The 60,948-nt window shown below is 41.3% G+C and overlaps 3 protein-coding genes across 3 annotated transcripts; all 3 read left to right on the top strand.

Annotated features, from left to right (window-relative positions):
• Positions 1-10,338: 10,338 nt before the first annotated feature.
• LOC133764340 (olfactory receptor 4B1-like) lies at positions 10,339-11,268 on the top strand. Its single transcript, XM_062198008.1, has one exon. The coding sequence runs from the start codon at positions 10,339-10,341 to the stop codon at positions 11,266-11,268; it is 930 nt and encodes a 309-aa protein (XP_062053992.1).
• A 12,944-nt stretch (positions 11,269-24,212) lies between these two features.
• Positions 24,213-25,142, top strand: LOC133764339 (olfactory receptor 4B1). The gene has a single exon (XM_062198007.1). It carries the CDS (start codon positions 24,213-24,215, stop codon positions 25,140-25,142), a length of 930 nt encoding a protein of 309 aa, XP_062053991.1.
• Positions 25,143-48,648: 23,506 nt separating this feature from the next.
• On the top strand, positions 48,649-49,578 carry LOC133764338 (olfactory receptor 4X2-like). The gene has a single exon (XM_062198006.1). It carries the CDS (start codon positions 48,649-48,651, stop codon positions 49,576-49,578), a length of 930 nt encoding a protein of 309 aa, XP_062053990.1.
• The last annotated feature ends 11,370 nt before the right edge of the window (positions 49,579-60,948 follow it).

The raw sequence follows: 60,948 nt of genomic DNA, 5'->3' as shown, positions 1-60,948 counted from the left end.
AGGTTCTTTATTGAGTGCTCATGGGAAATAGTAGGGGCTGAGCAGGAGACTGAAGCATCTGGTTGTATCTGTGATACAACTAGAACCAAAGCCTTAGGCCTCTGGGGTAGAGGCCTGTTTTCTCCAGGCAACATGTGATGATCCACTAGGCCAAAAGGATAGGCAAAATAAAAGAATGGCCTGGGAGAGAAAAAGGAGAAACTTGAATCCTATACCTATACAATTAAGGTTCTATTGTGCCTTGGGGAGGGATAGTAAAATATGTCACATAAGGTCCACTGAAGAGATAAGTCAGAGTTTGGCTGTCATGACAAATGTGGTAACAGATGGAAGAACATTTAGACTGTGTCTTCAGTAGCCTGGACAAAGAAAGAATGAATGAGCTTACAGTTGGTCAGTATGGTGAAATACAAGCAGAAAAAGAGTAGACACTCTTCTCCCTCACTACAGAGCATCTGCGACCTATGGGACAATGTTAAACCATCTGACATTGGCAAAATGGAACTCAGAGGAGAACAGAGAGGGAATAGAGAAGAAATAATGAAGAGATAATGATTGAGAATTTCTAAAATATAATGAAAGATATCAAGACACAGATCAAAGAATCTATGAGAACTCCCAGCATGAGCAACAACAGTCAAAGAAACAAAACATAAACCTCATGTCAACACATGGTATTCTACTTGCTGGAAATCAAGTTGCAGACAAGTCTTTGGATAGTCTTAGCTAGTCCAACTCTTCCCGTTTTCTTGCTTGTGGTGCTCAAGCAGAACTGTAGAGTGTGTTGGGGATGCAATTTCTAGGTTCTTTTCACATCCCTCCTAGAAAAGGATGTCCTGCAATGCCTGAGCTCAGAAATTCAGGCTTCCCCCGAGTAGAAACTCCGGGGTGGAGTATGATTTTGGGTATTCCCCAGCTGTGGTGCAGAACGTGCACAAATCAAATGCCATCCACCCTAGGCAGATATTCTTAGCTTTGGGTACTCATTCACCACGAATCCTGACATCTGTTGTCCCTTGTCAACTACTTGTGAGTAATAGGTTTGCTTTGTTTAGCTTGCATCAGTGTTGTGTCTCACCAGAACACTTTGATTTCTCTCTGTGTATCTGTTTCAATCAAAATGTCAGATAATTTTGTTAGCTCTGCCTTCAAAATTTTCCCAGAGTCTGACTTCATAAAGTCTTCATTGCTGGCATCCTCACTGGAGTCATGATCATTCTTTGCTGAATTATGGCATTGGTCTCCTAACTGGTGTCCTTGTCTTTCCCATTTTCTTTTGTTTTTCTTTCCTTTTTTTTTAATTTGACAGGTAGAGTCATAGACAGTGAGAGACAGAGAGAAAGGTCTTCCTTCCATTGGTTCACTCCCCAAATGGCTATGGCCGGCACTGCGCCAATCTGAAGCCAGGAGCTAGGTGCTTCCTCTTGGTCTCCCATGTGGGTGCAGGGCCCAAGCACTTGGGCCATCCTCCACTGCCCTCCAGGGCCACAGCAGAGAGCTGGACTGGAAGAGGAGCAACCGGGACTAGAACCCGGCACTCATATGGGATGCCAGTGCCGCAAGGCAGAGGATTAACCAAGTGAGCCATCGTGTCAGCTCCCTCCTTTATTTTTCTAAGAAAGCAGCTTGACATCCTGGCAAGAGCGGTCTTTAATAACCAACTTACATAAAATGATATTCACTGGCAGTTCCTTTTGCCTTTAAACTGTTTTGCTATTTTTCGCCTAAGACTATTACTATCTGACTTGCATATCGTGTTTTATTTGTTTATTGTCCGTCTTTATTTCCTTTATGTCCTGCAAAGGATAACAAGTCTGTAACCTGCATGAAAATAAAGACTTTGTGTTCTCATTGCCAAAATTTTAGTTCCTAGAAAAGTGCTTCATGTATATAATAGGACTCGATACTATTGTTGAATGAATGAATGGGTGAATGAATGAAAGGATGAGTACCATATCTTTTGGAAGAAATTCTCATCCTAATTATGCTTGTGACTACTATCATCATTGATGGGGAAACAGAAACAAAAAACGAAGTGCTTTTATACGTGAATATTGCACATGAATATGTAAATATTAGAGTTAGAAGCTACTGTGAAGATAATCAGTTAGTTGTCATTTTATATAGAAAGTGAGACAGGGAAGACTGGTAAGTGGAGAGGAGAAATGACATCAGATAATTAACTGACCCTGAGTTGGTGCTCAGGTGTCCTGGCTCCCTACCCAGTCCTCTTGTCTTCTCCCTTAACTTAGGCCTTTATTCTCAGTCAAGTCTGGGCAGAAATCTCTCTTAAGGCCTTACCTTCAACTTTCTTCTTTTACACCCTTGTATTGGCTGCAAAAACTTGAAGGAAACCTCACCAAGGAAATTAAAACTTATTTTTAAAGTTTCCTCAAGTCATAATTTATTTGGCAAGGTTTCACTCTAGAGAAAGGAAATTCCATGAGGAAGCTGGTCCCTTGGCAATGTTTGTGGCTTCATTTATTTTAAATAGTTCAGAGATCTCAGCTTTTAATCACAATCTTTGGACTTTGAGTGGTTGATAGATTTTCTACCCTAGAACAGGATCTTACATTCTCTAGGTTTGCTGCTACCTATGACTTTTGTGTATTTCTGAGATATTAGAAATCCAAATATTAGCCTGAAACAAATAATCAACACTTCCTTTTTTTGAATGGTTTATTTTAGACATCATCTGCTTGTACTCTAAATGTTCCCAAGACTGTTGGTGATTTGGTGATAATGATAAGGTATGATCCTTGAAACTCAACAGGAACCACCACCCTGTACCATCAGAAGGCAGCCCAACATTGTCGAAAGAGCACTGGTTTCTGAATTTAGTAATCTGGCAAATAGCTAGAGTATCGCTTGGGGAAGCCAATTAGCCTCTCTCATCTCTCTCTTTTTCTGTAACCTCCTCTATAAGCAGAGGGACTTAGAGTAAAATCTATCTCCTTTTCAGCATCTTTCTCAAAGTGGCTTAGCTGAGTGTGAACTGGACTTGTTCTTTTGGAACCTTCAGTGAGAAATCACCTGGGTGGGTACTATACATCCAGGGACTTTGCTTGTTCAAGGAGCAGGGTTCCCAGAATGGTGACCAGTGCTCCATCTCATCCCAATTTCCCCAAGCCAGACCACCTCCCTGAGTAATGACCTATTCCACCAGATGGCTAACTTCATGCTGAATGGGAGACACTGGAGTGGATCTGACATCCGTCTGGTTCAATTCCTTGTTTCAAGGCAGAAGAAAACCACAGCAGTTTATCTGATCTAAAGGTGGGTGATATGAATAGAAGAAAGGCACAAAGCTTCTAAGCTGTCTCAGGGTGTTGGTAAAGTTAATGCTTCTCTTTGAGCTTCAAGTGCTCATTTGTAAAAAGAGATGGTTGAGTTTGATGATTTTCTTAGAGTAGGAGTGAATTAAATTCATAATTCTGATTGTGATAGATATATCACAGACAATTTGATGATTTTAAAGTCCCTTATGGTTTTGTTATTCTGTGGAGGGTCATTTGGGGGTTAGTAAGTGTGAACACGTGATTGGGATAGAGGTTCCACTTCTCCTCTCTGAGATCAGTGATGCTGGTGCACCAAGCTCTCCCTCAGTTTTCTCTAGCCACTGTCTCTGTTGTGTTGTTAAGGTGTGGCTCAGAGCCCAGCAAGTGACCTGTGGCAGAGTCTACGCGTTCCTTTGCTGAACTAGGTTTTTATATTTTAGTCACATTTTCTTCCCATGCTTGAGTGTGAGCAGTACTGCGAGGAGAGAGGATATTTTCTTGCCAGGCAAGTCTGCAACACAGTGGGAACGTGTGAGTGGGAGTGGCAAAGAGAGGGTTAATACAGAAAAGACAGAGATGAAAGAGGAAGAAAAAGGAGTTTTCAAAGATGAAATTTATCAGGCATTCTTCCTCTTGGGCATAAAGCCTGGAAAAACTGGATCCTATACAATTCTCCTTTTATCTCTGAATGAGATTAAAATTAGGTTGAGTTCAAGCTCAAATAGTGTTCATGTAGGAAGATAATGCACATTTGACTACTAAACAAAGACATTTAATTTTAACTCTGCATTTAATGTTATGTACATACCCCATACACACAGATGGTATGTGGCTGTGGTTAAAGAGCACAGGACCTATGGTTAGGGTGTCTGATTTCAAATCTTGTATCCACAGATGTGCAACCTTAGGCAAGTTAATTCACCTCTCTGTGCTGCTGTTTCCCCATATATTAAAAAGCGGGATAATAATTACACACTACCACAAGTTTGTTGTGAGAGTGGAATGAATTAATGTGTGTGGAGCACTCATAAAGTGTGTGGCCTATATTAAGTACAATGGAAACATTAGCTATTGCTATCAACCAAAAATAAAATTATTAAAAAATATTTAAGAAAAATAGTGAACATAATTTTGAATGCTGGAAGAGTGTATTTCTTTGTGGAGAATATAGTCACAGAAGCTACAATGATAAACTGTTCATTGCTATGAAAAGGTATGGTAAAATATCATGGAACACAGAGGAGAGAGTACATTACTGCTGTGGTAGGGAGGTTCTTCATGCAAATCAGAAGGAAGAACTACCACACAGAAAGGGGAGAGAGAATACTTTAGGTTAGAATGTAGCTGCATAGCATTCACTTAGGGAAGGACAATCAGAGTGCAAAGATAGGCAATGACCAGTTCCAGAAGGGCCTTGAACTCCATGCTGAGGACATTGGAATTCATGTGTGAGCCATGGGGGTGTTGGCAGACTTTGGGTTGGGAAATAGCATGATCAAGTTTGTATTTATGGAAGATGAGTAGAATATTTTTCCAATTTTCAGAGAAGGGAAGACACATTATGAGTTGGAGTAATAAAGACAATGTCCATGAAACAAACAGGAGGGGAATTGGGCTTGGAAGGTGGGCAGGACTGGAAGAGTCTAGGACAGATAATTTCCAGTGAATGAGGGCTCTGCCATGGGAAGAAGAAAGCTGAGCTTCTGGGATGGGGAGAGGACCCCGACTTTAACAGAGATGAGCTGAAATTCTCTGGAGGAGGTGGGTGAAACAGTGTAGAGACGCAGACCATGAATGTCTTTAATATTGAGTTGGAGGAATTTGATGTTGCCTTGGTTATGCCTAAGCAGCAGAGGGATTGGAGGGAAAAAGGGGCTAAGAAGAAATAATCTGTCTAGAGTGTGCGGTATGGATGGGACAGGCACTCTGAGACCAAGAGGCTTTGGTCATTTAGGCATCAGCTGACAGCACATGAGCAGGGGATGGCAGCAAGAATGCAGACGAAAGGAGGAGATGGTTTAAAGGTCAAAGGAATGGGATGTGATGATGGATTGGAGTTGGGAAATCAAAGAGAAACATGAGTCAAATATGACATTGAAAGTCCAAGTATGGGCCAGCGCTGTGGCTCAACAGGCTAATCCTCCGCCTTGCAGTGCCGGCACACCGGGTTCTAGTCCTGGTTGGGGCGCCAGATTCTGTCCCGGTTGCCTCTCTTCCAGTACAGCTCTCTGCTGTGGCCCGGGAGTGCAGTGCAGGATGGCCCAAGTGCTTGGGCCCTGCAACCCATGGGAGACCAGGAGAAGCACCTGGCTCCTGGCTTCAGATCAGTGCGATGCGCCGGCCGCAGCGCACTGGCTGCAGCGGCCATTGGAGGGTGAACCAATGGCAAAAAGGAAGACCTTTCTCTCTGTCTCTGTCTCTCACTGTCCACTCTGCCTGTCAAAAAAAAAAAAAAAAAAAAAAAGAAAGTCCAAGTATGGGCAGTTTGGAGGATGGTGGTGGTGTCATTATAGTATTTTATAGTTCACATTGCCTGCAGGTCTCCTGGGACTTCATCCCTTTGTCCTATCAACTGCAACCCTAACCTTTGTGCAAGTCCCTTTTTTAGGCTCCTGGGTGAGCGGTGGTAAAAGGTGATTCTTGAGAAGTCTCAAGATCTTGTACCACTCAGCCACCTGATTTTCTAAGGTTCTGAGATATTCCTGATGATCCTGGGTGCGTGGTATCCACATTGCTGCCCCTAGTAGAATGGGTATACAATGATGAATTTAGCAACACTACTTATTTTGGCTGTGGATTTTGGTGTCATTTTTCTGCCTCACCTACCTTTTTTGAAACGCTCATATCTTTTTTTTTTTTTTTGGACAGGCAGAGTGGATAGTGAGAGAGAGAGAGACAGAGAGAAAGGTCTTCCTTTTTGCCATTGGTTCACCCTCCAATGGCCACTGTGGCCGGCTCATCGCGCTGATCCGAAGCCAGGACCCAGGTGCTTCTCCTGGTCTCCCATGCGGGTGCAGGGCCCAAGGACTTGGGCCATCCTCCACTGCCTTCCCGGGCCATAGCAGAGAGCTGGCCTGGAAGAGGGGCAACTGGGATAGAATCCGGCGCCCCAACTGGGACTAGAACCTGGTGTGCTGGCGCCGCAAGGTGGAGGATTAGCCTGTTAAGCCATGGCGCCGGCCGAAACCCTCATATCTTGAGTAGGCAGTTTCTAGCTACCTACTCAATGGTTGATCCCTTTTCCTTGTATAAGATGCTTCCTTCTACTTTTTGTCCCATAGTGGATCATCTCCCCAAGAAAGTCAACGGCTGTGACTCCTGTTTGGGTAGGCAAAAGTTTATGATAGCTTTGGTAGACATTCAGCTTGATTTTCCTCTCCTTTGAAAATCCTACTGTGAAGACATCATTTAATGATGAGAGCCCATAATCTTCCCTATATGAATGCTGAACCAATTCAGAAATGTGGTATTGGAGTGGCGGTAAAACATTGTCTTTGTTATCGATAGAGAAGGTGGTTTTGGAAGTGACATTCCCGAAACTGAGCCCCCGAGAGAGGCAAGCTCATGCACTCAGTCATGGCAGCACAGGACCTGCTCCACTGACTGCCCCGGCTCTAACTCTGCAGAGACGGAGGCTGCCCCTGAGGAAGAGCAGAAAGTGTGCTGTGTGGGCGATTCCCTGCAAGAGGAGGAGGAGAGGATGAAGGGCCCACCCGGGCTGCCTGGTTTCTCCTTCCAAGTTCCCTCCTCTCCCCTGTGGCAGGGAGGACTGGAAGTGCTATCTTAGTCTGTGTCTCTGCACATGGCAGGAAACATCAGAAATGGGAGGGGATGCTCACCTCCAAGCTGCCGTCAATGAGTGTGCTGGTCAGTGTTAGATAGTGGCTCTGTGAAAGAAGAACTCTGATTTGTAGTGTTTTCTGGCTTCCCATGTGCAACTACTCCCGCCTTAGCTGATTTCAACCTCCCAGTGTGACATCGCTGAGCATGGAGTTGGTAAAAGATGCATGGGAATCTCACTTGAGTTGTCTCCAGCACTCCACTGCCTCCTACACTTGTAGATTTAACCAGCATGTCCATGGGGTATTTTAGTGGAGGTAGAAGTGTAGACATTGGATATATGGTATCCGTTTGCTCCTCAGAATGTACTGATTCTCACTTCTACAACAGGGCGTGGTGCTAGCTCTAACCTTAAGTCTCATCCTTGCCATCTCACTCTCACTAACTCATCTAGTATCACTTAGATACTTTTAGTTAAAAGTAGTGTATATTTACTAACAGAGCACCTAAAAGGAAAGCTGTAGAAGTGAAATTGACACTTTGAGAAGCGATGACTTGAACAGCCCTTGTCTTGACTGTTGAGGAACAGTTTTTTTTTTCCTTAATGAAGAATAGGACTGGGAAGGGAGAGGGAGGAGGAGGTGGGGTGGGAGTGTGGGTATCGTGGGAAGCATCACTCTATTCCTAAAGTTGCACTTATGAAATTTGTACTCATTAAATAAACTTTTTTTGGGAAATATGTAGTATCTTTTATGGGCATTGCTTTGTCTGTTAAAGAGGCTTAATACTTGGGTATTGATCAATACTTGGGTATTGATCTTTTTTACTTATATTTTCATGAATGACCTATTTTTATGCTTTATACATTTTCTACTGAAATGCATGTATACATCTTACGGATTTAGATTTATAAAATATTGCAGTTATTAAGCATTTGTATATGTGTTTTAGTGTTTTTCCCATGTGTCACTTTGGTAATGCCTTTTTTATGCTTTTTTGGTTCTTGTTCAGAAGTTTGTTCTTTGTGTGGTCAAATTTGAACGTTGATGCCAGGTTTTTCTACCTCCCAAAGATAATAATATTAACTGTTTATAGTTCTTTAACGATTTACATTTTACTTCTAAGTCTACAGTTTAGAATTTATTTATTTTTTAAAGGTAATCTATGGGAGTGAAATTGACATTTTGAGATTTGATGATTTTTTTAAAAAAGATTAATTATTTATTTGATAGGCAGAATTACAGACAGAGAGAAGGAGAGACACAGAGAGAGGTTTTCCATCTGCTGGTTCACTCCCCAAATGGCCAATATGGTTGGAGCTGGGCTGATCCAAAGCCAAGAGCCAGGAGCTTCATCCAGGTCTCCTAAGGGGGGTACAGGGGCCCAAGCATTTGGGCCATCTTCAGCTGCTTTCTCAGGTCATTAGCAGGAGCTAGATTGGAAGTGGAGAAGCTGGGACTTGAGCTGGTGTCCATATGGGATGCTGGCACCACAGGCAGAGGCTTAACCTACTGTACCACAGTGTTAACCCCTAGAATTTATTTTGTTAGAAGCAAAATGTTAAATTTTGAGTGGCAGTTTTTTCCCAAATGGTGAACCAACTTTCCTGACATCATCTTTTGAATATTCTTCCTTATTTCAATTTTTATGTGATAAATTCCTGTATATAATTATCTAAACATTGAAGATGTATATAATTATATGTTTCTGAGTCAGAGTCACATTGTATGTAGGGCATACATTAAAATACATTGCATGTGGGACAGATACTGTTAAATAACAATTTAAAAACTGATTATCTGAAGGAGAAACCCACAATCTGTTGAGGATTGAAACCATTGAGGAAAGAAAGTAGAACAGATGACCTGCTGGAAAGGAAGAGATCTCAGTGAGAGGATAATTTCTTGCTATGGCTTGGATGTGGCCCCAGAATTTATGTGTGGGGAATTGAACCCCAAAGTCATTTACATTTGGTGGTGGAACCTGGGAGGTGATTGGGCCATGAAAGTTCTGTCCTCATGAATGGGTTAGCCCATTGGTGGGCTAATGGGTTATTCAGAAAGCAGCTTTGTTGTAGGAGGGAGCTCTCTCTGGCATGCTTGCTCTGAGTCGACCTCTGATGCCCTCCTTATGCCATGGCCAGGCAGGAGGGCCCTCACCGGATGCCGAGCAGATGCTGATGGGTGCTCTTGGATTCCCCAGCCTTAAAACAGTGAGGTAACTAAATCTCCTTTCTTTATAAATTACCTCGTCTGTGGCCTTTAGTTAGCAGCAATAGTAGCCAGATCAAGGCATTCCCTTAGGCACAGGTGGAGGAAATATAAAAACTGACAGAATTGTGTCGGGGGATTCCCAGGGGGAGTATGCTATGAAAATGCAATGGAGATAATACACATAGGCTAGTCACTTGAACGGCTCCCAGAGTTAAGAAGCTTTTTAATTTTTTAATTTAAGGTAAACAGATATCCTGTAATTCATATATACAGACTTAGGAACATAGTGATATCTCTCATCCTACCTTCCCTCCCGCTCATGCTCCTACCCTTCCTCCTCCTTCCTCTCTTATCCCCACTCTTTAATTAAGAATCTTGTGTGGTGGCCGGCGCCGCGGCTCACTAGGCTAATCCTCCGCCTTGCGGCGCCGGCACACCGGGTTCTAGTCCCGGTGGGGGCACCGGATTCTGTTCCGGTTGCCCCTCTTCCAGGCCAGCCCTCTGCTGTGGCCAGGGAGTGCAGTGGAGGGTGTCCCAAGTGCTTGGGTCCTGCACCCCATGGGAGACCAGGAGAAGCACCTGGCTCCTGCCATCGGATCAGCGCGGTGCGCCGGCCGCAGCGCGCCAACTGCGGCGGCCATTGGAGGGTGAACCAACAGCAAAAGGAAGACCTTTCTCTCTGTCTCTCTCTCTCACTGTCCACTCTGCCTGTCAAAAAAAAAAAAAAAAAAAAAAAAAGAATCTTGTGTGGTGAATTAGAAAGAGCCCTGAACTGAAAGAAAGACTGATCTGAATCACAGGATTCAGCATTTCTGTGTGATCTTCTGCAAATAACCAATTCTCCAAAGCGTAATATTCTAATAATAAAATTAATAAAAATATAATAATATAAAGTGTTAGATTGCTAATATTTAGTGCTGAATGAGTACCTACTGGCCAAATGAGTGATTATTACATGGTTTACACTCTCTAAAGAGCTATACAGGAGGTGAATCGGTGTTAGAAGCATTGTTTGTTTTATTGCAGGCTTACCACTACCCAGCACAGAGCACGCCTGAACTAAACCCATGGCCAGTACAAGTAATGTGACTGAATTTATTTTCAATGGCCTTTTCCAGGATCCTGAGGTACAGAGAGCATGCTTCGTGGTGTTTCTTCCTGTGTACCTGGCCACGGTGGTGGGCAATGGCCTCATCGTCCTGACAGTTAGTGTCAGTAAGAACCTTCGTTCTCCCATGTACTTCTTCCTTGGCTACCTGTCCTTGGTGGAGATCAGCTACTCCTCTATTATCGTCCCGAAATTCCTCACTGATTTACTCACCAAGATCAAAACCATCTCCCTGCAGGGCTGTCTAGCCCAAATATTCTTCTTCCATTTCTTTGGGGTCACCGAGATCCTCTTGCTCACAGTGATGGCCTATGACCGCTATGTGGCCATCTGCAGACCCCTGTACTATACAGTCATTATGAGCCGGCCTGTGTGTCACCTTCTGGTGTCTGGTTCCTGGCTGGGGGGCATCATTCACTCTATGGTTCAGATCCTTGTTGCTGTCCAGTTGCCCTTCTGTGGTCCCAATGTGATTGACCACTACTTCTGTGACCTCCATCCCTTATTCAAGATCGCCTGCACTGACACCTTTGTAGAAGGAGCGATTATATTGGTCAATAGTGGGTTATTCTCTGTCTTCTCCTTCCTCTTCTTGTTGTCTTCCTATGTTGTCATCCTGTTCAACTTGAGGAAGCATTCCGCAGAGGGCAGGCGCAAAGCCCTCTCCACCTGTGCCTCTCACATCACCGTGGTCGTCCTGTTCTTTGGACCTGCCATCTTCCTCTACATGCGGCCCTCCTCCTCCTTCACTGAGGACAAACTGGTGGCTGTGTTCTACACGGTCATCACCCCCATGCTGAACCCCATCATCTACACACTCAGAAATGCAGAGGTCAAAACTGCTGTGAGGAGGTTGTGTGGCAAAACGGAGCATGCAGGGGTGGAGTGAAAGGAGAGCTCAGTGATACAAAGTGATAAGTGATAAAGTGTTTTCTGTTCTTGAAATGGACTTTGACTTCAGTGGGAAATTCAAGAGCAAATATAAGGATTTAATGTTATTGCTCTTGTGATCAGTAGCTAAGGTGTCCTCGTATATTGTATGAAGAGCTGAAGTAGGGTAAAATTGTTAAATCTTATGGAACTTGACTATCTACATGCTATCCAACAATGTCATGAATTTGGGTAACCTGAAGCCTGAAACCTAGGGGCAAGTGCAAGAGAGAACATTTTGACAAATGTTCTGTAGACTGAACGCCTCCCTCTTTCCCTCCCTCCCTAATAGCTCCCTCATCCCCTCTTTCTCCCTTCCTTCTTTCTTTCATATTTTCCCACCTTCTCTCATGATAACAACCTGTATTTCATTGAAAAGGATCTTATCTGGAAATGTGTCTGAAAAATTACAGACTCAGGTTTTTTCTTCTCATCAGTCTTGGCATTGTCTACCATAGATCATCTCCATGAGCACTAGCAAAGCCCCCAGAGCAAATTCGGTTCTTGTGACATATTGATGCAAGAGATGGTCCATAAGTCTTTTTGGGCTCTCACAGAATGCCCAAGACCCACAAAAAATAATATCAAAGTAATGTTGGTTCTATCTCTTGGGTGAAAGATGAAGTCAAATATTTTCACAAAAAGGGAAGCATTATGTGTCTTTTATGATGTTGGAATATACATATTGGCCAAAGTGAAAGTACAAAGGGGAGGCTAAGCATATTTCTACTCTGGACCCCTGCAGCTTACTCGATGTGTTCATGCCAAATCCTTACCTTCTCATTCTTCTTAGTGCTTCTTAGTGAGGAGGAATGAGACAGTCTGAGTGTATGTTGGTTCACCTCTCAGAGTCTCCACGTCACCCCACTGTCCCACATGTTCACGAACTATATGGTAAATATTTGAAAAATGTCTGTTGTTAGATCTGGAGGTATACACGTTGGCATTGGATTTACACTGCACCATTCCCCTCTTCTTGAGGATTATGTAGAAGAATGCCTGCAGCTTCCCTGGCAGATGGATGAAACATCACAGGGAAGCTATAAGCTTTAAGGCCTTTCCCCTTTCTCCTGTAGATACCAGCTGAACATTTAGGTGAATAGTGGTTTTAAAGGTATTGCTAAGGTTTGGATATAATTTGAATGTCTCCTTTGGGCCCATTATGATTTGAGGCTTGGATTCCAGGGTGGTGGTATTGGGAAGCAGGGCCTAACCGGAGGTGCTTGGGTCACTGGGGGTGTTCTCTGGTGAGGATTGCTATGATAGAACAAATCTGGTGCCTCCCATATTTATCTGCTTCCTGGTTTGTGTGTGGTCTCCCCCCTCCCCAAGCCCCCGTGTGTGCTCCATCAGCTGCCATTCACCACAAGGTCCTCACCAGGACTGAATCAATGCAGTACCATGACCCTAACCCTCCAAGTCTGTGAGCTAAATAAACCTCCTCTTCTCAAGAAAGTGGTCTGGTGTGTCTGGTGTTTTGTTGTTGTAATGCAAAGCTGATTAACACAGGCATCAGGAAAACTTCCTCACCTGCCCTGCTGTTCCCTATAACGGCTGTCACTGACCAACACTAATCCTTGAGAAAATGCTGCTTTTGGGCTTGGCGTGACTTATTCTCTTTTTTCTATGGCAAAATTCTATACATCTATTAAGACTTCAGTTACCAGATCTTCGGTATCTCCCTTCGCTGTGGCTTGACCTGTGATGCTTTTCCAAAGCCATTTCACTTTTCCACTACATCATGGCCCTGCCACTTTGAGTGTAATTATTTTGCATGTGTTTCTCTCTTGTTAGCCTGTTAGCTCTCTATGGCAGCACTCTCTGCTGCTGCTGCTTCTTTGAAGCTCTACATATCATGCACATAGTAGATGCTTCACGAATACTTGTTGACTAAACAACCCTTAGGCCTTGTGCAGTCCTTGGTATACTCACACTTATAGATTCTTCTTTAGTACTTTCATGGTGGGGAGCACATTTCTTCCTGTTACAATTTTAAGAGTTCAAACTCCGAAATGCATTAGTTTTTTCCAGTTGTCAGCCACTACCCAATATCAAAAGCCATTCAATTTTTCTGGACAATTATTTTTTGCAGAAATTTATTGAGGCTGTTGAAATTATAAGCTCATAATATTTTGTGTTTTAATTAGATCATATACATTTAAGTGTTTTAGAAAAGAACATGGTAGGGCCAGCGCTGTGGCATAGAGGGTAAAGCTGCCACCTATAGTGCCGGCATCCCATATGGGCACCGGTTCTATCCCAGCAGCTCCACTTCCAATCCAGCTCTCTGCTATGGCCTGGGTAAGCAGTAGAAGATGGCCCAAATCCTTGGGCCCCTGCACCCACATGGGAGACCTGGAGGAAGCTCCTGGCTCCTGGCTTTGGATCAGTACAGCTCCAGCTGTTGCAGCCATCTGGGGAGTGAACCAATTGGATGGAAGACCTCTCTCTCTCTCTGTAACTCTGACTTTCAAATAAAATATAAAATAAATAAATATTAAGAAAAAGAACATGGTGCAAATAGCATGACGCTCAGTACATATCACCATCACCATCATCATCACCATCATTATCCGTTTTGCTCAGTAATGTTCTTATGTGTGACATTTGCATCCCTGACCACATCAGCTTTCTTTCTGTCCTGTTAGAGCTGCTCACAAATAAGCCTGGATTATACCTCAAAAGATTTCAAGCATCTGAAGTCAGTTCCACCTTTTGTTTTGAGATTTCTTTGGGCTAAGCAATCTCTATTGCTTAATTGCTTTTGAGTGCCTAGCACACTACCTGGCACATCTTAGGTATTCAATTAATATTTGTAAAATAAATGTCGACTGTAACAAAGCCTTCTCATCATCTTTTATATTGAATGTTTTTATATTTTGTTAATGTTCATTTGAAAGAATCTGGTATAGGATTTTAAACAGAGTGGAAGTGCCCTCCCTTTCTCTCAGCACTTTGCTTGTACTAGATTTGGTTAGGACCTCAAGGTGCAGGCTCTGATAGGAAGGAGTCTCTTACTGATGTGCATGTCTGGTTTCCTACCTGAGAGCTTTGGATCATCACCAATGATGAGTTCATCATTGATGAATTCGCAGCAGATGGATACTGCCCAGGCGGGTGACAGCTACTCTAATGGAAATGTCAAAATTCTCAAGGGTTAGTTCACCTACTGATTGTGGAGTCTTGGTGGGTCTATTGAGAGCTAATTACTCACTTTGTTCTGGTCTCACTGGTAAAAGCACAGAAAAATGAAAGGAAAGAGTTTTCCCCCTTGTTTTAGAGACAGAGAATGTTGTGAAAATGCAAAGATGTCTTCTCAATCCTCAGAAGTTGTAACAGCACTTAACATGGGAAAGCACGTACTGTTTGGTCACATTGAAAAATTCCTTTTTAGATAATATGTATGATGTAATCTTTCGAATTGAAAATTTATAGGGGAAGCAAATACTCTACATAAATAATTTTGTGTCCTTTTCCATCAATTATTTGTATCCTTTTTAGATATGTGTACTGGACTGCAAACAGTGGGACTTCAAAGATTGACTTAATGAGTTGGAACTACAGCATGCAGAGGTAGAATGTCCATACTGATGGAGATACTTACATCTGTTCAGTACAATATGGTGGTGCCTCCTGAGCACTTGAAATGTGGCTCATGAGACCTAGGAACTGAATTTTATTTTATTTTTAAACAACTGACCATTTTAGTTACATATATTTGTGGGAAACAGTATGATCATTTGATATGTATTCAATGTATGTTCAAATCAGGGAAATTATTATTTCTATCTCCTTAAACATTTAAAACTTTTTGGTTAACACTTAATAAATGTACACATTTACAGGGTAGAGTGTGATATTTCAATAAATATATACAATGCATACTGTGTTTTTAATCATATTGAATTTTAACATTTACATTTAAAGAGTGGATGCAATATTGTACAACACAGCTCTAGAATTTTGTTTGTATTTCAGGAGGTAGGGAGAGAGAAAGGAAGAGCATCAACAAGTATGTTTCCTCTGTAGGAGATTTTCCAACAGTGCCACATGGGATATCACATTCATCTTCTTTGATAAAAATTAGTCACATGGCCGTTCTTAACTGCAAGGGAAGCTGGAAAGTGTACTTTGATTGGGGGTGGCAGTGTGTGGAGCTAAAACTCAGGTTTCTGTTCTGTCCCTGAAGAGTGAGGGAGAGTAGGTGCAAGGATTGCATTAGAGACTCACACATTTTCCACAATTTCCCATGGAACAAAAAATATTTAATAGATGTATTTGTAAAGACATGGCAATACCACAGTTTCTAATTGTAGTATAATTAACTTTACTTGCCACTTTCTTGGCTTTTAGGTGCATTTAATAATTTATTCAACAAAACTTCTTTTTTTTTTTTAAAGAGTTACTTATTTATTTGAAAGGGCAGAGTTACAGAGAAGCAGAGGCAGAGAGAGAGAGAGGTCGGTCTTCCATCTGCTGATTCACTCCCCAGATGGCTGCAACGGACAGAGCTGCACGGATCCGAAGTCAGGAGCCAAGAGCTTCCTCTGGGTCTCCCATGCAGGTGCAGGAGCCCAAGTACTTGGGCCATCTTCCACTGCTTTCCCGGGCTACAGCAGAGAGCTGGATCAGAAGTGAAGAAGCTGGGACTTGAACTGGTGCCCATATGGGATGCTGGTACTGCAGGTGGCAGCTTTACCCACTAAGCCACAATGCCAGCCCCTCAAGAAAACTTTTGAGCATGTACTGTGTGATAAACATTCCAAGTGTTAGGGACACAATGGTATAGGAGACTCAGAAGCCCCCTAGCTTCATTGGGTTCACATTCCAGGTAAACACTCTGTTGCCTGAAGCTCCCGTGTTCTAGATCAGTGGTGCCAATAGCACTTTCTGTTATGATGAAATTATTTAACTTTGCTAATGCGTGATAAAGACACTTGGTAGCCTTAGCCACATGGTGACTGAGCAGGTGAAAAACTGTCGCAAGACAGCATGCAGACATCTGCCAAGTGGTAGTCTTTACTTATCAACTTATGTAAAATAATGTCCATCAGAATTCACTGAGGTTCTTATTGTGTGTTTGAACATTACTGTTTTGAGAGGCAAACACACATACACACGAGGGAGGGAGAGAGAGAGAGAGAGAGAGAGAGAGAGATCTATGCACAATATCCACAAATGTCTAGAATGTCCATTCAGGGCTCACATGTGGAGGGCAGGAGCCCAACTACTTGAACCATCACCACTCCCTCCATGGTTCTACTTTGCAGGAAGTTGGAGTCAGGAGCCAAAGCCAGGTCTGGAACTCAGGTACTCAGACATGGCATGTGGGTAGCTTAACCAGGGTCATAATCTCTAGGCTAAACTCCCACCCCTCTTAATCTGTTTAATTTTCTTCACAGGACTTATTGCCCTACGATTCTTATATTGTTTATTTATTTGTTGTCTTGCTTGATCTGCATTGTGTCTTGGAGAGATAGGAAGGCCAGAACCTGCATAAATCTACAGACTTTGTTTTTTCATTGCCAAATCTCCAGCACCTAGAAGAGCGCATGGCATGGAACAGGACTCAAGGCTGATGAATGAGTAGATGAGAGAAAGGATGAATGGCAGCTCTTTTAGAGAAAATTCTCACCAGAATGCATGATTATGGTTTCTGTCATCATTGATGGAGAGACAGGAAGAATATGTGATTTTATTTTTGAATATCATACATGAATACATGAATATAAGAGTTGGTAGGTGCAATGAAGATAATGTAGACTATCATTTTGTACAAAGGTGGAGATAGGGAAGAGTGCGAAGTGGTGAGGTGACATGGAGTGGCTGTAATTAGTTAATCCACACTGAACTGAAACTGGTGCTCTGGTGTCCTGGCTCCCTACCCATTCCTGTTTTTCTCCTCTCTTCACTCATATACTTATTCTCAGTAGTCAAATCCAGGAAGAACTTTCTTAACATCTTCCTTTAGATATTTTCCTTTTACGTCCTTACTGTCAAGTACAACTTTAAGGAAATCTCATTAACATGATTGAAACAGATTTTTTTTTTTTTTTTAACCCGGAGTGGCGGCCGGCGGCAAACGCTCCCAGGGAGAGGGAAGTGCGCTCTCAAAAGGGTCGGACTAGGGGCGGGACCGGCCCGTTCTGCATCTTCCCGTCTCAAACCCCTCACGCCTGGCGTGGACGCCGAATGCCTCACCGATTGAAACAGATTTTGAAAATTTCCTCAGGTCATAGTTTATTTGGAAAAGTTTCACTCTAGGGAAAAGAAATTCCATGGCGAAGCTGGTCCCTTGATTATAGTGTGTGGCTTAATTATTTTAAATAGTTCAGGGACCTCAGCATTTAATCACAACTCTTTGAGTGGTTGGCAGATTTTCTACATCAGAATAGGATCTTAAATTCTCTAGGTTTGCTGCTACCTATGATTTTTGTGTATTTCTGTGCTATGAGGCACTCAAATATTAGTCCTGATATGGATCTCCTGTATTTTCCCTGTTTGGTGCTTTATTTTAGACATCATCTACTTTGTCTTCTGAAAGCTCCCAGAATCATTGGTGATTTGTTTTTGGGGACAAGGTGCAATCAATAGGATCCACCATCTAGTACCGTCAGAAGGAACCCCAATGTTGAAAGAGCACAGATTTCTGAGTTAGTTACCTAGCAAATAGCTAGAGTATTGCCTCGGGAAATCAATTAACTTCTGTCATTTTCTGTCACATCATCCGTAAGTGGAGGTAAAATCTTTCCACCTTTTTTCAACACTTCTCCCAGAATGGCTTAGGACTTTGTTCATTGGGGATATTCAGTGAGAAATCAGCTGAGCAGGTACTATTAGCCCAGGGACCTTGCTTGTTCAAGGAGCTGGGTTCCCAGAGAGGAATCCAGTGCTCCATCATATCCCAGTTTTCCCAAGCCAGAGAACCTGTTCTATCAGATGGCTAACTTCACGCTGAATGGGAGACACCGGGTGTATTTGACATCCATGTGGTTCAGTTTTTGTTCCAAGGTAGAGGAAAACCACACCAGCTCTTTTGATCTAAAGGTGGGTAATATGATAGAAATAAGGCGCAAAGTTTCTAAGCAGTCACAAGATGGGGGGGAAGCTGGTATTTATCTTTGAACCTCATGTATGCATTTGTAAAATGAGATGGCTGGGTCTGGTAAATTTATTGTGTTGAAGTAATAGTTTTTTTTTATTGTGTTATGATATCCATAGCACAAAATTTGGTGATTTTAAAGTCCTTTACACGTTTTGGAATTCTGTGTAGTACCACTTGGGAATTACCAGATAGGAGTGTTTGATTGGGTCAGAGGTTCCATTACTTCTCTCTGAGATTAGTCATTTAGGCATGAGAAGGCTGCCTTAGAGTTGTCTCTCTAATCCTTTCCTGTAGTCTATCACTGTGCCCTGGTCCAGAGTCTAGAAGCTTAGCTGATGCAAAAGCTACATCCTCATAGGCTGATTCAGGTTTTCATAAACTGGCTACTGCACCTTCCTATGTGCTGGATGCGGCAGAGAGGGGCATATATTACCAGGTAAATACGAGAGACAGTGAGAATGTGTGAGCAGGTGTGGCAAGGAGGGGAATGAACCCAGAAAAGAAAGAGATGAAAGAAAAGAAAAATAGGGCATTTTCTGAAGGCAAGATATTCCTCTCCTTGGGGATGGAGCCTGGAAGAACTGGACCCTACATATTTTTCCTCTTATCTGTGAGTGAGTGTCCAATTGGTCCTAGCATGTTTTACTTAATTTATGTAATGGATCAAAAATTAGATTGAACTTAAACTCAGATAAGAGGCATGTGTTTGGGCAAATACACTCACAATCAACTTCTAAACAAAGGGGTTATTTAACTTTAACTCTTCACCTATGTGTTGTGTTATGCACCTACATATGATATAGGGTAGTGGTTCCAGAACACAGAATTGTGGGTAGGCTGCCTGGTTTCAGATCATGGCTTCATTGCTGTGTAGTCATAGGCAGATTTATTTACTTATCTGCATTTCTCTTTTCTCACATGGAATAAAGAGGAGATAATAATTACACTCACATCACAGGTTTGTTCTAAGAAATGAATTAATTAATTTATATATAAAACACTTATAATAAAGTATGTAGCTTATAGTAGGTAGTATTGAAATGCAGCTATTCCTATAAACCAAATTTGCAATTAATAATTAAGACTTAAGGAAAACATTAGACATAATTTTGAAAACTGGAACTGTATATTAGTGAGTAGAATATATAGACACAGTGGCTGTAATTATAAAACAATGCATTAATTGCTATAAAAGTATGATAAACTCATAAATACAAGAGAGAGTACATTATTTTTGTAGTAGTGCAATCTAGAAAGAAGGGATAGTAAGCCAAAAAGGGAAAGAGTACCTTCATTCAGGAAATAGCTACCTAGTGTTCATTTAGGGATGGACAAGAGAAGTGCAATAACCAGTTTCAGGAGGGCCTGAACTCCATGCTAAGAATATTAGAATTCATGCTGTGAGCAAAGAGGAGGTGTCGGCAGACTTTACGTAGAGAAATAACACTGCCAGATTTGTGTTTATGGAAGATGAAGATATTATTTTTCCAATTTTCAGAGAACAAAGGTACATAGGGGTCGGGGTAATAAAAGCAATGTTAATGGAACAAACAGGGGAGGAAATGGGCTTGGAAGGTGGGCAGGCTTGGAAGTGTCCAGGACAGATCACTTCAGGTGAATGAGGGCTCTGCAGTGGGAACGAGCAGACTGGGCTTATGAGGTGGGGACAGAACCCTGACTGTAGAAAAGATGAGCTGGAAGCTGTTGGGGGAAGTGTGTGGGACGCTTTAGAGATGCAGACCATGCACATCTTTAAAAATGAGCCGGAGGAATTCAGTGTTGCCCTGGTGATTCCTAGCAGCAGAGAGATCTGAGGATACGTGGGTGTAGGAAGCAGTTATCTCACTGCAGTGTGCAGGGTGGATGGGGTGGACAGTCTGAGACCAGGAGGTTTCAGTCACGTAGGCATCAGCTGACAGCATGTGAGCAGGGCATGGCAGCAAGCATGGATATGAAAGGGCACAGAGAAGAGATGGCTTGCTGGCCAAATGAATGGGATGTGGGAATGGACTACAGTTAGGAGACGAAAGAGAAACTTGGAGCCAATCAAAGCCCAAGCTGCACAGCTGGGAAGGCCATGGTCTCATCGCAGTATTTTCCACATCATATTGACCTGTGGGTCTCCTGGGGCATCATAGCCTTGTCCCCTGAACTGCACCCATAACTTTTGTGCAAATCCTTGTTTCCTGGCTCCCGAGTGTGGATGTGGTCAAACGTGATTCATGAGGAGCCTCATAATCTTCATCTTCTGAGGTATTCCTGATGACTCCAGGTGCCTGGTACCCACACTTCTGCCCCCAGCGGAAAGGGCATCCAATGAATAGTTTAGCCACGCTGCTTGTTCTGTGAGTTTTAGCATAATTTTTCTGCTACACCTGCTGTCTTTTAAAACCTTGGTATCTCAGGTAAGCGGCTTCTGCACTCAGGAATGGCTGAGCCCTTCACTTGTATATCCCCCTCTTCTTGTCCCATAGTAGATCTTCTCCCCAAGAAATGAAATGGCTGTGGCTCTGAGTAGGTAGAAAGTCTTATTTCTGCTTTGATGGATGTTTAGGTTGTTTACAATCTTTTTTCCCTTTTACAAACCTACTGAGGGAGACATCTTTTGTGGGTTTATGAAAGCTTAATATATCCCTTTCCTATACAAATGCTGAATTAATTTAGAAATAAGGCATTGGAGTGGGGGTAGGACATTGTCTTTGTTCTTGATAAAAATGGTGGTGGATAAGGTGGCTTTAGAAATGGCCTTCCCCAGACTGAGCCCTTGAACAAGGCAAACACACACATGCAGTCATGATGGCATCAGCTCTGCCCCACGTCCTGCCCCGTCTCTAAGGCTGCAGAGACAGAGGCTGCCCCTGTGATGGAGCAGAAATTGTGCTGTGAGACGGGGAGGAGAGGGCAGTGCCCACCTGTGTCTGCCTGATTTCTCCTTCCAGGTCCCCCCCGCCTTCCCCGTGGCAGGGAGGGCTGGAAGTGCCGTGTTAGTCTGTGTCTCTGCACACGGCAGGAAACATCAGCAACGGGGAGGAGATACTCACCCCCTCACCCCCAAGCCTTTATCTTTTTTTTTTTTAAAAGATTTATTTATTTATTTGAAAGGCAAAGCTAGAGAGAGAGAAACAGAGAGAAAGAGAGATATCTTCCTTAAGTTGTTTCACTCCCCAAATGTCTGCAACAGCCAGCAACAGCCAGGGCTGGGCAGGCTGAAGCCAGGAGCCAGGAGCTGCTTCTGGGTCTCCCACATGGGTGCAGGGGCCCAAAGACTTAGGCCATCTTCTGCTGCTTTCCCAGGTGCCTTAGCGGGGAGCTGGATTGGAAGTGGAGCAGCTGGTATCACACTGAAGTCCATATGAGATGCTGGTGTTGCAGGTGTAAGTTGAACCAGCCTCTACAGTGCCAGCCCCAGATGTCTGAGTTCATTGTTGGTTCTATCCTAGGTGTCCAGGGTGTATATGGAAATCGTTAAAAGTATATTTCTTGCAATTTCAGTATTTAATCAAAGATAAGGGGGAAAACAATGGAAATAAATTTTATAGCAGAGAACGAAAGTGTTCATATCTTTTCTTCCTTATTTTTCATGGATCAAATGTAGTAGAAAAATTCCCAGTGGGGCACTCTAATCTGAGAGTATTGTTCTGAATCACAGGATATTGTTAGCTTGTGGGTTGTGTTGTGATACATATTTCTTCTGTGTGATCTGCTGGGTCTTTAGATATGTATATGGTTCTAGGTAAGTATTTGTTGCAGGGAAGTAATTTAGAGAAAGTTCATCATTCTTGTCATCATGTCCTTTGCTAGTGATTGTATCCTTTGCTAGTGTCCTGTTGCTAGTGATTGTGCTACCCTGGTGGCACAATCTCACTGGCAACAACAATACTGCCCTCAGGGACGAGTCAAGTTCAGGATCTGTCAGTAGTTTGAGTAATGGAAAGTGGGAAAGGAATAGTGGAATGATGAAAACTCATAAGGTGAATTCTCCCCAGAGTGTTTGAACGTTTGTCATATAAACATGCTTACTGAAGCTGCAAGACTGGTGAAGGAATTCAACTTAAGTCTGTTGAAGACTTGCAAAAACTTAGTAGTTTTAAAACATTTTAATCTATTTCCTTTATTTGAGAGAGAGCAAGCAAACACTATCTCTTCCATTTGCTGGCTCACTCCCCAAATTCCTGACCCAGCTAGGCTGGAGCCAGAACTCAATCCATGTCTTGCACATGAATGGTAGGGATCCAACTACTTGGGCCAGGTCCTGCTGCTTTATTGGGAAGGTGGAGTAGAGAGAAGAACCAGGAGGGCGACCCAGGCATTCCAGGATGGCATGCAGGTATTCCAAGTGGTGGTTTAACTCTTGAGAGAAACAACTGCCCCCAGGACTGATAATTCAATACAGGAAAGAAAATAGTACAGGGGACCTTTTGGGAAGGAAGAATTATCAGTGAGGAGATAGATAATCCCTTGAAATGGCTTGGGTTTTTTTTTTTTTCTTGAATTCATGGGGGGGCAATTGAATCCCCAAATCTTGATGTTCATTTGGGTCATAAGAGCTCTGTTCTCATGAATGGATTAATCCACTGGCGGAATAACGGGTTATTCAGAACGTGGCTTTGTTGTAAAAGCAGGCTCTCTCTGGCATGCTTGCTCTGTGTGCACGTCTGATGCCTTCGCCATGCCGTGGCCTGGCAGGAGGGCCCTCATCAGATGCTGAGCAGAGGCCAGAGCAATGCTCTTGGATGGCCCAGCTTCCACAACGGTGAGGTAAATAAAAAGTCTTTTTTTATAAATTGCCCAGACTGTGGCATTTAGGGACAGCAACAGAAGATGGACCAAGGCGTCCCCTGAGGCACAGATGAGGTTAACAAGGAATACAGGGGCAGAATTGTCAGAGGATTCTCGAAAGGGCAGCACTATGAAAAACTTGTGATTATAAAGAAAACTGAGAACACGTCATTGTAAAAATTAAAAGAAAAATAAGAAAAGAAGGAGGAAGGAGGGTGGGATTAAGGGAGGGTGGGTTGGGTGAGAAGTATCATCACACTCTTAAAACTGTATATATGTTAGATATGTGAAATTTGTTCCCTTTATATAAATAAAAAATGTAAAAAGCAGAAAAAAAAGAAAATGCAATGAAGATAATACACAAATGGCTATTCACTTAAATGGCTCCACTAATTAAGCATATTTCCTGGTAATTATATTCCTCAATTGAAAGACAGACTGGTTCTGCAAAATAATTGTTGCCCAAGCCTTATTTTTATAATACTTAAATTAATTACAATAACATTAAGTGTTAGATTGCTAATTTTTTTTTTTGACAGGCAGAGTTAGACAGTGAGAGAGAGAGAGAGACAGAGAGAAAGGTCTTCCTTCCGTTGGTTCACCCCCCAAATGGCCGCTACGGCTGGTGCTGCGCCGATCCGAAGCCAGGAGCCAGGTGCTTCCTCCTGGTCTCCCATGGGGTGCAGGGCCCAAGCACTTGGGCCATCTTCCACTGCCTTCCAGGGCCACAGCAGAGAGCTGGCCTGGAAGAGGAGCAACTGGGACAGAATCCGATGCCCTGACCGGGACTAGAACCCGGGGTGCTGGCACTGCAGGCGGAGGATTAGCCAAGTGAGCTGCAGTGCCGGCCGAGATTGCTAATTTTTAATGCTGCATGAGTACATATTGGTGAAATGAATGATGAGTGCTTGTGGCTTCCTCCGTAAACAGCTACACAGGAGATGAATTGGTGTTACAAGCATTGTTTGTTTTATTGCAGGCCTACACCACCCAGCATAGAGCACACTTCAGCTGAATCCATGGCCAGGACAAATAATGTGACTGAATTGATTCTCACTGGCCTTTTCCAGGACCCAGATGTGCAGAGAGTATGTTTTCTGTTGTTTCTTCCTGTGTACCTGGCCACGGTAGTGGGCAATGGCCTCATTGTTGTATTGGTCAGCATCAGTAAGAGTCTGCGTTCCCCCATGTACTTCTTTCTCGGCTTCCTGTCCTTGGTGGAGATCAGCTACTCGTCAACGACTGTCCCTAAATTCCTCATTGACTTACTCGCCAAGATCAAAACCGTCTCCCTGCAGGGCTGTCTGGCCCAGATATTCTTCTTCCACTTCTTCGGAGTTGCTGAGATCCTTCTGCTTGTGGTGATGGCCTATGACCGCTACGTGGCCATCTGCAAGCCTCTTCGTTACATAAACATCATGAGCCGCCAACTGTGTCATATTCTGGTAGCTGGTTCCTGGCTGGGGGGCTTCATTCACTCCATAATTCAGATTCTTATTACCATTCAGTTGCCCTTCTGTGGTCCCAATGTGATTGACCACTACTTCTGTGACCTCCAGCCACTATTCAAACTTGCCTGTGCCGACACCTTTGTGGAAGGGGTTATTGTATTGGCCAACAGTGGGTTAATTGCTCTGTGCTCCTTCCTCATCTTGGTGTCTTCCTATGTTGTCATCCTGTTCAACTTGAGGAAGCATTCTGCAGAGGGCAGGCGCAAAGCCCTCTCCACCTGTGCCTCTCACATCACCGTGGTCGTCCTGTTCTTTGGACCTGCCATCTTCCTCTACATGCGGCCCTCCTCCTCCTTCACTGAGGACAAACTGGTGGCTGTGTTCTACACGGTCATCACCCCCATGCTGAACCCCATCATCTACACACTCAGAAATGCAGAGGTCAAAACTGCTGTGAGGAGGTTGTGTGGCAAAACGGAGCATGCAGGGGTGGAGTGAAAGGAGAGCTCAGCATGTGGGACATGATTTTTTTTTTAAAAATATTTATTTATTTATTTGGTAGGCAGAGTTACAGAGGCAGAGGCAGAGAGAAAGGTGGAGGTGGGGGTGTCTTCCATCTGCTGGTTCACCTCAAATGGCCCCAAACAGCTGGAGCTGGGCTGATCCAAACCCAGGAGCCAGAAGTTTCTTCTGGGTCTCCCACTCAGGTGCAGGGCCAACTTCTTTTGCTTTCTCAGGGCATAGCAGAGAGCTGGATTGGAAGAGGAGCAGCTAAGACTTGAACCAGTGTCCATGTGGGATGCCGGCACTGCAGGTGGCAGCATTACTTATTATGCCACAGCACTGGCCCCTGGAACATGATTTTAAAAAACTGTTTTGTTGTTCTCTGTTTTTTTTTTTTTTTTGACAGGCAGAGTTAGACAGTGTGAGAGAGAGAGAGACAGAGAGAAAGGTCTTCCTTTTTCACCCCTCAAGTGGATGCTACAGCCGGCACATTGCACCGATCCGATGGCAGGAGCCAGGTGCTTCTCCTGGTCTCCCATGCAGGTGCAGGGCCCAAGGACCTGGGCCATCCTCCACTGCCCTCCCGGGCCACAGCAGAGAGCTGGACTGGAAGAGGAGCAACCGGGACAGAATCCGGCGCCCCAACCGGCACTAGAACTCAGGGTGCCGGCGCCACAGGCGGAGGATTAGCCTAGTGAGCCGCGGCTCTGGCCCTGTTTTTTTTTTTTTTTTTTTTTAAGATTTATTTACTTATTTATTTGAAAGTCAGAATTTCACAGAGAGGCAGAGACAGAGAGAGAGGTCTTCTTTCTGCTGGTTCACTCTCCAGTTGGCTTCAATGGATGGAGCTGCGCCGATCTGAAACCAGGAGCCAGGAGCTTCCTCCAGGTCTTCCCACATGGGTGCAGGGGCCCAAGGACTTGGGCCATCCTCCACTGCCTTCCAAGGCCATAGCAGAGAGCTGGATCAGAAGTGGATCAGCCAGGACTCGAACCGGTGCCCATATGGGATGCTGGCACTGCAGGTGGTGGCTTTATCCACTACACCGCAGAGCTGGCCCCTGTTCTCTGTTCTTCAAGTGGGTTTTTGTTTTGGTGGGAAATTCCAGATTGGTAGAAACAAATACTTAATGCTGCTGCTATTGTGATTCTTCTTAGCAACCAAAGACTTCCCAATGTGCTGGTATAATGTTCTAGGACAGAGGTTGGATGTTCTTGCTGAATCTTATGGAAATTGATTGGCTCTATGAGTCGACAATATCATGGGTTTGGGTAACTTGAAGCCTGAAATTAAGAGCAACTGCCATGTGTTGTAGGTTAAAGTTGATCCTCCCCCCGGCCCCCTTCCTTCCTTTTTTCCTTCCTTCTTTCCTTTCTTCCTTCTTTTTTCAACTTTCCTCATGATAACAGCCCATATTTGATTAAAAAAGGAACCAACCAGAGGAACTATCAGAGATTAAGGATATCAACCTGTTTGTCTCTTGCAATGTGGACCAATGTGACTTTTAAAATTGTAGCCAGGAATTCTATTCTTCTGATTGGTCTTGGTATCTTGTGCCATAGACCATCTAATAATAACTACCTGAACTTTCCCTGGAGCAATATTGCTTCTTGTGATACGTTGGCATAAAAGAGAGTCTTATCTGCTTGGGCTATCCCATAATGCACATTATCAATAAACAAATTTTTTTTTTATCAAAGTGGCATTGATTCTGTCTATAAAGAGTGAAAATCAAATCAAACATTTTCACAAAAAAAAAAAAAAAGGTCATTGTTAGCCTTATCCAGTTGTGAAAAATAGACTGTTAGAAAATACTGATTAGGTCTAAGTTAAAGAATGAAGGGAAGAGTTAGTTTCTACTTTGGTTTCCCAAATCTTATTATAATTGACCATGCTGTGTTCATATATTTAATGCCTATTAGCGTTGCTTGGTGAAGGGAGATGAGATGGTCTGTGTTGTTGGTTTCAACTCTCAGAATCTCTACCTCACCCCCTGCCCAACATGTTCATGAACTGTTTGGTAAATATCTGGATCTGCAGTTACACACGCTGGCGTTGAGTTTACACTCCACTGCACCTTCCTCCTTTTCTTGAGGATTGGGTGGAATAATGCTGACAGCTTCCCTAGCAGATGGATAAAACATCACAGGGAAGCTATAGCCTGTAGGGCTGTAGGGCTTCTTTCTTTTGTAACTTCACCTGGTTGGACATGACCAGCGTTTTTCAAAGGTACTATTAGGGTTTGGGTATAGTTTGAGTATCTCCTATGGGTTCATTATGAGTTGAGGCATGGATTCCAGGGTGGTGGTATTGAGAAGTATGGCCTAGCAGGAGGTCCTTATGTCACAGTTGGGGGTGGGGTTTCTCTTGGGAAGCCATTCTTATGAGACCCCTTGAGCTCTCTGGAGAGGATTGTTATTGTTATACAATGAGCAAGCCTGGCTCCTCCCATCTTCATCACGTGCTTCCTGGTTTGCTGTGTGATCCTCCTTCCCTGTGTGCTCCACCAGCTGCCATTCACGATGGGATCTTAATCAGGACTGAACCAATGAAGGTATCATGGCCCTAACCTCCAAGTCTGTGAACTAAATAAACTTCTTCTTCCTAAGAAAGTGGTGTGTGTCTGGTATTTTGTTGCTGCAATGCAAAGCTGACTACCACAGGAACCAAGAACTGTCCTCACCTCCCCTTTTTGTCCCCGTTCATCATGGCTATATCTGGACATATTACAGCCATTTTTGACCGTCATTAATCCATGATAAAATACTACTTTCTCTGACATATTTCACTTTCATACGGCAAAATTCTAAACATTTTTACTCCGTTATGAGGCCTTCTCTGATCTTTCACCTTCTTGGCTTGAGCTGTGACTCCTTTCCAGGGTCATTTCACATTTACATTATTTCATCATCCCACCAGCTTGACTGTAATTGTTTTGTATGTATTTCCCTATCATTCGACTATTATTATATCTCTAAGGCAGCACTCTTTGCTATCTCTTCTTTGTGGCTCTAACTAGGCACACCACCCTTCAGGTCAGTGTGCAGTGTTTGGTAAATCCACACTTATAGAGTCTTTCTGAACACCATCTTGGTGGAGAGCACATTTCACCCTGTTAAAACTTTAAGTGTGCATGCTTTGAAATTCATTAATCCTTCTCATTTACCTGTCATTCACAACCTACTATCCATGTTATTAAACTTCTGAGAACAACTATCTTTCCATAAATTTAATAAGGTCAATGTAAATATGGACTTCATAATGTTATTTTAAAAATTAAATCAGATCATATACATGTAAGGCTTTTGAATAAACAATGGTGCAAACATGGCATTCAATATTACCCGAGGCCAGCATATGGTACAGCAACTACCAGCTGTGACTCTGTCATCCTCTACGGGAGTCCAGGCTGCTCTGCTTCTGATCCTTCTCCCTGCGACCCTGCAAAACAGCAGAAGATGACCCAAGTGCTTGGTCTCTGCCACTCATGTGGGAGGCCTGGATGGAGTTCTGGGCTCTTGGCTTCAGCCTGGTCCTGCCCTGGCTGTTGTGGCCATTTAGGGGAGTGAACAGCAGATGGGAGATCTCTCTCTCTTTCTGTATCTCCTTCTCTGTCACTCTACTTTTCAAACAAATAAAATAAATCTTAAAAAAATTTAGCACTAGAACCACCATCATCTTTACCACTAGAACCACTGTCATCAATATTACTCATTAATTTTTCTAGTGTGTCATCTGCATCCCTGACCATACTGGCCTTTTTTCTTTCTTTTTTTCAAAGATTTATTTTTATTTATTTGAAAGATAGAGTTATAGAGAGAGGTAGAGACAGAGAAAGAGGTCTTCCGTCTGCTGGTTTATTCCCTAGGTGGCTGCAACAGCCGGAGCTTCGCTGATCCCAAGGCAGGAGCCAGGACTTCTTCCAGGTCTCCCACGTGAGTGCACGGACCCAAGGACTTGGGCCATCTTCCACTGCTTTTCCAGGCCACAGCAGAGAGCTGGATCGGAAGAAGAGCAGTGGGACTAGAACTGGCGCCCATATGGGATGCCGGCACTTCAGACCAGGGCTTTAACCTGCTGCATCACAGTACCGGCCCCAACTGGCCTTCTTTCTATTCTGTTGGAATTACCCAAGAATAAGGCTTACACCTCAAAAGATTTCAAGTATTTTGTTTCAAGGTTTCTTTTGGCCTAAACATTCTCTGTTGCTTAATTGCTTTTGGGTACCTAACACAATAACTGGCACATTATAGGTACTCAATATTTGTAAAACGCATGTTGGCTGTAACACAGCCTCCCCATCCTCTTTATATTTTGTCACTGTGTAAAGAGTTTGGTTCAGAACTAAACACAGGTGCTCTCCCTTCTGTCAAAATCCTGCTTGTACCTAATCAGGCTACGGCTTCAGGGTGTGGCTCTGATAGGAAGGAGTCCTTTACTGAGGTGTAGCTTTGGTTCCCTCCCTGAGGGCTTTAGACAGAACATCATAAACATATTCTGAATGGATGGCCTAGGCACATGATGTCTACTTGAACAGAATTAACTCATCTACTTATGGTGGAGTCTCGGTGGGTCTATTGAGAACTAATTACTCATTTTATTCTGGTCTCACTAAAAAATGCACAGAAATGAAGGAAAACCATATTTTCATCATTTTAAGGGACAGAAAATGTTGTGAAAACTTAAAAATATCTCCTCAATTCACAGAGGTTGTAGCAATCTAATTATCCCACTTAGCACTGGAAACCATGTAGCTACCTCCCAGCTGTTTTTGTTATGTTAAAAACTTATTTTTCAGATGGTAAGATCTTTTTAAAGTAAAAATTTGTAGGTGAGGCAATTCATTCAGTGTGCCCAGTTTTGGAGTTTTTCTCCATTAATTATTTTGAACTTTTTGGATTCATGTTTGACAGAAAATAATGAGGATACAAAGCACAACTTAATGAGATGGAATTAAACAGCACAGAAGTAAAACATGCAGCATTAATGGAGATGTTTGTATCTGTTTGGTCCAGTATGGTAGTGGTGACTGAGCACTTGAAACATGGCATGTGAGACCAAAGAACTGAATTTTATTTTATTTTTTATTTTCAAAAAATTATTTTAGGCATGAGTATTTAGCCTAGGGATTGAGACACCAGTCAAGATGACTGCATCCCAAGCCTGGCTGGCTGAATTTGGTACCAGATTCTGGCTCGTACGTAACACTAACTTCCTGCTAATGCAGACCCTGGGAGGCAGCAGGTGTTGGCTTCAGTAACTGTGTCTTGGTCACCCATATGGGAGATCTGGGTTGAGTTCCTGGTTCCCAGCATTGGCCTAGTTCAGCCCTGGTTGTTGCAGGTGTTTGGGGAGTGAACCAGTGTGTGGGAAATCTCTTGTTCTGTTTTTCTATTTCTCTGCATATCAAATAAATAAATAAATAAAGAAACAGTATTTAAATTATACATATTTATATACATATTTATAGGGTATAGAGTGATAGTTTGATACATATACTTAATGTATGATGATCATCAAATCTGTAGTTAGAAATCATTTCTCCTAAAACATTTTAAAGTACTTAATAATTATACATATTAAGAAGTACAGTATGGTATTTCAATAAATGCATATAACATTTAATGAATTTAAAATTTTACTTAATTTTAATGTTTAAATTTCAATGGCAGCATGCATATGGTAGATCCTGTATTGGACAGCACAGCTCTAGAGTTTCATTTATATTACCAGAGTCAGGAAAAGAGAAAGGAGAAGGATGAGCTGATTGCTTTCCCTTTTAAGGAGATTTTCCAAAAGTGCTACACAGCACTTTCACTTTTACCTCATTTGATAGAAATTAGTCACATGGCCACTCCTGACTGCAGAAGAAACTGAAAGCTCTAATCTTTGATTCTTTGTGTAATTGTGTTTAGCTGGAAGTCAGGTTTCTGTCTTGTTCCCAAAAGGGAAGGGAAAATGGATGAGGGGATTGCCATATGGAACTACAGAGTTTCTTGTGTTAAAGTAATTTTTTTCATAAACATTATATGTACTGGTTTGTTAATACTAGGATCTAATTGGAGTATAATTCAAATTATTCACCATTTTCTGGGCTTTGAGTTTCAATTAGCAATTTATTCAAGAAGACTTTGAGCATGTACTATGTGCTGGACAATTTTTTTTTTAAGATTTATTTATTTATTTGAAAGGCAGAGTTAGAGAGAGAGAGAGAGAGATATTGATTGATTGATTTTCCATCTGCTGGTTCACTTCCCAAATGGCTGCAGTGGCCAGAGCTGAGCTGATCTGAAGCCCAGAGCCAGGAGCTTCTTCTGGGTCTTCCCATGCAGGTGCGGGGCTTTTGCTGTGGATTTGCTCCGAGAGGAGAAGTGCGGTGGGGGCAAGAGGCATGGAGTCATGATACAGACATCGGGAGTCTGGTGAAAGCAGGCTAGAGGCGAGTAGCTCACAGACTCGTTTATTTCAGTTGGTGCAGCAGCTTATAAAGCCGAGGCAGCCAATCTGGTTAAGGGGTGGTTTATGCCATAACCAATCACTGCCTGTTGCTAGGCAGGATCCTTTGCTAGGTGGGTTCCACTGCCATTTCCTGAGTAACTGAACGCTTGCCAGTGTCATCTTGGCATGGCCTTCTCTTTCCACCACACAGGGGCCCAAGGACTTGGGTCATCTTCTACTGCTTTCTCAGGCCATGACAATGAGATGGCTCAGAAGTGGAGCAGCCGGGACTCAAACTGGTACCCATATGGGATGCTGGCACTGCAGGCAGTGGTTTTACCCCCTATGCCACAGTGCTGGGCCCATGGACAGTCTTCTAAGTGATATGCACACATGGTACATGAGACCCAGGGGATCCCTAGCTTCATGGAGCTCACATTCCAGGTAAACACTCTGTTTTCTGAAGCTGCTGTGGTCTGGACCAATGTTGCCAATAGCACTTGCTGTGATGATGAGAACTTCTTTATCTTTGCTAATGCGTGGTAAAGACACATGGGAGCCCAGCCATGTGGCTACTGAGCACTTGAAATTGGTCTAGTGTAACTGAAAAACTGGACTTTGAGTTTCATGTAATTTTAATTAGCTACTGACATTTAAATTACATGGATAGTATTAAATACATGAGTAGTATTTGCCTGAGTAAATATCATAAATCTGGAGGATTTCAGTGTTGACTTCTGCTTTAAACTTGTCGTGATCACTCAGGGCACATGGGCCAGTACCCTGATGGCTCTAGGGCTGCAGCCTTTAATCTCTGGCTGTCTCAAGCCAGGTTCTTACTCCCCTTCATGTGGTTATCTGTTCTCCTCTTTAACCTCTCACAGAGGTGCCATGGTGGCTAGAGAGCAGGGGCACTGGCACCAGCCATGTCCATGCCCAGTCAGTTCCCTACCCCTACTTGATCTCTCCACCCATGCTTTAGGAATGAACCAAAGGCTTGAGTGATTTCCTGCCTCTGGATTGGCCACTCCCTGGACTGACTGCACTGGACAGCCACCATTTCTTCCTGGAAACAATAACCCCATTTCCTCCCACCTGGTCCCTTTCCTACGACATTGGCTGCTCTTTTCAGTTCCCTTTGCTGTTTCTTCTGATTCCTCCCATTTTGAAGCATCCGCAAGCTCACGTCTCAATCCACTGCTCTACCTACCAGTGTCTGAGACGATCCCATCATGTGTCCTGGCCTTAAAGAACAGTCACATGTTTATGACTCTCAGATTTATAGCTGCAGCCTGGGCCTTTTCTCTAAACTCAACCTAAAGTTGGTGTCTCCACTGGGAAGTTTGCAAGGTAAACTCCATGAATGTATCTTCAGCTGCCCTCCTGATGGTCCCTGCTCCCTTTGTTTCCCACAGTCATTACCATCCCGGGGCACGGCAATTCTGGTCTGAACGCTCAAGTCTGTAGCTGTGGAGATATCCTCAGTGATTTCATACATGAATATTACACATGAATACATGAGTATTGGAATTCGTACAATGAAGAGAATATATGTTGTCCTCTTACGGAGACAGGGAAGAGTGAGAAGTGAGAGGTAAAATGGGATGGCTGTAGTCAGACAGTTCATCAAACTTGAACTAGAGCTACTTGCCAGGTGTCTACCCTCTCTGACCCATTTTTCTGCTTTCTACTTATGGTTTTATTTACTCTCAGTAGTCAAATCTGGGTGCATAACTTCCTCTATGTGTTACTGCCAACTTTCTTTGTTTACTCCATTATTATTGAGTGGAAAAAAAACTTTATGGAATCTCACTAAACTTATGGTAGTATTCCACAGTGTATATAATACCACATTTTCTTTATCCAGTCATCAGTTGATGGATGTCTGGGTTGATTTCATGTCATAGCTGTTGTGAATTGAACTGCAAAAAACCTGGGGGTACAAATAATTCTTTTTTTTGGGAAATGGAAAGAAAAAGTTTATTTTTGTGAAAGAAAAATTTTAATTATTAATTTATAAACTTTAATTTAATAATTATAAATTTTGAAAGTATTACTTTTGGATTATAGTGGTTTTCCCCCTATAACCACCTTCCCACCTGAAAACCATTCCATCTCCTACTCCCTCTCCTATCCCATTCTTCATAAGATTTGTTTTTAATTATCTTTATACACAGAAGATTAACTTAGTATATACTAAGTAAAGATTTCAACAGATTGCACCCACACAGACACACAAAGAATAAAGTACTGTTTGAATACTAGTTTTACTGTTAATTCACATAGTACAACACATTAAGGACAGAGATCCTACATGGGGAGTAAGTGCACAGTGACTCCGTTGTTGATTTAACAATTGATGCTCTTATTTATGATGTCAGTAAACACCTGAGACTCTCATCATGAGCTACCAAGGCTATGGAAGCCTCTTGAGTTCACAAACTCTGACCTTATTTAGACAAGGCCATATTCAAAGTAGAAGTTCTTTCCTCCCTTCAGAGAAAGGTACTGCCTTCTTTGGTGGCCCGTTCTTTCTGCTGGGATCTCTCACAGAGATCTTTCATTTAGGTCATTTTTTTTTTTTTGCCACAGTATCTTGGCTTCCCATGCCTGGGCTTTTTAGCCAGATCCGAATGCCTTAAGGGCTGATTCTGAGGCCAGAGTGCTGTTTAGGGCATCTGCCACTCTATGAGTCTGCTGTGTATCCCAGTTCCCATGTTGGGTCATTTTCTCCTTTTTGATCCTATCAGTTATTATTAACAGACACAAGTCTTGTTTATGTGATTCCTTTGACACTTAATCCTATAATTATGATCAGTTATGAACTTAAGCTGATCACTTTGGTAAGATGGCATTGGTACATGCCACCTTAATGGGATTGAATTGGAACCCCTGTAACATTTCTAGTTCTACCATTAGGGGTAAGTCCGAGTTGGCATGTGCCGAACTGTATGTCTCCTCCCTCTCTTATTCTGACTCTTATTTTTAACAGGGGTCAGTTAAATTTAAACACCTAAGAATAATTGTGTGTTAATTAAATAGTTCAACCAATGGTATTAAGTAGAAAATAATACTAAAGAGAATAAAATAGTAAGCTGTTCCTCGACAGTCAGGACAAGGGTTGATCAAGTCATTGTTTCTCATAGTGTCAGTTTCACTTCTACAGGTTTCCTTTTAGGTACTCAGTTAGTTGTCACAGATCAGGGAGAACATATCATATCTGTCCCTTTGGGACTGGCTTATTTCACTCAGCATGGTGTTTTCCAGATTCCTCCATTTTGCTACAAATGACTGGATTTCTTTTTTTTTTAACCACTGTGTATTATTCTATATAGTACATATCCCATAATTTCTGTATCCAGTCTTCTGTTGATGAACATTTAGGTTGATTCCATTTCTTAGCTATTGTGAATTGGGCTGCAATAAACATTGAGGTGCACATAGCACTTTTATTTGCCAATTTAATTTCCTTTGGGTAAATTCCAAGGAATTGGATGGCTGGGTCATGTGGTAGGGCTATATTCAGCTTTCTGAGCAATCTCCAAACTGTCTTCCATAGTGGCTTTACCAGTTTGCATTCCCACCAACAGTGAATTAGTGTGCCCTTTTCCCCACATTTTTGCCAGCATCTGTTGTTAGTTGATTTCTGTATGTAAGCCATTCTAACCGGGGTGAGGTAAAACCTCATTGTGGTTTTGATTTGCATTTCTCTGATTGCTAATGATCCTGAACATTTTTTCATGTGTCTGTTGGCTGTTTGGATTTCCACTTTTGAAAAATCTGTTAAGGTCTTTAGCCCATCTCTTAAGTGGGTTGTTTGTTTTGCTCTTGTGGAGTTTCTCGATCTCCTTGTAGATTCTGGTTCTTAATCCTTTATCAGTTGCATAATATGCAAATATTTTTTCCTATTCTGTTGGTTGCCTCTTCACTTTCCTGACTGTTTCTTTTGCAGTACAGAAACTTCTCAATTTGATGTAATCCCAATTGTTAATTTTGGCTTCAACTGCCTGTGCCTCTGGGTTTCTTCCAAGAAGTCTTTGCCTGTGTCTATATCATGTAGGGTTTCTCCGATGTTCTCTAATAATTTGATGGTGTTGGGTCATAGATTTAGATATTTAATTTATGCTGAATGGATTTTGTATAAGTTTTAAGGTAGGGGTCTTGCTTCATACTTCTGCATATGGAAATCCAGTTTCCCAGCACCATTTGTTGAAGAGACTGTCCTGGCTCCAGGAATTGGTTTTAGATCCTTGATCAATATAAGTTGGCTGTAGATGTTTGGATTGATTTCTGGTGTTTCTATTCTGTTCATTTGGCCTATCCATCTGTTTCTTTACCAATACCATGCTGTTTTGATTATAACTGCTCTGTAGTATGTCCTGAAATCTGGAATTGTGATGCCTCTGTCTTTATTTTTTTGTTCAAGATTGCTTTAGCTATCTGAGGTCTCCTGTGCCTCCATATGAATTTCATCATCATTTTTTTTCCAGATCTGAGAAGAATGTCTTTGGTATTTTGATTGGTATCGCATTGAATCTATACATTGCTTTTGGGAGAAGCGACATTTTGATGATGTTGATTCTTCCAATCCATGAGCATGGAAGATTTTTCCATTTTTTTGGTATCCTCTTCTATTTCTTTCTTTAATATTTTGTAATTCTTATCGTAGAAATCTTTGACATCCTTGGTTAAGTTTATTCCAAGATATTTGATTGTTTTTGTGGCTATTGTGAATGGGATTGATCTTAGAAGCTTTTTCTCAGCCATGGCATTGTCTCTATTTACAAAGGCTGTTGATTTTTACACACTGATTTTATATCCTGCTACTTTGCCAATCTCTTCTGGGAGTTCCAATAGTCTCTTAGTGGAATTCTTTGGATCCCCTAAATAAAGAATCATGTCATCTGCAAAGAGAGATAGTTTGACTTTTTCCTTCCTAATTTGTATTCCTTTAATTTCTTTTTCTTACCTAATGGCTCTGGCTAATACCTCCAGTACCATATTGAAGAGCAATGGTGAGAGTGGGCATCCCTTTCTGATACCAGATCTCAGTGGAAATGCTTCCAGCTTTCCCCAATTCAATATGACGCTGGCCATGTGTTTTTCATAAATCGTCTTGATTGTGTTGAGGAATGTTCCTTCTATACCCAATTTGCTTAGTTTTCATCATGAAAGGGTGTTGTATTTGTCAAATGCTTTCTCTGTATCTGTTGAGTTAAGCATATGGTTTTTCTTCTGCAGTCCTTAATGTGGTGTATCACATTGATTTGTGAACATTGAATCATCCCTGCATACCAGGGATAAATCCCACTTGGACTGTGTGGATGATCTTTCTGATGTGTTGTTGGATTCTATTGGCCAGAATTTTATTGAGGATTTTTGCATCTATGTTCATCAGGGATATTGGTCTGTAATTCTCTTTCAATGCTGCATCTTTTTCAGTTTTAGGAATTAAGGTGATACTAATTTTATAGAAAGAATTTGGGAGGATTCCCTCTCTTTTACTTGTTTTGAAAAGTTTGTGAAGAATTGTAGTTAGTTCTTCTTTAAATGTCCGGTGGAATTCAGCTGTGAATCCATCCGGTCCTGGGCTTTTCTTTGTTGGGAGGGCCTTCATTGCTGATTCAATTTCTGACTTGGTTATGGGTCTGTTTAGGTTTTCTATGTCTTCATAGTTAATTTAGGTAGGTTGTATGTGTCCAGGTATCTATCCATTTCTGATAGACTTCCCAGTTTGTTGGTATACAACTCTTTTAGTTATTTCTGATGACTTTTTAAAAATTTCTGTGGTGTCTATTGTTACATTACCTGTTTTCATCTCTAATTTTATTGATTTGGGTCTTCTCTTTCCTTTTGTTGGCTAGTTGGGCCAATAGTGTGTCAATTTTGTTTATTTTTTAAAAAAACCAGCTCTTCATTTTGCTGATCTTTTCTAATGCGTTTTTTAGATTCAATTTTGTTGATTTATTCTCTAATTTTTTTCTTTTTTTTTCTTTTTGACAGGCAGAGTGGATAGTGAGAGAGAGAGAGACAGAAAGAAAGGTCTTCCTTTTTGCCGTTGGTTCACCCTCCAATGGCCGCTGCGGCCAGCACATCATGCTAATCCGAAGCCAGAATCCAGGTGCTTCTACTGGTCTCCCATGCGGGTGCAGGGTCCAAGGACTTGGGCCATCCTCCACTGCCTTCCCGGGCCATAGCAGAGAGCTGGCCTGGAAGGGGGCAACCGGGACAGAATCTGTTGCCCTAACCGGGACTAGAACCCAGTGTGCCGGCGCCGCAAGGTGGAGGATTAGCCTGTTAAGCCACGTGCTGGCTTGATTTCTTCTCTAATTTTAATTATTTCTCTTCTTCTACTAGTTTTGGGTTTGGTTTGCTGTACTTTTTCTAGGTCCTTGAGATGCATTGATAGCTCATTTGTTTGGCGCCTTTCCAATTTCTTGATCTAGTCACCTATTGCTATAAACTTTCCTCTTAACACTGCTTTTGGTGTATCCCATAAGTTTTGATATGTTGTATTGTTATCTTCATTTGCTTCCATAAAGTTTTTGATTTCTCTTTTGATTTCTTCTATGACCCACGGTTCATTCAGGAGCATGTTATGTATTCTCCATGTGTTTTCATATGTTCTAGGGATTCCTCAGTTGCAAATTTCCAGCTTCATTCTGTTGTGGTTTGAGAAGATGCATGGTATGATTTCAATTCTTTTGAATTTGCTGAGACTTGCTTTATGGCCTAGTATGTGGTCAATCCTAGAGAAAGTTCCATGCACTGCTGAGAAGAATGTTTATTCTTCAAGTGTAGGATGAAAAGTTCTGTAGATATTTGTTAGATCCATTTAGACTATAGTGTTGATTAAATTTGCTGTTTCCTTGTTGATTTTCTGTTTGGTTGATCTGTCCATTGCTGAAAGTGGAGTACTGAAGTCCCCCAATACTATTGTATTGGAGCCTAAGTCTCCCTTTAAGTTCCTTAACGTATCTTTTATGTGAACTGGTGCCCTGTAATTAGGCGCATATACGTTTATAATAGTTACATCTTCCTGTTGAATTGATCCCTTAATCATTATATAGTGCTCCTCTTTGTCCCTTTTAACAGTTTTTGTGTTAAAGTCTATTTTGTCTGAAATTAAGATGGCTATGCCAGCTCTTTTTTGGTTTCTGTTGACATGGAATATCTTTTTCCTACCTTTCAGTCTGCATGCCCCTTTTTGGAAAGATGTGTTTCTTATAAGTAGCAAATAGATGGGTTTTGTTTTTTAATCCATTCAGCTAGTCTGTGTCTTGTAATTGGAGAGTGGAGGCCATTTACATTCAATGTGACTATTGATAAGTAGTGACTTTGCCCTCCCATTTTCCTATTATATTTCTAATATATAGTTTGAATTTCCTGTGATCTTTTACTGAGAGATTTTCTTCTTTTACCTTCTTTCATATTGATGACTATGTTTTTGTATTTCTGTGTGTAACCCATCTTTAAGCAACTTTTCCAGTGCTGGATGAGTGGCGACAAATTCTTTCAATTTCTGTTTGCTATGAAAGGTCTTCATTTCACCTTCATTCACAAATGTGAACTTTGTAGGATATAATATTCTGGGCTGGCAGTTATTTTCTCTTAGTACTTGGGCAATATCTCGCCATTCCCTCCTAGCCTGTAGGGTTTCTGATGAGAAGTCTGCTGTGTGTCTAATTGGAGATCCTCTGAGAGTAATCTGGCGTTTCTCTCTTGTGAATTTTAGAATCTTTTCTTTATGTTTCACTGTGGAGAGTTTGATTACAATGTGTCATGGCGAGCATCTTTTCTGGCTATGTCTTTTGGGGGTTCTGTGTGCTTCTTATACTTGGATGTTTCGTTCTTCCTTCAAACCTGGGAAGTTTTCTGCTAGTATCTCACTAAAAATGCCTTCTAATCCTTTCTCTCTCTCCATGAAAATCTAGGAAATCCTAGAACCCGAATGTTTTTTTTTTTTTTACTTTTATTTAGTAAATATACATTTCCAAAGTACAGCTTATGGATTACAATGGCTTCCCCCCCCATAACTTCCCTTCCACTCACATCCCTCCCATCTCCTGCTCCCTCTCCCATTCTATTCACATCGAGATTCATTTTAAATTATCTTCATATATAGAAGATCGATTTAGTATATATTAAGTAAAGATTTCATCAGTTTGCAGCCACACAGAACATAAAGTATAAAATACTGTTTGAGTACTAGTTATAGCATTACTTCACATTGGACAACACATTACAGACAGAGATCCTACATGAGGAGTAAGTACACAGTGACTCCTGTTGTTGACTTAACAATTTGACACTCTTGTTTATGGCGTCAGAAATCTCCCTAGGCTCTTGTCATGAGTTGCCAAGGCTATGGAAGCCTTTTGAGTTTGCTGACTTCGATCTTGTTTAGACAAGGTCATAGTCAAAGTGGAAGTTCTCTCCTCCCTTCAGAGAAAAGTACCTCCTTCTTTGATGGCCCATTATTTCCACTGGGATCTCACTCATGGAGAACTTTCATTTAGGTCCTCTTTTTTTTTTTTCCAGAGTGTCTTGGCTTTCCATGCCTGAAATACTCTCATGGGCTCTTGAGCCAGATCCGAATGCCTTAAGGGCTGATTCTGAGGCCAGAGTGCTGTTTAGGACATTTGCCATTCTATGAGTTTGCTGTGTATCCCGCTTCCCATGTTGGATCGTTCTCTCCCTTTTTTATTCTATTAGTTAATATTTTCAGATACTAGTCTTGTTTGTGTGATCTCTTTGACTCTTAGATCTATCAGTGTGATCAATTGTGAACTGAAATTGATCACTTGGACTAGTGAGATGGCATTGGTACATACCACCTTGATGGGATTCTATTGGGATCCCCTGGCACATTTCTAACTCCACCATTTGGGGCAAGTCAGCTTGAGCAAATCCCAAATTGTACATCTCCTCCCTCTCTTATTCCCACTCTTATATTTAACAGGGATCACTTTTCAGTTACATTTAAACACCTAAGAATAACTGTGTGTTAATTACAGAGTTCAACCAATAGTATTAAGTAGAACAAAAAAATACTAAAATGGATAAAGTATTACATTGTACAATAACAGTCAGGACAAGAGCTGATCAAGTCACTGTTTCTCATAGTGTCCATTTCACTTCAACTGGTTTCCTTTTTTTGTGCTTGGTTAGTTATCTCCGATCAGGGAGAACATATGATATTTTTCCCTTTGGGACTGGCTTAATTCACTCAGCATGATGTTTTCCAGATTCCTCCATTTTGTTGCAAATGACTGGATTTCATGTGTTGTAGTGAGGATCTCTTTTGGTCATGTTTACTAGGGCTTCTATGAGCTTCCTGTACTAGGATGTCTCTACCCTTCTCCAGACCTGGGAAGTTCTCTGCTAGTATCTCACTAAAAAGGCCTTCTAATCCTTTCTCTCTCTCCATGCCTTCAGGAACCCTAGAACCCAATGTTGGGTTTTTTAATAGTATCCTGTAGATTCCCAACAATATTTTTTAGATTTCTAATTTCCTCTTCTTTTCTTTGGTTTGACTGTATACTTTCCTGTGCTCTGTCTTCTAAGTCTGATATTCTCTCTTCTGCTTCACTGACCCTGTTTTTAAGGCTCTCTAATGTGTTTGTCATTTGATCTATTGAGTTCTTCATTTCATTTTGATTTCTCTTCACTATCACACTTTCCTGTTCTACTATTTTCTGCATTTTATTTTGATTCCTCCTTAAGATTTCATTTTCACGAGAGAGATTTTCTATCCTGTCCAGTAAGGATTTCTGTAGCTCAAGCATTTGTTTTTGAAAACTTCCAAATGTTCTTATAATAAATTTTTTGAAATCCGTATCTTGCATTTCTTCCATCTCATCATCTTCATAATCTTAGCTTGTGGTGTCTTGTTCATTTCGGGGCGTCATAATGTCTTCCTTGTTCTTGTTTCCTCGGTTTCTCTGTTGCTTGGCATTGTGGAGATATTCTTTGGATTCTTCTTCCCTCACTGTGGTTGTTTTTTTTTCTTGTTATACTATGAGTGTATTAAGTGGACTGTCTGCTTTTGATGGAGCCTTAGAGGCTTGAGATGGTTGTGGCCATAGAGCTCTGGTTCCTCAGGGTTAAGGGTGCGCCAAAGGTGACACTCCCAGGCTAGGCATGGTAAACCTCTCTTTCTTTTATTCAGAAGTGAAGTAATTCCGCACAGCTGAGAAGAGTTGAAGCTAGTCAGCTTCTGATCTCTGGCTCCTGTGGGTATAACATTCGTCTGCTCTTTCCCAAGGACCACACAGGGAATCTGTGCTGCCCTCAGTTTGGGCTCAAATTCTCCTGTAGTCTCCCACTGGGTTGCCAAGGTTACCAAATTGTAGTGTCTCTGGAGAGTACTCATTTGAACTCCGGGAGTTCTCTCACCCACCGTCTCTTTTTTCACCATCTCAGTTCATTAGCCCCATTCATACACTAGGTCCTAATCTCCTTTTATTCCCCGCCCCCAAAGTCAGGTTTTTCTGCTTGGCTGAGGGCGGGTGTAGCCCTGAGGTCGCACTGCATTTATGTATGTCCAAAATGGCACTTGCTCTTTGTCTTGCCTGCCTTTGAGAGGTGAGCGGAGAGAAAAAAACTCGTGTCCATATCGGTCACTTTTTTTTCCCCTCTCTCTTCTAGTTATCCTTGTGAACTTTTCCCCACGGGGTTTCAAGCCTCGTTCCCTCTAGTCTCCTCTTTCCGCTTGCCCACCGGTGTCTCGGGCTATTGAGGTTCGGCTCACCTCGTGTTCCAGCACTGGTGTGTTGATTCTGCCACTGGTGTCCCGAACCGTGGGTTCCCATGCTCTCCACGCAGGTCCACTTTGAATCACTAGTTCCGGAAGAGTTTCCTCTGCTGTTTCTTCCCCAACTCTTCCTTGAGCCTGCAGTATCTCCACTTTTATTAAATTGTCTCTTCCCGGACTATCAGTGTGCTCCCTTCCTATTCTGCTATCTTGCTGCTATTCTCCGAATGTTGGGTTTTTAATAGTATCCTGTAGATTCCCAACAATATTTTTTAGATTTCTAATTTCCTCTTCTTTTCTTTGGTTTGACTGTATACTTTTCTGTGCTCTGTCTTCTTCTTCTTCTTTTTTTTGACAGGCAGAGTTAGTGAGAGAGAGAGAGACAGAGAGAAAGGTCTTCCTTCCGTTAGTTCACCCCCCAAATGGCTGCTACGACTGGCGCACTGCACTGATCTGAAGCCAGGAGCCAGGTTTTTCCTCCTGGTCTCCCATGGGGTGCAGGGCCCAAGTACTTGGGCCATCCTCCTTTGCACTCCCGGGCCACAGCAGAGAGCTGGACTGGAAAAGGAGCAACCTGGACAGAATCTTGTGCCCTAACCAGGACTAGAACCCGGGGTACTGGCACCGCAGGTGGAGGATTAGCCTAGTAAGCCACGGCACTGGCCATGTGCTCTGTCTTCTAAGTCTGATATTTTCTCTTCTGCCTCACTGATTATGATTTTAAGGCTCTCAACTGCGTTTTTTATTTGTTCTATTGAATTCTTCATTTCATTTTGATTTCTCTTCAATATCTCAATTTCATTTATCTTCATTTCATTTCAATTCCTCCTGAAGATTTCATTTTCAGGTAGAGTTAGAAACATACCAGGGGATTCCAATTCAATCCCATAAAGTTTGCATGTACCAATGCCATCTCACTAGTCCAAGTGATCAATTTCAGTTCACAACTGATCACACTGATAGATCTAAGAGTCAAAGGGATCACACAAACAAGACTAGTGTCTGAAAATATTAACCGATAGAACAAAAAAAAGGGAGAGAATGATCCAACATGGGAAACGGGATACACAGCAAACTCATAGAATGGCAAATGTCCTAAACAGCACTCTGGCCTCAGAATCAGCCCTTAAGGCATTCGGATCTGGCTCAAGAGCCCATGAGAGTATTTCAGGCATGGAAAGCCAAAACACTCTGTCAAAAAAAAAATGACCTAAATGAAAGATCTCTGTGAGTGAGATCCCAGTGGAAAGAACATGTCATCAAAGAAGGAGGTACTTTTCTCTGAAGGGAGGAGAGAACTTCCACTTTGACTATGACCTTGTCTAAATATGATAAGAGTCAGTGAACTCAAAAGGTTTCCATAGCTTTGGCAACTCATGACAGTGCCTAGGGTGATTACTGATGTCATAAACAAGAGTGTCAAATTGTTAAGTCAACAACAGGAGTCACTGTGTACTTCTCATGTAGGATCTCTGTCTGTAATGTGTTGTCCAATGTGAAGTAATGCTATAACTAGTACTCAAACAGTATTTTATACTTTATGTTCTGTGTGGCTGCAAACTGATGAAATCTTTACTTAATATATACTAAATCGATCTTCTGTATATAAAGATAATTGTGTCTTCTTTCTCTCTGTCTCTGTCTCTCTCTTTTCTTCTTCTCCTCCTCCTCCTCCTCCTCCTCCTCCTCCTCCTCCTCCTCCTCCTCCTCCTCCTCCTCCTCCTCCTCCTCCTTCTTCTTCTTCTTCTTCTTCTTCTCTCTATCAGAAGGGAAGTAATTCCACCATAAAGCAGTTTTGGGTCAATTTCTTCTTCTAATTGTGTCTGGATTATTTATTTCACTCATCATGATGTCCTCTTGTTGCATCCAGTTTGAGGCAAAAGGTAGAATTTCATTCGTTTTTATAGCTAATATTCCATCATGTGTTTGTGTTTATATACATCATATTTTTCTTACCTATTCATCTGATGATAGACACCTTGGTTGATTCCATATTTTGGCCACTGTGAACAGTGCTGCTGCCAGCATGGTTGTGCAGGTATTCCTTGATACCATATGTTTATTTCTTATGGGTGTGTACCCAGTGGTTAAATTTCTGGATCATATGGCAAGTCTATTTCTAATTTTAAAAGAAATATCCAGGGGCCGGCACTGTGACGTAGCAGGTAAAGTCGCCACCTGCATTGCCTGCATCCCTTATGGGCACTGGTTCTAGTTTCGGCTGCTCCACTTCCAATCCAGCTCTCTGCTATGGCCTGGGAAATCAGTAGAAGATGGCCCAAGTCCTTGGGTCCCTGCTCCCGCGTGGGAGACCTGGAGGAAGCTCCTAGCTCCTGGCTTTGGACTGGCGCAGCTCCGGCCATTGTGGCCAACTGGGGAGTGAACCAGCAGACGGAGAACCTCTCCTTCTCTTTGCCTCTCCTTCTCTCTCTGTGTAGCTCTGACTTTCACATAAATAAATAAATCTTAAAAAAGAGAAATATCCATGTTGTGCTCCACTGTAGCTAATGTACATTCCCACCAACAGGGTAGAATAGTTCTCTCTCCATATCATTGTCAGCATTTGTTATATTCTCTCTTTTAGATAATAGCCATCTTGACAGGGAGTGAAGCGATATCTCATTTGGGTTTGATATGCAGTTCTCTGATGGCTAGTGGTATTGAGCATTATTATACTTGTTGTATTTCTTATTTTGAGAACTGTCTATTGAGCTCCTTTACCCATTTGCTAGTTGGATATTTTTTGTTGTTGAGTTTTTTGAGTGACTGATATTTCTGAGTATTAATCCCTTGTTAGATATGTAGCTTGCAAATATTTCTCCCCATTATGTTGGGTGTTTCCACTTCAGTGATCGATTTCTTTGCTATGTTGCTATGCAGAAACTTGAGTTTGATACAATCCCATTTGTCCAGTGTTACTTTTGTTGCTGATGCTTTGTGTGTTTTATCCAAGAAATCATCACCTACATCACCATCTTCAAATGTTTTCCCTAAATTTTCTTCCAGGAACTTCATAGTCTCAGGTCTTAAATTTAGTCTTTGAGCCATCTTGAGTTGATTTTTGTAAATGGTGATAGGTAGGGTTCTATTTTCATGCTTCTACATATAAATATCTAGTTTTGCCAGCATAATTTTCAAAATACATAACTGCTATTAAAATTGCTTTTTTTAAACACAAAAATTAACACATGCTCAGATGAATCAAAGAAACCAACTAATGGATTTCTGCATACTCAATGCCTAGTTTCAGTGATCATTAATCCAGAGCAAATATTGCCTCATCTGTACTAGGATATCTTATCAGTGGTAATTAACACCGGGTTACTAAGTTGATCTTCAGTATATGAAGGTAATTGAAAATGAAATTCGATAAAGGGCGGGATGGGAGAGGGAGAGGGGAGGGCCAAGGGAGGGAGGGAGGTTGGGGGGGAAGCCACAACAATACAAAAGTTGCAGTTTGTAAATTCACATTTATGAAATAAAAAATAAAAAAGAAAAAGAAAAAAAAAACACCGGGTTACAAAATTCTTTGCTGTGTTGGATTGTCTGTGTATTGTAGGACATTTCATACTATCCCTATGGAACAATGGGAAATGTTTTCACACGCTGCAAAATATCCTGCTGGGGGCAATGTTGCCTTTGGTTGAAAACCTCATCCACACCAGGGGCAAGTCCTGTTTCAGTTTTCTGACCCTTGTGACCCCTTTTCCTAGGGAACCACCTTTTTGAATGGTGTCACTTAAAACTACCTGATTAAGTGCAGGATAAGCAGAAGCTGTATCTCATTGATCTCTGAACCTCCCCATGCAAAATTAAGTGCTCTGTGAATGTTGGGTAAATGTATTCACATTTCCTATTATTTCTGAAGTTGTTTCCTACAAGAAGTTTGAGTTGTTTCTTACAAAGAGTTTGAGGTTCTGCTTCCCATGAGGTATTTTCCCTGATTAGGAAGAGGGAAGGTCTCTGGGGACCAGTGTTCTCCCATCTGATCATGTCTTCTCCCCTGGTGTCTCTTAAACAGGTGAACTTAAGACTTAGCTGCCAGGGTTCACAGAGTGAACTCAGCAGGCAAGTTGATTTTGCTTTGATTTGAATCAGGTGAAATTAAGATCCCAGTGGTCATCAGCATTCCCAAGCTGAGCTCGCTGGGGGAGCAGATCTTCCATCCTGACGCTCCAGTGAAAGAGAGGAGTTCTTGGCCTCAACGCTTCTTAATTGGCAAATTGGAAAACAGCCCAAGAGCTGTTCTCAGGATTGCTTGAGTCTCTGTGATCAGAACAAAAAAAGCTCGCTGGGGGTAAAAACAGCACAGCCATGGAAGCACTGGGGTGAGTTTAGAGGCCTTGGACATCTTCTGCATGTGATGTTTGATTTCACTTTGAAAGCAAAGGGAATGGTGTAAAGTAGCTCTTGGCATTTTACAAAGTGCTCCTACATTGGTCTGATCTTTGAGACAAATGCTGTGGTGGGTGCTGGCATTAAGGGATAGAGAATGCATGGGCTCAGTCTCCGGGGCCCTTTGGTCTTTCATTATTTAATGGAAACCTAGAATGCATCAAATGTTGTACTAGGAAGGCTAGAGACGATACACAGCCACTGTTTATTCATTTTATTGACATTCCCTGAAAGTGATTTCATGGCAGGCACTTCGAGAAGCACTGGGCCTACAGTGGTGAACAAGTTGTGATATCCACCTCAGGGAGTTCACGCTTCAGTGAGGCAGATGGCCATGTGAAATGATTATAATTCTATGTAGTTGGTACTGTGATTCCATGATTGGGGAGATGGATTTTTTTTTTTTATCTTTGAGAGAAATCCTAGGCAATGCTTAACACTTGGATTTACCCTGGGATTGGGCTGGGAGTGGGATTATGACATTGATGTGTTTGACCTTGAGTCTTTGAGAAGTTAAGCAACTTTCTAAATTTCACATAAATACTACCTGAAAAAAAAATCTAAATGGAAACCCAGGAGTCCAGACAGCTGACAAGGCTTTGTTTTGTGGATGATTTCTTCTTAAAATCCTCCAGCTGATGTGAGAGTTTAGGACTGCTCTCTGCTCTCCGTTTCAGTAATCTCAAGTTCTGTCAATGTTCTCCCTAGGTTCATGGTGGAGCCAGACTGAGCCTGTCCCATTCTCCGGAGGAAGGAAGCTCTGTGGTATGACTGGAAGTCATCTGGCTTGGTCTCAGGTGTTCTGGAGTCTCACTGTATGAACGGTGTGTTTATACAGACAACCTAAGCCACATTGATCAAGCCTAGCAGCGACTGGAACAGTTTTCACATCAGCCAGTCTTGCTGATGGCCTGCGTTGATGAAAGGCTTGACTGTGGAGAAAAATGCGTAAGAGCAGGAGTGGGTATGGTGGAGGTACTAGAGCTCTGTTGTCACTGAAGAATATGATTGGAGGAAGTCAAGTTACCAGTAAAGAGAATTGCACATTGGTTGAGCTGGACCTTTGGAAAGGGACAATGTTACCAAATGAGCAAGTGTGGAAGGAGAGAATTAGGGGAAGAAGCAGAACTAAGAGCAGATACTGAGTACACGGGGCAGGGGGAGCACCAGGGACATCTCTTCTGACGACTCTGAAGGGGATGTGGAGAGGTTGGGGACACTGCTCTGTAAAACAAGGGTAGAAAAGAAGCAAGGAGAAATGCAAAGAAAGCTTCAGGTAAAAGATAAAGACTTTCAAAGGCAATTGGAGTCATGCACTTTTTTTTAGTTTTTAGTTTAATGAATGCATTTTATCATAGATACAACTTCAGGAATATAGTGGTTATTTTCCCCATACCCTCTTCCCCCAGCTCTCATCCCAGCTCCCTCTCCCTCTCCCTCTCCTCCTCTCCCTACCCTTTCCCTTCCCCTCTCCCTCTCCCTCTCCCATCTGTCATGGAGACCGTTAACACTATTCTATCCCACATCACCTAATGACAGGATGTATTAACTTCCTAAAGTCCAACCTCTTCAGAGAGATTTTACTTTGTAGTTAATGAATATACTTGATGACTATTCGTTGTCTGCAGGTTAGACCCCTAGGCCATGATAGTATTTTATAAAGTGATTCTATTCTTTACCTACAGCTTCATTTTTGTATTCTCCTCTTTATCCCAGCCTTATGTGCAGCATAAATACTTACTTTCTACCTTCTAGCAATGCTCTTCCTTCTGCACATAACTAAATCCTCTCTGAGTTTCCATATCTGGCAAATAATCTTCTAAGATATGTAATTAGTCACTTAGCAAACAATCTTGTTTTATATAATTTCAGATCACGTCAGCTAAACTGTTGACTCTTGGTGGCAACCTCATGGCTAGTGCAGACAATGTGACTGAATTCATCTTTCTGGGACTTTCTTCTAATCCAAAGGTGCAGAGAGTTTGCTTTGTGATATTTCTGCTCTTGTACACAGCAATTGTGCTGGGGAACTTCCTCATTGTGCTCACGGTCACGACCAGCAGAAGTCTTGGCTCCCCCATGTACTTCTTCCTCAGCTATCTGTCCTTCGTGGAGATCTGTTACTCCTCTACTACGGCCCCCAAACTCATCTCAGATCTACTGGCTGAAAGGAAAACCATACCTCCATGGGGCTGCATGACACAGCTTTTCTTCATCCACTTCTTTGGTGGCACCGAGATTTTTCTGCTCACTGTGATGGCCTATGACCGCTATGTGGCCATCTGTAAGCCCCTCAACTACACCATGATCATGAACCGCCAGGTATGTGCTGTCCTTGTAGGAATAGCGTGGGTGGGAGGCTTTGTGCATTCCTTTGCCCAGATCCTTCTCATCTTCCACTTGCCCTTCTGTGGCCCCAATGTGATTGACCACTATTTCTGTGACCTGCTTCCTTTGCTCCAACTTGTATGTTCAGACACCTTCCTCATTGGTCTGTTGATTGTTGTCAATGGTGGGACCCTGTCTGTCACCAGCTTTGTTGTCCTTGTGGCGTCCTATGTGGTCATCCTGCTCCATCTGAGGTCCCGAAGTTCCGAGGGGCGGCGCAAAGCGCTCTCCACCTGTGCGTCCCACATCACTGTGGTTGTCTTGTTCTTTGGGCCCTGCATCTTCATCTACCTGAGGCCTTCTACCACTCTGCCTGTGGACAAGATGGTAGCTGTGTTCTACACTGTGATAACTCCACTCCTCAACCCCATCATCTACTCCCTCAGAAATGCTGAAGTGAAGAAGGCAATGAAGAAGCTATGGAAGAGGACAGTGAGACTAGATGAGAAGTAGACACTGTCTCTATTGATCCTTGAGTCTGTAGTGATGCTGATTCCAAACTGAATGTGTTGAGTGGAATGGAGCAATGTTCCTAAGAGTTGTTAGTTCTAGAGTTATTCTAACTGGTGTCCATCTTTTAAACCTTCATGTAAAAATTTACTTTTATAGATATGCTATGCAATTTTTGATTGTGCATAATTAAAATTTAAATTTAACAGAGATTTTAATAGATGTATAGAAATTACATATTTGTAGGCTACTCTTTGATGTTTTGATTCGTGCCTACATTGTGTAATGTCCAATCAGAGTAAAGACAAATGAACTTTAAGCATTTCTTTAAGGTGAAAACCTCCAGAATCCTATCTTACAGTTTATTTTTAATAGAGAACCATGCAGTACTCTAATATCTTCTATAGATACCCCACTGAACGATACAATCCTAGAACTTCTCTCCTACCATCTAGTTATAACTTAACTCAGGAGTCAACCTTTTCCTGCCCTTCCTCCTCAGCCCCTGATAGCCACTCTTTTTTTTTAAAGATTTATTTTATTTATTTGAAGGATGAAGTTACAGAGAGAAGTTGAGCAAGAGAGAGAGAGAGAGAGAGAGAGAGAGAGAGAGAGAGAGAGAGGTCTCCCATCCTCTGGTTCACTCCCCAACAGCCAGAGCTGAGCTGATCCAAAGTCAGGAGCCAGGAGCTTCTTCTAGGTCTTCCATATGGGTTCAGGGGCCTAAGGACTTGGGCCATCTTCTATTGCTTTCCCAGGCCATAGCAGAGAGCTGGATCGGAAATGGAGAAGCTAGAAATCGAACTGGCACCCAGATGGGATGCTGGCACTGCAGGCTGTGGATTTAACCCTCTGCACTACAGTGCTGACCCCTCTGGTAGCCACCCTTATACTATTAACTTGTATGAAATCATCATTTTTTTATATTTCACATATGAGTGATATCATGTGTTACTTGTATTATATAGTTAGCTTATCTGACTTAACATAATGACCTCTAGTTCCATCCTTGTATTTGCAGATGACAATATTTCACTCTATTTTGTTGTTGAGTAGTATTTCAAGAAAGTGTGTGTTCCACATTGTCTTCATCCACTCATAAGGGAATGGAAATACTCAAGTTGTTTCCATTTCTTGGCTATTGTGAATAGTGCTTCAAGAAACGTGGGCGTGCAGATGTCTCTTAAACACCTGATTACATTATTCGTGGATATAAACCCAGTAGTGGCCTTGCTGGATCATATTCCAGCTCTATTTTATTTTTTTGAGGAAGCTTCATCCTCTTTTTCACAATGGTTAATGAATTTGTATCCATATCGACAGAGTGCAAAGGTTTCCTTTTTTCCACATGCTCTCCATCATACTCTCTTGTTATTGTCTCTCTATTTAATATTAGCCAATCTAACTGGCTTAGAAATTATTCTCTGAAGTATCTATAAATAAAGGGGCATCATGTTGACAGCTTTTAAATATCTCAGAAAAATTATTTTTATTGTCTAGACTTAAGTGGTAAAACATGCTGTTTGATATACATATACAAAATTAAGTGATTAGTATAGTCAAGAAAATTAATGTACCCATCACCTTCCACAGTGAGCATTTTCTGAGACAAATGTCTAAAATCTATTCAGTTACTAAATTTTCTGTATACAGTATACTGGAATCTCATGCTGTATATTAGATTTCTAGACTTTTTCCTACATAACTACAAATCTGTATCCTTTGACCCACTTCTTTGCATTTCCGTTGTATGGAAATACTTACTTATGGGGATACTGACTTATCTATTTATTGAGAGAATGAGTGAATGATAAAGAAAATGTGTTGAAGTTCTACAATTTGAGGAATTTGGATCAAGAGAAACAGGAATTCTTTGTACTATTATTGCAACTTTTGTGTAAATCAGTTTATTTTCCAATAAAAAGTTAAAAATTGTTTTTCTTATTTGGTTGACATCTTGCTTAACTTTTATTCTTTGGTTTCTGTGGATAAATCTTTTTTATTTAATTGACTTTGGGTCTTATTCAGAATTTTAAGTGTTAAAAGCTTTACATTTCTGTATATCAAAATATATCAATAGATTTTTCTTTTTCTGTTTTATTGCATTTTTTTTGGAATTTAGGTTATCCTACACCATTAATACGAGGGATGTTCAAAAAACTCATCGAATATGTGTTTTGAAAACACTGTGCATGGATCAAAAAATGTTTTTGTATAAAACCAATCAACTTTTAACTCCATTTCCATGAACTTTTTGAAGTTATTTCATGAGTTTATAAGGTATTTAAATGGATCTGAAGCTTGCTTTGTTATCAGTGCGTCTTGGGAACTTTTCTATACTTGTACATGAAAACTTCATTTTTTTCTTAAAGTTTTGTAGTACTCATTAAAGGAAGATAGTTTGCCATCATTTATATCTCTAGTACTCAACTAATTGATTTTTGGTTTGTTTTCAAATCATATTGCAGTGAAAGCCTTTAGTTAAAAATATGCAACTAATCTGTATGATCTATTATCAGAAATGAAACTGCTGCATCAAAATATCTGTTTTTTTATTTTCTGAAAATTTATTATCACAAAAAATAGCAAACAATCATAATCAGAACATGTGAATAGCTGATTTTCTCAATGTCCAGAAACACATCTATTTTAAAGTCACTGACCGCTTAGTCTTTTTTTTTTAAACTTTTATTTAGTAAATATAAATTTACAAAGTACAGTTTATGGATTACAATGGCTTCCCCCACCATAACTTCCCTCCCACTCGCACCCCTCCCATCTCCCACTCCCTCTCCCATTCTATTCACATCAAGATTCATTTTAAATTATCTTCATATACAGAAGATCGATTTAGTATATATAAAGCAAAGATTTTATCACTTTGCGCCCACACAGAAACAGAGTGTAAAATACTGTTTCAGTACTAGTTATAGCATTACTTCACATTGGACAACACATTAAGGACAGATCCCACATGAGGAGTAAGTACACAGTGACTCCTGTTGTTGACTTAACAATTTGACACTCTTGTTTATGGTGTCAGTAATCTCCCTAGGCTCTAGTCATGAGTTGCCAAGGCTATGGAAGCCTTTTGAGTTCACCCACTTCGATCTTATTCAGACAGGGTCATAGTCAAAGTGGAAGTTCTCTCCTCCCTTCAGAGAAAGGTACCTCCTTCTTTGATGGCCCCGTTCTTCCGCTGGGATCTCACTCACAGAGATCTTTCATTTTGGTCGTCTTCTTCTTCTTTTTTTTTTTTTTTTGCCAGAGTATCTTGGCTTTCCATGCCAAATACTCTCATGGGCTCTTGAACCAGATCCAAATGCCTTAAGGGCTGATTCTGAGGCCAGAGTGCTGTTTAGGGCATCTGACATTCTATATGTCTGCTGTCTATCCCGCTTCCCATGTTGGATCGTTTTCTCCCTTTTTTATTCTATTAGTATTAGCAGACACTAGTCTTGTTTTTGTGATCCCTTTGACTCTTAGACCTATCAGAGCCATCAATTGTGAACTGAAATTAATCACTTGGTCTAGTGAGATGGCATTGGTACATGCCACCTTGATGGGATTGTATTGGAATCCCCTGGCACATTTCTAACTCCACCATTTGGGGCAAGTCTGATTGAGCATGTTCCAAATTGTGCATCTCCTCCCTCTCTTATTCCCACTCTTATATTTAACAGGGATCACATTTCAGTTAAAATTTAAACACCTAAGAGTAATTGTGTGTTAATTACAGAGTTCAACCAATAGTACTAGAACAAAAAAAGTACTAAAAGGGATAAAGTATTAAATTGTACATCAACAATCAGGACAAGGGCTGATCAAGTCACTGTTTCTCATAGTGTCCATTTCACTTCAACAGGTTTCCCCTTTGGTGCTCAGTTAGTTGTCGCCGATCAGGGAGAACACATGATAGAGCTGGCGCTGTGGCTTTGTAGGCTAAGCTTCTGCCTGCAGTGCAGCCATCCCATAAGGGCATCAGTTCATGTCCCGGCTGCTTCTAATATCTGTGTTTCAAAGCTAGAGGTTTCTTTTATTTGATTTTTATTAATAAAAGGTGAAGAGATTTAATGTATTTCATAGACAGAATTCAGAGAAGATAACCATACTTCTCTTTTTCCAACTCTTCCTCCCTCAATCAGCCTCCCTCCCTCCCTCCTTTCCTCCCTCTTTCCTTCTTTCCTACCTTCCTTCCTTCCTTCCTTCCTCCCTCCCTCCCTCCCTTTCTTTTTTCTTATAATTTGCAATAACATACCTTCAATTAACTTTATAATCACAGACTTAATGCACCACTAACAATAACATTCAACAAGTTAAAAGTAGAAAGAACACTGTTCCATAGGAATATTGACAAGGGTTATAAACAATAATCAAATTATAAGATGTAAGTTTTGGGGCCAGGGCTGTGGTGCACTTGGCTAATCCTCTGCCTGCACCACTGACATCCCATTTGAGTGCCAGTTTCTAGTCCTGGTTGCTCCTCTCCCAGTCCAGCTCTCTGCTGTGGCCTGGGAAAGCGGTGGAGGATAGCCCAAGTGCTTGGGCCCCTGCACCCACATGGGAGACAGGGAGAAGGCACCTGGCTCCTAGCTTTGGATTGGCACAGCTCTGGCCATTGCAGCTATTTGGGGAGTGAGCCAATCTAAGGAAGACCTTTCTCTCTGTCTCTCTCTCTCTCACTGTCTGTGACTCTACCTGTCAAATAAATATAAAAAAATTAAAAAAATGTAAGTTTCATCCTTTAATTTTTTTTGTATTCTCTATTAGCTACTATACACCAGAGTAAACATATTCTATTTGTCTGTTTGAGACTGACTTTTTTCACTAAGCATAATGGCCTCCAGTTGCAACCATTTTTTTTGGAAAATACAGGATTTAATTTAAAAAAAGATTTATTTATTTATTTGAGACATAGAGTTATAGAGAGATGGATAGACAGAGAAAAAGGTCTTCTGTCTGCTGGTTCATTATCCAAATGGCCACAATGGCTGGAGCTGGGCTGATCTGAAGCCAGGAGCCATGAGCTTTTCTGGGTCTTCCACACAGGTGCAAAGGTCCAAGAACTTGGGCCATCTTCTGCTGCTTTTCCAGGCCATAGCAGCAGGGATCTGGATCAGAAGAGGAGCATCTGGGATATAAACTGGCATCCTTGTAGGATGCTGGTGCTGAAGGTGGAGGCTTTGCTCTCTATGCCACAGTGCCAGCCACAGGATTTCATTAATTATATAAAGTCACATTTTCTTTCTCTAGGCATCAGTTGATGGACATTTGGATTGATTCCATACCCTAGCTATTGTGAAATCAGGTGCTATTAAACATAATATAAAAATAACATTTTCATATACTGGTTTCATTTCATATGGATAAACTTCTAGGAGTGGGATGGCAGGGTTATATGGTACATCTATTTGCATATTTCTGGGGGACTCTCCATACTGTCTTCCCTAATGATTGTACTAGTTTACATTCCTACCAACAATGTATTAGGGGACATTTTTCTCCACATCCTCACCAACATTTGTTATATATTTATTTTTGAATGGTAACCTTTTTTTCCTCTTTTTAAAAAGAGGTATTTATTTAGTTACAATGAGAAAGAAAGAGTTAGAGATGTCTTCCATTTGCTAGTTCTCTCTCAGATGGCCACACTGTACAGGGTAGGGCTAGGCTGAAGCTAGGAGCCAGGAGCTCCTTCCAGGCCTCTCATGTAGATATCAAGGCCCCAGGCACTTAGGCCAGAATTATAGCCTTTCTATTGGGAGTGAGTTGAAGCCTCAATTTTTTAAAATTTGCATTTCCTTGATGGTTAGTTATTTTGAGCATTTTCTCATGTGTCTGTTAAAAATTCCTGCTCATTATCTTTGCCCACTTCTTAACTGGATTTTTTAATTGTTGTTGAGTTCTTGAGGTCCTTATATATCCTAGATATTAATCATTTATCTATTCATATTTTGCAAATATTCTCTCATTATGTCAATTGCCTCTTAACTTTATTGAGTGTTTCTTTTGCTGTGCAGAAGATTCTTGGCTTGATGGAATCCTATTTCTCTATTTCGAATGTTATTATTTTTGCTATTGGGGTCTTATCAAAGAAGTCATTGCCTATGCCAACATCTTGCAGTGTTTTCTTCTAGCAGTTTGATGACATCAGGTCTTAGATTTAGATCCTGATCCACTGAGTTGATTTTTGTATAAGGTGTAAGTTCAGGGCCTTGTTTCATACTTCTGCATGCAGAGATCCACTTTTCCTAACACCATTTGTTGAAGAAAGTGTCATTCTCCAGGAAATGATATTAGCTTGTTTGTTGAAGATTAGTTGGTTACAGGTTATGGGTAATTTCTGGGGGTTTCTATTCTGTTCTATTGTTCTACATGTCTATGTGCCAGTACCAGGCTGTTTTGATTATAACTGTCTTGTAGTATGTCTTGAAATCTGATAGTGATATGCTTCCAGCTTTTTTATTTGTTGTTTAAGATTGCTTTAGATATGTATGGTCTCACGTATTTCCATTTGAATTTTAGGGTCATTTTTTCTAGATTTGAGAAAAATGTTCTCAGTATTTTGACTGGAATCACATCAAATTAGTAAATTACTTTGGGTAGTACATACATTTTGATGGCATTAATTCTTGCAATTCTTCAACACAGATTTTTTTCCATCTTTTTGTGTCTTAAAGATACCTTCTATTTCTTTCTTTAATGTTTTATAATTTTCATCATAGTGATCTTTCACAACCTTGGTTAAATTTATGCCAATGCATTTAAACTTTTTAGCTATTGTGAATGATAATGATTTTACAAATTATGTCTCAACTATGACATTGTTTGTGTATACAAATGTGATTGATTTTTGTGTGTTGATTTTATAACCTGCAAATTTCCCAGACTCTACCATGAGTTCTAATAGTCTCTTCGTGGAGTCTTTTGGACTCTACATATAGGATTATGTCATCTGTAAATAGAGACAGATTATCTTCTTCCTTCCAATTTGTATCCCTTTGACTTATTTTTCTTGCCAAATCGCTCTGGCTCAAACTTGAAGAACCACACTGAATAGTAATGGTGAGATTGGGCATCCTTGTCTGGAACCATATCATAATGGAAATGCTTCCAGGTTTCCCCCATTCAATATAATATTATTTATGGGTTTGTCATATATTGCCTTGATTTTATTGAGATATGTTTCTTATATACCCAATTTGCTTAAGGTTTTATCATGAAAAAATGTTGCATTTTATCAAATGCTTTCTCTGCATCTATCTAGATAATCATGCTGTTTGTATTTATCAATTTGTTAATGTGATATATCACATTTATTGATATGTGTATTTTGAAGAATTGCTATTAAGTCTTATTTAAATGTTTGGTAGAATTCAGCAGTGAAGCCATTCCATCCTGGCCTCTTCTTTATTGGAGGACCTTTGTTACTGATTCTATCTACTGTCAATGTATTTGACAATCTGACATTTCTCTATTGCTCATTTTATGGTCTTTTCTTTGTGTTTTAGTTTTGAAAACTTGACTATAATGTGTCATGGTGAAGATCTCTGATCATGTTTATTTGGTATTCTATCCATAGAATGTAAATATCTTTGTCCAAATTAGGGAAATGTTCTGGTATTATTTCACTAAATAAATTTTCTAAGTCATTCTGCTTTTCCACCTCTTCAGGAATACCAAAGACACATAAATCTTGTTGTTTGATGTTATCCTATAGCTCCTGAATACTTTTTTTGGTTTTTCTAATTTTTCTTTTATTTTTCTGACAGATATTTTGAAAGCTTTATCTCTCGGCTCAGATGTTTTCTTATGCCTCTGACTCTTAAGCCACTGACTCTGTTGTTAAAACTTTCCACTGAATTCTTTTATTTGACATATTGAATTCTTCATTTCTATTATTTCAGTCTGAATTTTCTTTAATATTTCTATCTCCCAGCAGAATTACTCATCTGTGAAATTCACAGATTTCTTTAACTCATGTAATTGCTTTTTTTTGAGTATGTGAACAATCATCCTTTTGAATTTCTTTGCAGACATTTCATCAATTTCCTCATATTCACAGTCTAATATTGAAGTATTATTGTGTTCCTTTAGAGGAGCCATATGTATTTCTGTTCATGATTCTTGTATTACTAAAGTTATTTTTATACATCTGGAGAAACACACGTTGATATTGCCTCTGGAGTCTTTGTTGTTGGTATGTGCCTCTAAGTGTAGTGGAAGGCCTGTACCATCAGGTGATATCCAGAGTATGTGCTGGGTGGGGCCAGGGAGCTCTGGCCAGAGATGATGAATGGGGTCAAAATCCAGGATAATACCTAACTTAGGAGGGTGGATTTCCTCTGTAATCGGTAAGATAGAGAAGTTGAATTGTCCTGGCTGGCATGGTTACTACCTCTCCCCTTCTCTGTGCCAAAACGAATTTCTGTGTGCCTGCACTCCTGACTCACTCAGACATATGGATTACACAAAGAATCTATTCACTCCGTAGTGTGAGCATGGAACTCTCTGCAATGTCCCTCCCAGTACTCAGGGAATTCTGAGCTTCTGGAGCTGGCAGAGTCATTTCCTAAAGACACAACCACACCCCACACACTCAGCAGTTTCTTGGCCTATCACACAGTCACAGGATTCCCACAGTTGCAGTGTGCAGGGTTCCCACAGTCACATGCTGTAGTGGATCCACTCTTGCCTTGCAAACTTTCTCATCCAAAGAGAGATCTGCCCCATCCCTGGAGCCAGTTGCCTGCCTAATGGAGGAGAAACATACCAAGTGGCTGCCCTGCCCCCTGCCAACTCTCCAGACCAGAGTCCACTTGACTTATTCTGGGATGATGTTGCTTCCCCTGCTGGCCACTGGTCACTCTGGTGGTAGTGGGGAGGGAAGCAATGTTCCCTCTGTTACTAGAGTTCTGTGGACACCCTGCTCCCTGCCAAGTTATCCATCTTGACTCAGTGTTGGTGGAAATTGTAAGGCTCTTCCCTAGAGGTGATTACCAGTGGAGGACAGGCTTCTGCAGACTCCGCTCACCTTGCCCTGGGAAGATGGCTTCTCTACCAATTGCCAGGTGTGGGAGTCACTGGTGATGTCTTGTTAGCTGCTGCTTGTCTGTAAAATCTTTGCTGCTCCATGAAGTCTCTCTTCTTTCTGTTAACTTGTCACTGAGATAATCTCTCCAGCTATCTCCTAGGAATTCAGATACTCCTCTGTTTTTCTGGTATCTTTGTGTGATCAAAATCAGCATGTATGATCCCTATTTAGCCATATTGAAAATATTATTCCCTTCTTTTCATTTTTTCGTCCTTAAAAAGATTTATTTTTTTATTTGAAATTCAGGGTTACATAAAGGAAGAGGGAGAGACAAACAGAGAGATAGAGTGGTCTTCCATTCACGGTTTCACTCCTGAGATGGCAGTAATGGCCATGGCTGCTCCAGACTGAAGCCAGAAGCCGAGGCCTTCAACTGGGTCTCCTACAATAAGGAGAAGGGATCCTAACAACCGGAACAGGAACTGTTGCCCATATACTATGGCCAATATTGGCTCCCTCCCTCTTCTATGGAGTAGGTTTTATTGGAAAAGAGTTTATGGTGTATTTTTAAAACTTTTACTTTATTTATTTGCATGCATTTCATAAATACGACTTAGGAACATAGTATTTCTTCCTACCATACCTGCCCTCACAACCATGTTCCCACTCCAACTTCCACTTCCCTCTCCTGTTCCCAGTCTTGTTTTCTATGAAGACCTATTTTCATTTAACTTTATATGAAGGAGATTAACTCTATTCTAGGTAAAGAGTTCAACACTTTGTATGTGAAAGAAAAAGAAAAAGGAAAAGAAAAAATAGAAATAAACAAAGAAAAAATCGCTCCTCAACAGACCAGACAGACTGTCAAAGTCATTGCATCTCAAAGGTAATTTTGTTTGTTGGGTTTTTTTTTGAACTTAATTATCTTTAAAGAAGAATCCAGGAATGGTACATCTTTTGCAAGCACTTAGACTTAATTATAACTTAAGAAACATAAGAATATACTCCACTTAATCTATTAAAATGGGGGCTGGCACTCTGGTGTAGCCAGTAAAGCCACCGCCTGCAGTGCTGGCATGCCTTATGGGTCCCGGTTCGTATCCCAGCAGCTCCACTTCTGATCCAGCCTTTGTATACACAGGTAATTCTTTGGCTGAGAAAGAACTGCTAAGATCAATCCCATTCAAAATAGCTACAAAAACAATCAAATACCTTGGAATAAACTTAACCAAGGATGTTAAAGATCTCTATGATGAAAATTACAAAACCTTAAAGAAAGAAATAGAAGAGGATACCAAAAAGTGGAGAAATCTTCCATGCTCATGGATTGGAAGAATCAACATCATCAAAATGTCCCTTCTCCCAAAAGCAATGTATAGATTCAATGCAATACCAATCAAGATACCAAAGTCATTCTTCTCAGATCTGGAAAAAATGATGCTGAAATTCATATGGAGACACAGGAGACCTCGAATAGCTAAAGCAATCTTGTACAACAAAAACAAAGCCAGAGGCATCACAATACCAGATTTCAGGACATATTACAGGGCAGTTGTTATCAAAACAGCATGGTACTGGTACAGAAACAGATGGATAGACCAATGGAACATAATAGAAACACCAGAAGTCAATCCAAATATCTACAGCCAACTTATATTTGATCAAAGATCCAAAACCAATCCCTGGAGTAAGGACAGTCTATTCAATAAATGGTGCTGAGAAAACTGGATTTCCACGTGCAGAATCATGAAGCAAGTCCCCTACCTTTCACCTTACACAAAAATCCACTCAACATGGATTAAAGTTGACTTTTCACTTTGATGATTAACTCTTATAGTGCAGAAACTTCTCAATTTTATGTAATCCATTTGTCAATTTTGGCTTTGATTGCTTGTGCCTCTGGGGTCTTTTCTAAGAACTTGTCTATGCCAATGTCTTGTAGGGTTCCACCAATGTTTTCTAATAATTTGATGGGATTGTGCCGTCAATTTAGGTCTTAAGTCCATTTATAGCAGTTGGTGTCTACATCAATAAATTAGAAAGACATTAAATAAATGAGCTATCAGTGCATCTCAAGGACCTCGAAAAACAATAGCAAACCAAACCAAAAACTAGTAGGAGAAAAGGAATAATTAAAATTAGAGAAGAAATCAACAAAATTGAAACAAACAAAAAAACAATACTGATCAACAAAATAAGAGCTAGTTTTTTTTTTTTTTTTGACAGGCAGAGTGGACAGTGAGAGAGAGCCAGAGAGAAAAGTCTTCCTTTTGCTGTTGGTTCACCCTCCAATTGCCGCCGTGGCTGGCACGCTGCGGCCGGCGCACCGCGCTGATCCG

This window comes from Lepus europaeus, chromosome 7, assembly GCF_033115175.1.
Source record: "Lepus europaeus isolate LE1 chromosome 7, mLepTim1.pri, whole genome shotgun sequence".
Lineage (NCBI taxonomy): Eukaryota > Metazoa > Chordata > Mammalia > Lagomorpha > Leporidae > Lepus > Lepus europaeus.
The sequence above is the reverse complement of the archived record's forward strand: the minus strand, read 5'-3'. Positions and strand labels throughout refer to the sequence as shown.

What these genes read in the sequence shown, in the direction of transcription:
- LOC133764338 (XM_062198006.1), top strand. Translation starts at nt 48,649, where the DNA reads ATGGCTAGTGCAGACAATGTGACTGAATTCATCTTTCTGGGACTTTCT.
- LOC133764340 (XM_062198008.1), top strand. Translation starts at nt 10,339, where the DNA reads ATGGCCAGTACAAGTAATGTGACTGAATTTATTTTCAATGGCCTTTTC.
- LOC133764339 (XM_062198007.1), top strand. Translation starts at nt 24,213, where the DNA reads ATGGCCAGGACAAATAATGTGACTGAATTGATTCTCACTGGCCTTTTC.